This window comes from Athene cunicularia, assembly GCF_003259725.1.
Source record: "Athene cunicularia isolate RWA chromosome 1 unlocalized genomic scaffold, athCun1 chr1_part1, whole genome shotgun sequence".
NCBI lineage: Eukaryota > Metazoa > Chordata > Aves > Strigiformes > Strigidae > Athene > Athene cunicularia.
In genome coordinates, this window is record NW_020799091.1 from 96,740,739 (window position 1) to 96,812,827 (window position 72,089).

At 36.7% G+C, this 72,089-nt stretch overlaps 1 protein-coding gene across 1 annotated transcript; it reads right to left on the bottom strand.

The window, feature by feature from the left end:
* Positions 1–789: 789 nt before the first annotated feature.
* Positions 790–59,473, bottom strand: DYRK1A (dual specificity tyrosine phosphorylation regulated kinase 1A). Its single transcript, XM_026850601.1, has 11 exons — positions 59,355–59,473; positions 25,415–25,620; positions 16,277–16,369; positions 15,243–15,431; positions 14,361–14,508; positions 10,734–11,020; positions 9,495–9,641; positions 8,990–9,130; positions 8,406–8,712; positions 8,109–8,233; positions 790–7,051 (listed from the first exon to the last, which is right to left on the bottom strand). The coding sequence occupies exons 1-11, from the start codon at positions 59,362–59,364 to the stop codon at positions 6,428–6,430; spliced, it is 2,277 nt and encodes a 758-aa protein (XP_026706402.1). The 5' UTR covers positions 59,365–59,473; the 3' UTR covers positions 790–6,427.
* Positions 59,474–72,089: the final 12,616 nt, after the last annotated feature.

The following is a 72,089-nucleotide window of genomic DNA, read 5'->3' on the forward strand; positions in this document are numbered from 1 at the left end:
TAATATTGGAGACCAACATGTTTCTAGGAACCACTGCAACGCTGCCTTACAGTACACAATCGCATGAGATTTGTCCATTTGCATGCAAAACAATGGGAGCAAAACATCAAAACATTTTTGTACTTTGGTAACTGAACAGCTTTAAACTAAATTTGACATGTAAGACACAGCGTTCTAGAAAACACAATACCCTTGTATCCAAAACATATGCCAAGGCATCATGACAACTGTATTTCTGGACGATGAAGTCTGGAGCAGGGGGAAGCAGAAATTCCTGTTGAAGCTGTTCCTATGGAGTACTTGGAGACTAAGAGCTGGACTGCAAAACTTACCAGAGATGAGAAATGCCTCTTGCGAAGACTTACAGGAAATAGAAGAAAATTCCAGTGTACTACAGTTTAGTTGCATTGCCTTGTTTACCTTAAGCCACATTACATTCTGTTGTCCAAAAAGCATGATCTACCTGCGAGTTTCTCAGTATTGACTCCACTGAAATTGAGACCAACTCGCCTCAGCCCAGGATGCATATGCTCTTAAGGATTATTAGGATTTCTTTTAGAAAGACAAATCTGGTCCATACACTCCTCCTGAAAGGAATTATGATGTTTTTACAATAATGGTAGTTCTGTCTGAAAAGAATGTTACTAGCCTTAATTTTCAAAATATAGCTGATGCTTTTTGTTATTTAGACTGAAAATACTGGGGCTGTTTTCCTTACATGCTCATTTTCTATTTGAGGTTTAGCAGCTTTTCACTGTGACACTGTTTATCATTATTTACCTGGGATACTTTTCACTGTTGTTCACTGAGGAAATAATTGCTTGTGTAAAACAGAGGAACTTCTGTTCTGCCTTAGGAATTAGGACCTAAGATGAATCCACAATAGAACATCTTCCAGGATATATAGAACCTGTGTCCTTTCTAGTCCATGGCAGCAATTTTTTTTAAGGATGTCTTTGGTCAATCTTGTTTCCATTGTAATCCTACTAAACACATGTAACAATTTTTAATAGATAATCACTCAATAAAATACACTGCTTGGGTTTTGGCGGTTTTTTATTCCTACAGTTCTAAAACTTAATTTACATGTTGGTTTGCCTCTTTTAAGGTCTCACTAGGCTCTGCTTTCAGTCCCTTTTAATCTATCCATCTCAACCCTAGTCAGTAAATAAATTAAAATCCCTTCAGTTGCCTACATGCTGACAATCCACTTTATCCATTACTGCTGCTTCTGTCAGTCTGATCTCGCCCGCATATGCTCGTTTGGTCTGCTGTCTGAAAACAAATCCTCCTTTTTCAATTTAGCCTTTCGAAACTGCAGTAAAACCATCCCAACTTTCATTTCTGCTCTCTTGCACACTTCCAGATGTGACCCAAGTCTTGACACTTGATAGTTTGGATTCAAGTCTACCTTGAAACAAGACAGGCAGCTACACTCTAGACATGTCAATTACTGGAATGCAACCTTCTGTGAAAAACGTACTTTCCACTAAAGCAGAACTGTTAAGCCTCATTCAACATGGCCATGAAGCTTTTAATTTAGTTTCCCTCACATGCTTTCCTAGGACCAGGACCACATAAACATTTTCTCAGTCTCATTAAGGTCTGCACCATCCCTCTCCAGCTTAGGGTATTTCTCTCCGCTCCCTATGCCATTATTCACATTAGACAGACTCCCACACAGAACATTCTTCCAATTCCAGCCCTTATCCCCTAGATCTATCCTCACTTTCCCACTAGAATCTATGAACATTGCTTGAAGTTAATTATATTTTCTCTCTGCCATTCAGCACAGGAACCTGAAGTTTAAAATTTTAACTACCACATCTGTCTTTATGAAGTGTATCACATTCTTGTATCATTCAGGCCTTCAAAGAATAGTCACAGCGACTGTCCTGTATTTGAACTCTGTGATGTTCTGTAACTACTAGCATAAAACACAATAAACAACAGAAACTACAAATCCTTTCGGGTCTAGGCAGATCATATATATTTGACAGGGCTAATATGGAGAACTGTTGAAATAAAACCAAGGCATCTTAATCAATAAGGAAAAAATAGTTCAACTATCATTATGAAGTGGAGAAATAAATATCGATTGCAAGCTTTTCAACATGAGGTTGCTTCTGAAAAACCCCACAAAACCAGGGATATATCACAGAAAACTACAATTTGGCAAGGCATCTTTCTTTGCTTGACAGATGTAAGATACTGTGCAATTCCAACAGCCATCCTTCTCAGTAAAATAAATCACTTGCCAAAGTCATGCTATATACAAACTGTCCTCATGAGATCAACACTCAGCAATAACTCTGAGTTGCTTGTGTAATTTTGAGTAGAAAGATATTTCCATACTATTCAGAAGTTCCATATAATGATCTTATTGAAATATAGAACAAATCAACACAACATATTCACCATACTGCATCAGGTTAGAGTTATAGATTACTTCCTCATTAAAAAAGGATGTTTCTGATGGGTTTCAACAGAAATTATCTTCCAAGGTATTTAAGATTTTTCAGTTACCAAGACTAAGATATAAGCACATTGATGGTTTAATGAAAATAACGATGGTAGAGTGATAAACAATGAAGACAAGTCACACCTATAGGTGAATCCAACCCTTCTGTAAACCAGTCCCGTTCAGACATCATTATACTTACAGGATGGAAGACTACATCCTGGAAGAGCAGCAGTTCTGAAAAGGACTTAGGAATCATGATGGATAATCATCTAAATTTACAATCTTTTAATGCAAATAACTGAGACTGAAAGATTTAAAAATGCAATCCTTGGAGGTATAAACAAACAAGCGAAGATATAAACTGAAAGGTTCAAGAATGTACCTGCACATACTACACGCACACAGCAATATTGAAAATGCTATCAGATGCTGTATGCAGTTCTCAAGTCCACGCTTTAGAATGGATTTTAAAACATCTGAAGTTTCAGAAGAGCCGTAAAAGCTTTACAGTTAAGAGATTTAAGGAACTCCATCTATATAGGTTATTAAAATTAACATACTTTTATGTGAATAAAGTGAAATAGTTTAAAACTAGAGTAGTTATTTGTTATTCTAATAGGCAGCTAGCTATCCGATGGCCAGCAGCTGTAACTAAACAGTCCTAAAACTGAAGGAGGACTAAGAGTATGGAAAATAAACTAGCTGAATCACTCAAGAGACACGGAAAAATCCTCACACTTGAATAATCTATATGAAAATCAGCTATCTTTTTCAAAAGTAGGTTCTACTGCACCCAAAAGATACGGACTTCACGGTGCAGAAATAGCTAGACTGAATTCTAGGGATAACGGCATGCCAGTCAGATTATTTCATTACCATGGTCACTTCTGGCCTTAAAATCAGCTAGTCTGTAATAGGTAGAAAGCTGCAGTGCATATAAGAACATTCAAACTAACAGATGATAATATAAAGAACTCAAACTACAAGTACAGTCCATCAGAATCAAGCAGAGCTGAGTTCATACATCAGTGATTTTGTATACCTTGCTGTTTCAATTAAAAACTCAAAATTATCTGTTATGCCTCCAACTTTTACTTTCATATTTTTAAGTCTGTTTCAATGTATCTGATATTTACATATTATAGTATAATTATACCTACCATACCATGGCTTGAAGTAGGTTAATTGCATAGGAAGATTTACTATGTTTACATTTTTTCTTAAATTACTCTTTTTTTAAAAAGCACAGTAAAGAGTCTGAGGACAAATTATTCAACTGTTTATCATACATAAGACTGCATGACTATAATACAAAGGGCTTGTCTTTTCATTTAACGTTACAATATACACAGCAAGTCCGGACTAGATCTTACAATCTGAACACAGGTATTTAACCTTTTCCATGCTGTTTATGTTTACAATGCACAGAAGTCCTGTAACCAAACTGTGTAGTAAAGCACACAAAACTGGACTGTAACATAACACAGTATGCAGAAGCACTGGATTTTATGATTTCTTCTTTATGTAATTTTTTTTTTAAACTGCTTTACTTTTTGGTGCTTGCTAAGGTGTGGCAACCCGCGCACACAAAAATTACCCAGATTTCGTATTACCCTTATATTCCTTTTTATATTGCTAAACTCAGCATCCCGTTTCTAAGGTGACACCCTTCCAAATCCTTGTAAACTTCTCTGAATTACTGAGTTTAAAAATAAAACCAAAAAGAAAACAGAAAAAACCCCCACTTTCATCCACAGGGTTGACGTGTCAATATAAAAGAAATATGGATCACTTGATTAAAAAAACCCATGGTTTACAAAAAACTGGTAATCCCAAGTATTCATTCCCATTTATATGGTAGTCAGCTGCTGCGTTGCCACTGTAAGTATAAAAAATTCCACCTTTTAGTCTGAAAAAATGACTTAGCCACATGGAATTGACCAGTATAAACTCTGGATTTTCTGCTAAATTAACTTTTAAAAGGGCTTACTGGCAGAGGTAGATCACTGCTTCTGTAATATATAATGGGCAAACAATGTTAATCTGGGATGGGCAATCAATGAGTCACCCTTATTCTTTCAAATGTTTTTCACGGTGCTTTTACTTTTCATATAAACAAATCTCTGAATGGGCCCATAAATTTTGCAACTGCCAAGCTGACTGTGTTATATTAAGGCAGCATTACCCAAAAATTAGGCACCTGTTAAATACAGCCTGCTAACTTCAGGTCTCATGTGAGTGTTTTGCTTTACTCAGACTATTATTTTGGACCTGTTCATGCAATCAAGGTCTTGCCTTCAAGTTTACAATTATGTTAATAAGGAATACAAGAATCAACTGCTGGTTTCATAGCTTCTGGATCTAGTGTCCCTTTTACCTTCAGAAGCCTGAACACATTTATAATGTAACAGATGTTAAAGTCTCGAAGTAGATGTCAATCTATTATGTTCAGTACACAGATTGCTGTAAATGTATTGGCTATGAATTCAACAACAGTTCCAGTTTTGTTTAAGCAATAGTACAGCCATAATTTTCAACTGACATTTAAAAATGGTCTAGTTACACCTTGTGTCAAAGTGCAGAACTGCTACATTATTGGTTACAGACATCTATGTGCTATAAAAACAGCTTTGGTACAATAAATTATCAAAAAAGAAAATAAATTTTTGTAAAATTCACAGCATAATTGTGAGGCAAAAAAGCAGTCACATAAAATTCTGCATTTTTAAAAATGTTCAGGATGAACAGAAGACGTCTTTGTGCAGAAGTAATGGTGGAGAAACCACGTGCCGAGAAAAAGCAAAAGAAAAAAGTAAAAAGCAGGAAGGGACACAGTTGTAGCTATTTCCATCAAACGCAAACCACTACTCCTGTGACCTTCAACCAATAAGGAAGTCAACTTTATGACACACGCAAAGTGACCTTGCAATACCTTACAATAAGTGGGTCACAAAAGTCTATTTTAAAAGAAAGGCCTCTTGAATTACCCATTCTCTGTGTTTTCAGCATTAAGGACTGTCTGCAAAAGCATGTCCAAAAGTGATTGCATCTGAAATGGTAGGCTCTTCTAACTTAAGAGTCCAAATCCATAAGGCCAAAGGTTATCCCAAAGACCACCACTTAGACCTCCCCAGGACTGGCCAGGACCGACCCGTTGATTGCTTCTCAGTGCACCTCAGTTATGAAACCAGTCATATTTCAATACTAACTGACTGTGGGCTCCAAAGTATGAGACCCACAGAATCCCATTACAATTGCTGCTTTGATCCTCAGTAGATTCAGAAAAGGAGAGTTCTGATCACCGCCACTTAGCATGCTTAATGTGCCTTACAAACTCCATACAACCGTCCCTTTTTACAGCTGAAGAATATATATTTGTGTAATCTGAAGGTCCCTCTTTCTTACAGTACTGCATTTCTGTGCCCATGTTTGTTTGGGGAACTAAAAAAAATATATATATATATTACTCACTCCCCTCCCACCCAAGAACTTCAAAGGGCCCTTTTATAAATCATGTGCAATGCCTTTAAAAAGAAACTAGTTTGCAACTACAACTAACATTTGAACAATAACCCCTGTTGAATGAGACAAAAAAAAAAACAATCCCTCCCCCCAAAAAAACAAACTATGACTAGGTTGTGGCAAGTTAAAATGGGGGAAGCAAAAGGTGAACACCACTAAGCTATCCGTTAAGGTGGGTCCAGACATGGCTCTTAAAAAAAAACCCAAAACAAAACAAAACCAACCAACCAACCAAACACCCCACCCCACCCCCCAAAACAACAAAAAAACCCTTCATTGTCCCTTTGCAATCTTTTCAAGTTTAAAAAAATAGTCAGCTTTGCCCTCCTGTAGCGGTTCAGTGAGTTTATCTCCTTCTGATTCAAGCAGCTTTGCACTTTGTTTTTGGAAAAACACCACTTCTATAAAAACACACAAGAAACAAACTTAGTTTCAGTTTAATCACGAGCTAGCCACAGGACTTTGCTGAACACAAACTCCTGTCATGGGAGACTCTTCTCTATCAATTCCTTGCCTCATTGCAAGGTGTCCTTCAGTCATGTAATGAGCAGGACCTGTATTAGCAGAAAACTGGTATGTTGGGTGTCCAGCTATGCCAGTTTCTTGGCGCGGATTAGAGTAGACTGTTAAATTCATGTCCATAGCTCCATTTTGTCCAAAGTCCAAAGTATTAGCAGCCACTGGGCGGTTCTGATAGGCCTGATTGCCTTGGTTACCAGTAGAGGAGGAAGATGTAGAAGAAGAAGTAGTTGAGGAAGACAGGGATGTCATGGAGTGGTGACTGTGGCCCACCTCCATAGAATCCTGGGTGGAGGAGCTGTTTGTTGGAGAATTGTAGACTCTCGGCCTGGTCCGGCTACCCAAGGCTTGCTGTCCATGATGGTGGTGGTGGTGGTGATGGTGGTGGTGGTGGTGAGAGCTATTTCCATGATGATGATGTAATGCATTCTGTTGTTGAGGGGTTACATGGAAGGTGGTTTCTTGAACTGGATGGTTTTCAACAGTGACCTGTGTAGGAGCCTCAGTGGCTGTCCAACCAATTGGAGGAGGAAACTGTTGTCGAACCTATGTTAATAAGCAAAATAAAAATTAAAATGCAAATCTGTCCACTTGCAATATGTGAGATTAAGTTAATACTTATGCTAACTTTTTAAAAAGTTAACCAAACCTTGCAGTTACAAAATTATTCTAGAAATGTAAGCATGTAGTTAAGAAACATTTCTAATACACTTTTCTAAATGTATCTTAAGAAAAATGAGTTCACATTCTAGATGCTTTTTTCAAACAGTTTAAGTAAGCACAATATGTGACCTTACTGTCAAGATGATAGAAGCAGCTTTATGTAATAGCAGTAATAAACAACATAATGTTTGTACAACACCTATAACAATCAGGTCCCGATCTCTGACTCAGGCCTCTGGAAACAATAAGCATATTAAACTAAATTAGTATGTTTTAGTTTGTATCTTGAGTGGTGTCAACAGCATTAGAGGAGTACTACCCACACCTCTGGAAGAACACAGCTAATTAAAGATTCCTAAATTAGCAAGATCTAGCTACATGCCAATTTGCTGCATAAACTAAATTGTCTACTGAGGAGAATTTATGTTTTTATCTGTTTTGTACTAAAATAAAAATCTTACTGAATTATTTGTACTTAATAAATGAGTCATTGCTTCTTTCCAAGTAGTATTGAATAAACACTTATTCATCAATGATAATGTTGAAGTACCTGAACACCATAGAATGGAAGTAAGAACTCCAGCCGGAGTCCTCTGAAGTACAAGCTAGTTCTTCACTGGACTAGAAGATGCATAGTTGTGTGTACCCTAACGTGCTGTGTAAGGTGAAGCACTGACAGATCCACCTGACTTATTGCTACTACTAATATGAAACCTTCACCTCTGCAGAACTTATGGAAATTTTTACAGGCACCTGTAGTAACTTTTGGCTAAGTGACTGACCTAACATACAAAGGGACACAATGCAAGAGCTGGGGGTAAAAAATAAACCAAATGTGATGGCTAGTTCCAGGTCTAAACCACTTCAGCCTTAAAATGACTTAATATTCTCAGAAAATTCATATCTATCAAACAGACAAAAACTCTACACTTATGCATACCTGTGGGCTGTGTGTTTCACAGTCCATAGCTTGAACAGCAGCAGTGAAGTGTCCACCACTATGTCGATGCTGGTGTGTGGGGTCTGACCGTGCCCTTCCACTGTTGCTTGTTCCAGAAGATCCACCTATAAAATCATAACATGCATAACTAGAGACATAAAATTTAAAGTAAGCTGTAAAACAATCAGCATGAAGATATTTAAACTGCTTGAAGGTAAAAATGCAAGACCTACGATAATCACATTTTGATGTGATTAGGAAAAGCAATTTTGTTATCTGTTAATGAGGAAAATTTACCTGAGCTTGAAGATGTACTAGAGGTGGTTCCTGAAGACTGTGACTGCTCCATGGCAGGACTCGTAGACACACTGTTACTTGTGTTTGTACCTTCGTCTGCTGTTTTCTTAAAGAAACTATGCTGTAGGGCATAATAAGGTTGAATTCGTGTCTTAGGGTCATAATCAAGCATCCTTAAGATGAGGTCTTTGAACTTCAAGTAGTCAGCTACAGTATGACCCGATTCCCCAGCACGACGTCCACCTGGTCCTCCTGTTTCAACTCCCAGTATATTGTGAAGTTTACGAGTTCCGGGTGGTTTGTATTCCTGTTGGAAAGTTTGAAATTGCTTGAGATCAAGTAAGTATTAAGCCTTGGATGTGCACAGTTTAAACATGCCATAAAACGAAGTCAGTCAAATAAAAAATTCTTCAACACTACAGAAAGTGTTATTTAATCAATCTGTCTTACAACATGCAACAATAATAGACAACACAAAAGCTATATTTTCAGTAAGGGAAGATGTAAAATAAAGTAACATCTCACCAATTTTTAAATTTTTTTATTTATTTATTAAAAAGAAACAGCCTGTATCATCATCATACCCTTTTTCCATCTTTGGTCTTCTTCAAGTTCCAAGTGCCATCTGGCAACTTCTCAAAGAACTTTCTTGCTTTTGGTGCTTGGTCAAGGATATGGGTAGGTGGTATCCCCAAAACTTCCACTATTTTATTCATTTGATCCACCTGTTACAAAGAATATTTGCGAAAAACATGTGACAGACAGCTAAGCAGTATGACAGAGTGAGATTCCAGTCACATGTGAAGCAAATGTTAACTACCCAGACAAGTTCTAAATTAACTGTACGAAAAATCCAATGTGTACAAATTAATGAATAAGGAGTAAGAAGGAGCACCCAGAAACAGAAAATTATTAATAAGCAATTTAGAGTTCTGACAAAAGCCATTGCTATCATTGATGTTTATTCATTTTAGAATTATTAGACTTCCCTAATTTATGTACTACAATTAAACAGATGAAAATCATGATGAGAACGAACAACAACAAAAATAAGAATCAAATTACTTGTACTGTAATATAGCTGCATACCTCATTTGCCCCACTAAAAAGAGGCTCTCCAGTGTGCATCTCAACTAAAATACACCCAAGGGACCACATATCAATTGCAAGATCATAAGGCATTCCCAGTAGCACCTCTGGTGATCGATAAAAACGACTCTGGATATATTGGTATATCTGAAATAAAAGCATCTAAAAGTAATACACAGCATCCAAAGAGCACTATTATGATTCCATATTACAAAACAGAACTACCATGAAACACATTTTTGGTCTAAGAAAAGCCAAGGTATCAGTGATACTTAAAATCATCTATACATTACATTAATAAAAATATGTAAACGTTAATTCTTAAGAAAATATTAGCATTCACACTCTCTCTCAAAAAAAAAAAAAAGACAAAGTGCAGATTCACATGTCAGTAATTTACACTTTAGGGTTGATGAGTGTAATCTCATGCCAATTACAGGTAATCAGGTCACAAAATTTTAGTCTGGTATCACAAGACACATCGGAATCACTAACACCTCAGACAAAACTAATAGTAAAGGATCAAAAGCCACAATTATGACATGAGCAAACAAGATGAAATTAACAGGTGATTCCAGGAACTAGAAAACAACACATGGGAAAAAAGCAACCTCCATCCACTCCTAACTATCCTGTTCATTTCATAAAACAGATAATTCTATCCTGATTCTAAACCTGGAGACTGGCTTAAACATAAGCATATTAAAAAAAAGAAACAACCCCACCCCAACCTCAGTTTAGTATTTTCCACAGTTTTCCGCAGTTGTTTGTAAAAATGGGTTAGTTATAACCAGTACCTTTAAAAGCCAGTTATTGGACTGTCTCAACCCTCAAACATCTTATCTTTAAAGCACACTAAATAGGGGACATGCTGAAGTCGAAGGAGTAATACATATGGAATAATAAAATAATAAAAGAATGTTTTATTTAATAGCACTGCAGACTTCCACAGTCAAGTGCTGATGCATTCTGCATTAACACAGTGTAAAAACATAACCAAGGAGAAAAAAAGATGGAAAGTTTATCACTATGGTGAAAGTTTATTTACTACGGCACTAAAATTCATGTTTAAAGCTCCTACTGACTACTGATGTCTAACACCCTATGTAAACATTAGTTACTATTTCAATTAAGTCATCATTAATAAAGTTTAATTTCGATATCTAGCTATTATGACTTAAACATATTTTTTCATATGTATCCAACAGTAGCATAACCAGAATTTTTACTAATACTCACCCTCTGTCCAAGTTGACATGAACTGCCAAAATCAACAATCTTGATAGCGCTTCGTTTGGGGTTACAGAGCAGGATATTCTCAGGTTTTAGGTCACAGTGAATGATACTAAGTTCAGGAGTCGCCAGAAAAAGCAGTGCAGTGCACATCTGCTGTGCAAATTTTCGTGTCAGGTTCAATGAGACGCCTCTGAAGTTGGTGTTCCGCAATAGATCATACAGATTGTAGGACAGCATTTCAAAGACTAAGCAGAGATGGTTTCGGAACATGAAGTGGCGCTTCAAATGCACTTTAAAAAAGGGGAAGAAAATAATTAACACATATCCTGTGTAGTAATTATTAAATACTAATTGCAACACAATGCTGAAATATTATAATCTATATGTGGGAAGCTGACCTATGAGTAAGATACTACAGTGTTTTTTTTCCTAGGTCTATGGTTATTTACAGAATATTGCTGCATGTCTAGGGTACGGGGGGACATTTTATACATCTGAAGTGTCCTCAGGTGTACCTCGGTAAAGCTATAATTAAATTATTTAAAAGATAGAAGAGGTATTTTTTCAAAATAAGCTATCACTTCCCTATCAGCAAACACATTTGTGGGTAAATAAAAATAACAGCAAAAAAGACAAGAAGCCCAAACTGTGTAATACAATCTTTGTCGCAACACTTGATCTTTTTCAGGGGAAAGTTAATTTTCTCCACCCTCCTAAAGCTAAAATTGTATTTGAGTCCTAGCAGATTAGAAAAGTGCACATACAGCAGCATTCTCAACAGTAAAACAAATACCGGACTTTAGACTGAAGTATTTTTTAGGAATTTCCCTTACATTGACAGAGAAAATATTTGGCTGTCAGATTAATTTAAAATATACTAAGACTTTACTGCAATTTATGTGACTTCAGTTGATTACTTCAATTAATAAAACTGATCAATATCCCAAAGACATTATATTAATTTCAATCAGGCATAATCTTGATTTATGAAAGCAACCAATCCGGTCCAAATCCAATCAATTTTTTTCATGAAATAGGTGAAAAATTCATCACGTTAATCTTTTTAAAGGCAAGCAGGATTTACCAATCTGTCAATCATTCAGGTTGGTTATTGTAAGTAAAAGAAAACTGAAATACAAAAAATACTTCAGCCCTCATATAAAAAGCACCACACTCTCCTTTTTGTCCTAATAAAATCTTGAACCAATATTAGCACAATGAGAATTCAAGACTTTCAATTAAGGTCATTACTTGGTGTCCTACAGATTTTTTTTCCTCCATTATTATGACAGTTCTTCATGTGTCCCTAGGACTTACCTGTAACTAAGACCATATGCTTCCACCTTGATGCCACTTTCTGCAGTACATCATTGTCTAGACCTTTCATATTTTCTCACCTTTGCCATATTTCCACTATTCTCCCACCATAAAAGCACCAGTACCTTTTCACGTCCTTGGGGACTTCCTACATTTGACTCCAGTTCCTCCACTAAGCTTGCTGCACCCGTCAACTTGGCAGGGAACGCCACCTACTCCAACTGATTTGTAACTACCAGCATGCTGCTGGCCAACCAGCACCACGTGCAACCACCACACAGCTCTAAGAGTTTATAACGGCTGAACTTGACACATCTATCCTTCAGTGATGACATGACATTTGAATATTTCTCCTCCACTCTACCACCAATTTTCACAGAACTTGAAGGCCTTAATGCATTTTTATGCTTGTGTTAGATCTGAAGGAGACCAGACAGAAGATGTGAAGGTACTAGAGGAGATCTGACAGAAGCATAAACAGTTAAACTTTATGTCCTTAATCAGGCTACAGTTTATTTAACCACGTTCCCCCTGAAGTATACATTTTACATAACACAGTATATTGTAATACTTGAATGCCGCCTTCAACTATACTCAGCTTGTATATCTGTAAGTCTATGTAAGGGTAAATTGTCCACATGTCCTACAGACAACTTACTTTTTACATGAATATGCTGAATGCTTCAATTAAGGCTTGTTGGAGAAGTATGTTCATAAGCAACTGTTCCTACACTTAGAAATACTTATCAGTGAAGTGCCTAGAGATCTCAGTTTTCCATGGTAAGTTTTTGCACAGCATGCAATACAAGATTTTCATCCAAAACATTATCTATTCGGGATTTTTGATCCTTATTGATGCTGTCATGTTCATTAAATACTGTGTTAACTATTCAAATATACCCTAATAGATTTGGAAATCAGCTTGAAACAAGCCTAAAATCAGCTGCCTAATCAAAGACAGTACATATTATTTCACCATTGTTCAAAATTATCAGAACTTATTTTTCTTTTTTTTTTTGTTTCAGCATTGCTCTCTATATAAAGCCATCCTGTCTTAACTCACAGGGGGATATTATATAATGTTTTAGTCAATTTAATTTTATTTAAAATTCCAAAAGTTTATTCGATGATGCCAGTATTGTCTTTATTTGCTACGTATTAATCAAACTGGTCATGTCTTCAATGTTCCTGAGACATCTTTCTGACACAGTATGCTGTCAAGTTTAGTTTTTGTTTTATGTAAACATGTTATTAATAAATTTAAGTTAAAAATACCTTTAAAATTTTTACACTGAATACATAAAATGTATTCTAAAGATAACTTCTATAAAACAAGTTAAAATGTAACTGAATACTCATCAGATAATTTAGTATCAATGTACATTAACATTATTTCAAAGGTTTCTTTCTCAACTACTGAAAAATTAGTAATCCAATATATACATGCAAATCAGAAAAGCACAGCTATTAGTATTTCAGCTTCTACAAACAAAAGGATGCTTAAATCTTGAAGTTTAATCTTGCTTAATTACTTTTTCTCATACTTCTCCATCTCTGTTTACAACATGCTGTTGGCTTTCCCTTCATCATCTTTTTGCTCAATTGTCCACTCCAGAGGACAGACAGGATTTAACAAATTTTTTACACGAGCTGAATTAATTTCATCATTATTACGAAGTTCAAGTAGCGTTATAATAATAAAGGTGACAGCATTCCAATCTACAGGAACCTTCAAAATTATAAGCTTTAAAGTATTTTCTGAGCTATAAATGGGCAAGTCTACACAAATGGTCAACATCTACACAAATCTTATCTCAGTTTTGTTAAACAAAATTTTGAGATTTAAAAACACACACGATCAAAAAATAATGATCAAGCAAGCCATAAAACTACTGTATGATGCTGGTTTACAATAAGTACGCATGATCTTATCCATGACAGTTCTGAGATAATTTATGATATGTTCAAAGTAGTGAAAGAGATGCGAACTGCTACAGAATACAGCTTTTGTGGAAAACTTGGTGCATAGCAACTTCTTCAGGTGTCTGTGTCATTAACTGGAAAAAGAAAATTCTACAAATTATCACAATACTACAAAGTAACAAGCCTGTTATCCCAAATAATTTTATATATTCTTCTTCTGGATCCTGTCCTGTTGCAAAGCAAACTGAAAAATTTGCACTAAATAATAATTTTTAAAGCTGTATTATTCTTTTCATTTCTTTAGCACCAGAAGCATCCTATGGTATATACCAAGATCTAAAATATTCATAATTTTGATTTAATGAAAATGAAGAATAACTATTCAAATACCTATATAGTACTTCATCTCAGTATCATGTTTGTTCATAAGCTCAAGCAGCCGCACTTCAATCTGGGCTTGGTTCAAGAAAGCCTTCTTGTTTTTTATTATTTTGATAGCCACCCACTCTTGTTCCACTCGATCATAAGCCTTTACAACCTGAAAAAGTCAAATACATCAGTAAATCATCTGGAGTTTTCAAAATACATCAAAACTCACTTTTAAAACTTTCTTTACATTCAGAATTCAGAGAAAACATTTAAAGAAGTTTTGTTCTTTTCAGTTAAATTTCTTTTCCTACTTGATACTATTTATCATGTGACATTCATTACAGTGAGTCACAAAACAGAACTATGACTCCACTGAGCTTCACTGAGGCTTCCCTAAGGCAAGTATTATATCCAAAATGCAATTATCAAAACAATCTAAAACAATCAAAAACAATACTGTAAAATGACTGGCAAAATCTGAGAAAAACTAACAAAAACAACTGAAGAAAAGCTCCATCCTCCTTCCAGCCTTTTTCTCAGGCCTTGGCTACAGCTGTGAACAGTAAAAACAAATGTTACTAAGTAGCATTTGTAATAGGTATTCCCTAGCACTAGGCTATTGTTTTATTTTAGAAACCCAAGCCAAACAGCTAAAACTGTGCAGATAGCAAAACACTGAGCATCTGCTCATTGAAAAATGCTTTACCAGATCTACATACGGAGGTATATTCAAATGTTATCTGTAGTAACAAGAAACAGAACAAAACGTAAGTGTCTTGAGCAGGCACTCAGTACAACAGATTAAGAAAAAAGAGTTTAATTCTAAAATGGAACAGGAATAACACTTCAAATGAAATGCATATCATGAGTCACATGATAGGTTGCTCAGCTGATATACATTACCTGTCCAAAGGATCCTTTGCCTATTAAAGAGTCAATTTCGTAACGATCCATCCACTTCTCCCCATTTTTTACAATATAGTCATAGTTGTCATCATCATAGCCATCATTGTAAACTTTTCTCTCCTTTTTGTGACTGGAATCATCTCCTTGGCCCTGCTGATGCCGCCGTTTTTTTTTTGCATAGTAAACCTAAACGTGGAAAGTATATTGCTTAAGAGCACTTTTTAGAACATCAGTTCAGTAAAAACAGAATCAACTTTTATAATCATGATACCTAATCCTGTGATTTTAAAATGCAACTTCTACTACCGGAAAAAATAAACAACCCTCTCTTGCTATCACTCTAAAGTCATTATACCAAAGCAAAGTCTTGATGAGTAATTTAAAACTCAGAAAGCAGATCTACATCAATTTACTAATAACACTGATCCCTTGAGTTCATGGGTGCAAAAAGAAAAGACACATCACAGTACACTATACACACAACAAGCCTGGAAACAAGAGTTATCAGTTGCTCTTTCCAAAAGACTGGAAAAGAAGAATTCCAAGGAAATCAGTAATGACGGCAGAAATCCCTTTGCATTCCCTACAATTGCCGAAGAGTCAGAAACTTAACCGATGCCTTCCTATATTAACCATATATTTTTTATATTTTACATTTGTCAATAACATTCAGTCAAGTAATTTAGGGAAAACACTCTACTATTTTACTTAAAAGTCCTTAGACACATTCAGAAAAGTTTATAGCATGATCTAAAAGAATGTTTGTGCCACTCATATTTCATTATCATGCAACACCAAAGCTCAACATTTGTTTATAAAACAACAGAAAATAAATTTCAGGATAAAAAATTTCCCATGTGCTGGACAGAAAGCAGGACCATGACAGCAACGATCTCAAATGAGAGGTGAGCAAGAGAGAAAGATTGATTTTTCTTCTCTCTTCACTAGATTATTCATAGAAAATATACTTTATCGTATGTATACAAAAACTTTACATCAATACCCATTACAATGATAGCTGGAGACATTACCTCATTAATATGCTTGTATGTTTTGATCAAATCTACGGAGAGTTTCCTCAATGGAGCAGTGGCTGGATCACGGAAAGTTTGGGGCATCCGCCTCTGTAATATAACCATATCATGACTCAGAAAGCAAGCTATGTAATTATTACACCAAAATGTGACATTCCTCATAGAAATTAGTTATTTCATTGAAACATTGTTTTCTTTAGCTGACGTTTTTTAAAAAGGAATCAAAATTTTAATACATTTAATTAATTAAAAAAAACAAACAAACAAAACCCCCAAGATTCCTACCTCTCCTCCTACCTCCATTATGCCTAACAGGCTTAATGCCAATAAACAGTTTTCCCCTCAGTTAAAAATACAGCTCCTTTGACAACCAAGATTCTTGCTAATATTACTATTCTACCTCATGACTGATAACATGAACTGTAACAGTATTTAATTTCTAGCTGCATTAGAACCACAAATGGAAGTTAACAATAATTACTGGAGAAACACTGGAGAACTGTGGCAGTTTGCCACATTTAAACTGTATTAAATTCCAAATTTAAAAAACCCTCAGGTCTACCATGCTTTATAATATCCAGGCCTGAGTCTAAAACCTAAAGAAAATCAAAAGAAATCTGTGGCATGCACAATGAACATCATACCTACTTTCAAAGTTTTAAAACAATGTCCATGAAAAGGTAGTTATTTTCCTCATTTGTGTTTCCTGAAATTGACAACATTTAGAACAAAACCATCTTCAACAGCAGGCCATTTTTTTAATTGGTTTCCTGAGGAAAACAAGACCTATGTGTGCCTCTTTTCCTTTGCACATATACACCATATAAATTCCAGATCTACCGATTAACTTCAATACCTCCTTAAGATTTGTTTGGAATCTCAGAAGATAAAGTTCCAGTTGGAAAGCTTAGTAGAAGAGTAGTATCCCCAGTAAAGAGAAGGAAGAAAAAACAAAGTCACAAACCATTTCATGTGGCTAAAGCTGACTACCTGCTCAGCAGACACTTAGTTAACAGCACAACTGTACCGCCAGACAAGCTCTGGAAACTTCTGTCTCAGTGAGAGTGTCACATAGGGAGCTAGGAGAGAGAGAGTGGTGAGGCTGGTGTTACCGGTCGCCTAGTCTGACTCTCTCTATTCTTTCTCTTCCCAATGACAGAAAACCACAGGGCAAGTTTAAGTAACTGCAGAAAAGCTTGTTTCATGTAGGTTAAAGCTGCTTCTACTTCCTTATTCATTATTAAGAGGGTTAGGTGACCGAGCACCACCACACTCAGTCTACAACTCTCATCTCTCATTATTTCATCTCATGCCATCAAACATGCTTAGGCTCTGAACTCTCCTCACTTCCAAGTGCTTAATCTCATCGTATGCCTCCTGCTACAGCTAAACTAATACGCACCTCTTGCAGAGCTGGGGAAAGAGCTTAAGTCATCAATAAAAATAATGAAACTGATTTTTGTATCAGTATTGTTGATCTTATAAATAAACTGGAAAAGCATAACTGGTCCTCCATTTTTTAAAGTATGGTGGCTGTGCAAGTAGTTCCTTTTTTTTTTTTTCCCCTCAATGACCAAATTTTTAAAATCATGTTGAGGTAACCCCCAAAAGTTCTCACAAACAGAAGTAATAAAGAGAGTTTGTGTTTCTGAAATTGGACCTAAACTCAGGTACCCAAGCAACCATACTAGGAAGTTAAGCTCTCGCTTTCCTCCCGCAGATGCGCAGACCTCACAGCAGGGGAAAAGAGCAAGAGAACAAGACAGAATGTGAACAAGCAAGAGTTAGAGAGCAGGAAAAGGCAAAGACACCTCAGGTAAGCTTATTGCATCTGTGTGAGGCTGGGACTCCCAACAGGTACCAAACTCAGGGGAGCTGAAGGCTCCTGACAAACAGCAATTCAAAGGTTTGATGCATACCACTCCAAATATGCCCACACAACATTTTTACCCTCCTGTACGACTGATGATTTGTGGTCTTTTTGATTAGGGAATGTTTCTGAAACATGATGCAAGAGTCTGTGTGGAAGAACTCTATAGTTCAGCTCAACTTTCACATACAAGGTAGCTGTAATTTGAAAAGGGAATTTGTAGGACAAGTATTCATGTTTATTTTCTATTTTATAACTCAAATTTGCTTACTTACTTAAAAAAAAAACCCAACCTTCTAATTTCAACTCTGAAATAAGCAGCCCAGGGTGGGGGTGGGGAATCTGATTTGTTGCTGTTCCCTAATAAATAATTAAAATTCTGCAGACTACCCCTATGTTGTTTGCAGTTGGTACCTTATTTGAAAATTGTGCTTTTAATTGTGCATTTAGACAGTCACACATTTCTGAGGACACACATTAACCTGTATGAACTTTTTAACAGGTATTGTTTTGCTATCTTGGGTTCAAAGTTTTGTGTGGGAGAGGAGAAATAAATGCCCTTTTCTTCCTCCTCCTGTTATATTGCAAAATCTGTAACATTCTCTTCTTTTTCCAAGATCCTTTTGGAGAATCGTGTTCCCTTCTTCCTGACAATGGAAGACTATAGAACAAAATGCTCATTACCCATTTTATACAGTAACAATCTCCAATTCTTTATCACTGGAGTAATGCTGATTTCTCTCTTGGCTTCAAAGTATGCTCAACCACAAGAGGGGCAAAATAAAAAATAAAAAAATTTAAAAAAAAAAAAAAAAAAAGGAAAGAAAAAGAAAAATCCTATTGCACAAGCTTCAGTCTCTATCTGGTGGCCAGACAGCAACACTGCAACCTCAGATCTTTCTAAAGATAGAACACAAATCTAAAGATATGCTTGTATTTCAAGACTGAGAGATAAGAAACTACTTTCATTACAATTTACGAAGTCAGTAAATACCCATCACATTCTGACTGGTCCACACTTATGCCTCAATGGAAACAGTACAGCTACCTGGGGCAGTACCATGATGAAAACTACAAGTAAGGAACAGAAAATTGATTTTTCTTATCTATTAACCCAACACACGACATAGGACTGAGAAGCAACCTGTAACCAGTCTAAACAAAGAAGAATAAACACACCAAAAAAAGGCAACCAAGACCCCCGCTTATGTGTACACAACACATCTGAGACAAACCATGTTTTACGGAAACTATCACTTTTAACTCAGGTATGTTGTTTTAATTAGCATAGTCTTTAAGGTTTAATGAATGAAGGAACAGACAAAATTCTTCTCTCTTTGGACATATGCTTTGTTATCTAAAAAAATGATGGCACTGTTCCTTACTAATGCACTTTATTTTGATTACAGGAAATTCTGAGCAGATATATAGATATGCAGTTAATAGAATGCTTTATTTCAGAATTTTTAAAAAGAAAGATCCATCACCATCCACATTCATTAGTAAAAGAAAGAAATAAAAAGACAAATTCTGCTTGCATATAGTACATGTTCCATTTCACAAACAGAATAAACAACGATGATTTTATACTGTAAGGGTAACTTTTAGCAAAAATTCTAATTGTAATGACCTATTTAGTAGACTCCCATATTAAAGAACTGAATGGACCAGTCTCATCTCCTACGTCACTCACTATTTAAAACCCTTCTTGCACAGTAATACAGGATAGGAAGTTGACCTTAACCCCACATCATGGTGGGCAGCCACATAATAGATGGTGTCTCCAGAGAGTCAACAAAACAGATGTTTAATTGCTATAACCACAAGCTGTAACAATTCCCCATAATATACAGCAAACTTCAGATTTTTTAAAAAATGACCAAAGAGAAAAAGAGCGTATATGCCAGAGAACAAAACAGAGAAATCCAAGACTCTTCAAATCTTCAAACTGTCTGTACTCAGAGCCAGAACTGTATGCAGGTAGGGACAGAATTTCAGTCCAATTACTTTAACCACTGATGTGTGCTCTGTGCCTCTTATTCTGGCTTCCTTCCCCAAAGAAACGAGGTTGTTGAATAAAAGTAACGGTAAGAAACAGATAAGTTTAAAGTGAAATAAATAAATAAATAAATAAAACCAGCAAGGAAAAAAGTATCATCTGCCAAGATTTTATCCTGCCTGATTCAGCATTTTTTTTTTTAAAAAGCAGCAGGGAGCAGGGGGAGTAAGAGAAAGGGAATGAAAAACCCCATTTTGAAACTCTTGTTGCCAGAGCATAAACTTTTTTTTGTACAAAATGTCTGAGATAGATGGAAAGTGAGAGAAATGCTTTTACTGAAATTCATGTCACAGTCTGGAGAAGTCTGACCATCACTAATAATAATGTTGCTGATTAGGTAGCTGACATGGAGCTAAGGATTTGCTACTGCCTGCTAGAACACATTAACTTTGCAACAATCTAATTGCAACCAATAAAATCTCTGACCAACATCTGGTCAGTAAAACCTAGAATTTTGCAGGTGGTAAGTGATCTTAGAAACAGAAAGAAAGATGTTTAGCAGTCAGCCTGACCTCTGAATTCTAGTTGCTTTGTGAAAAGTGTTGCAATTTGTTACCAAAATCCGTCCAGCAATCTCACATCAACTTCTTTATCAGGTAAATCAATTTTCTAATCTTTTGTGCTTAACTGAAAAAAGTTTCAGGCAATCTGAGTATCTATGAGGAAGATAAACATTAAGACAGCACAGAAGAGAAAGTTGTGAAAACTTTTAAACTCTTATCTTATATTCACATCAGGCTATGTTGAACTCTCAAGATGTAACCAGTTGAAACTGGACAAAGAAATATTAGTATTTGTTACTGCTAAAGGAGAAAGGTCCCACAGATCTCATCTTTTCACTCCAGACCACATGCTCTTACTGCTTTCCTGAACTGGCTCTGGCACTTATCAGTGAGGTGAGACCACACAACCAAGAGCAGGACCCCATCCTACCAGCAGGCCCAGAACCTGGTGAATCAGAGATTTAAATTAAACCCTTACAAACAAGCAGTTTTTGGGAAACAGAAGTGTTAAGCCTAACTACTGGGGGGGGGGGGAAAGAAATAAAAAGAAAAATGAGGACAGAGCTGGAAGTTTTTAACTGTAATTTAAAACCTCATAAATAAGCGAAAAACAAAGCAATCTGGTTGGCTTTGAAGTATCTTCCTGTTATTTGTTCCTTGCCAATGATGAGATGAGTAAGTTTTGGCCACCATAGCCATAAAGCAATAGGTGTAAGAGAAGATGATGTGAATAACATTTATAGAGTAAGATTTAATATAAATACATATAATTAATACAACTTTAATAGAAATTGTTATTACTGTTTCCTAACCTTTAATCTGCAACTGTGAATGATTCATGAAATACCAGATTGTAGTCTGCAAGCCATTACAAATCAAAAACAAGCAGGACAGAGCAGGAAAAAACCCAATAAATTAACATTCAAGGCCTAGCTTCCCCATTATTTGGTTATGAATGAAAATCATTACAGGAACTTGAATAAGACAATACTCCTCCAAAAAAAGGAGTCAGTCCTCAGTAAAGACGAAAAAATAACCTGAGAAAACATAGTAAGACAGATCATCTTTGCTATTTATCAAAATGACACTGTTTACAGAAAATGCTGATTCTACATGCTAAAACTTAACAGCTACTCCTGGCAACCGACAAGCAGTATCCTTGCGTATCTTGCTGCCTGAAGAATTTACTTGCAGAGAGGAACTACTTGCTTTCTATTATTTCTATACAACTTCAGCACCCCAAAATCTAAGGCTTCATCCTGGATTTTATTTTCAATCAAACTAATTTTGTCTGGATTTGGACAAAATGTTTATGAAGTTCAGCAAATGTAGCAATGGAGAAAGTAATCCTTGTAACGTGCTCGACTCCTTCACTGCAAAATTCACTCAAAGACATGCTAAACTGCTCCGCAAATAATTGAAGAGCAGCGAGTTCACTGACAGGAGGGCAGTTTCGGAGAAGAGAGGCCGGCCGTGCCCAGGCAGCGCTCCGCCCCGCACTAGGGCAGGCGGTGCAGTGCCGCGCTCTGCCCACAAGATGGCGGCTGCAGCGCGGGAACGAGCTTTGCGCGGCGGAGCCGGCACAACCGCCACGAGCCTGGCAGACCCCCGCCTCACCCACCCGGCTCCGGACTCCACGAGGTAATGGAGCGCTCCCAGGAGCAATGGGGCTGGCAAGTCGCTGTTAATCGACTGTCAGACGCTGGCCCCTGAATGGGCTACTTTTAGGTTGTGGAAACTGGTAGCACAAAAGTTGACCCAATCGTCTGGGCTGCCAACGACCACTTGCATTAGGGTGTTCGGGGAAACTGAAGCTCAGAGACCTCACTTCTTGTCTGACCGGATTCACGACATCGCATTGAAGTGATCTACCCTTCAAGAATTACACTTTGTATACCTGCCATAAGTCACCTTTTTCTTCTTTTCTATTTTGCATGGCTCTACTAGATCATTCCATCAAGCCTCCTACCACAGACACGTAGCCTATTCCTTTTGCTGCGCAAGTTAAAAACATGATCTTAACCATATGTACTTGAAAACATATATCACCTTACGTGACTGAAGAGAGTATGCCATTACTAAAAGGTTAGTCTGGTGTTAGAAGCTTTATTAACAGACCAGCAGATAACAACAGAAAGAATGAGTAGGTAGGATTCCAACAGAGAAAAGAAAAAAATGCACAAGGACGGTTCAGAAAATGATCTCAGCAAGAGTTTTTCGGAATTGACATATACAGGACAGAACTGCTTTTATCAAGGACAGTGAGAAACAAGTTGCAGCATATTCAAGGTAATACCTTGAATAAAAAGGATTCCTGCAGAAATATCATAAAGAAAGAATCTGTAAAATGTATGTATCATTTAGACATGAAAACCTAGATGGTATGCAGATTACATTTGGAGTGAAAGGCAAGATGGTAGTCCACAGCAATGGAGAAAGGTAAGACAGCACAAAGCCTTCAATAATAGAGTGTCATGACTTTTATAAGGAAAAAAAAAAAAAAAAAAAAAAAAAAAAAAAAAAAAGAGTGAGTTATGTTGTTATGTTTTAATAAGATGAACTAGAGCTGACAAAAGAGCTATTGAAAGAGAAAGAACAAGTAATTTTTTTTGACAGAGACAAGGTCTAGAGCAGATGATCTGACTCACTAGCATAAAGATGTAAGCTGGATTTGGTTTTGCGGGTAAGATTAGCCAGAAGTGCAGCGCAATGGCAAAAAAAAGACATTGAGAGTCCCCAGCACAGGCTCATATACAACCTCCATATCAACCTGGAATCTGGTGAGAACTCTATGGGACTTGTTGATGGGAGAAGCACAAGAACTTGAGGAAAGGGTCATGAAAAGCAAGTAGTCAGAAGACTTTAAAAAGTTGTCCGCCATCAAAGCCAGGGGTGCTGAAAGCAGCTCACAAAGGATAAAGGAGTAAAAATTCTGAGCTGCTTAGGCAGAGGACTATAAAGACTTCAACAACACAATTACAGTAAAAGAGGAAGACAGAAGCTACAATGCAGAACAAGATGGGAACTGGAAAAATAAAAACACTGATTCTATAAAATTGTGTTAGTGGTGCAAAGACAGCTTGATTGCCATTATCAAGGTGGCCAGCTGGTCATTTCTTTATATGCATAACTTCCTGGAGCCAACCACAGCTTTTTCCCTATATTTACATCCTCATCTCAGTGAGCTGCATTCTTTGGTCAACAATTCTTGGCTATTCTCCGAAAACTATTCTTCAGCTTTCTATTATTCAGCTACCATTTTAAAGCCATTGTGACCACAAAGAGCAACGGATGGCGATACATCCCTGAAGTTCCTTGATTCTGCTTTTTGGTTTGAAAACAATAACAACTAAGCAGTAATGTACATAAAAGCTCACAAATGCGATGCCAGATCCTAATGCTTAGATAACTACCTTGAAAGGTTTAAGGAACACAGCAACTTTTCTTAATTGCCAGACTGATTCACTAACCTCTCATTGTGGAGATTTTGTGGGACTTCTAACCTAAAAAAGTGTCACATAAAATACCTTTGTAGATTTCTCAAGCTAAATACTATTTTATGTGAGCAGATTTACTCTTCCTACTGAGCAGCTCTCGTGAAAGTAGAAACATCCTTTGCCAGCTCCATTCACTTTGCCATTCTTCACAGAGCCCTAGTCATTACACATCTCCAAATTCTAGTATCAAATATCCTGGCACTTAGTTTGACCATTCTCATCCTCCCTAATCCTTCCCTCTTCCTGCATTAAGTGCCTTCCTACAGAGCAGTACCAACAAAGTATTTCTTGATGGTACCGTAGTTTCTTCTACTGAAACCATCTTGAACACAAGAATCTGGCAGCAACAAAAGACTTCACTCTCCATCCTCTTTAAATGGAGCATGCCTCACCAGCCTGCACTGAATTTTGAAGCTCTGACTTAAACTTCTGGATTTTAACCTTTGAAACCTGTTGGTGTTCAGGTCTCTACAACTGGGCTGTGTAATTTTTAAGAAAGCAACAGAATTCTCTCTTACACAGGGCAATAGTAGCTCTTGTGGCTAGCAACCTAGCACTATTAGTTAGGAAGCTACTTCAGCAGTTCTAGCAACTCAGAAGCACTATAGAAGAAACAGTGATCCTGACAGCTCAAAAGCATCCGTTATCATCATAATCCCTGTGTTCATTTTACCTCCTTGCAACGGTAAGTAGTAAATTAGTAGTAGTAAAACCCCAATGATAGCATAGCTTTAATTGTGCCTTTTTTTAAAAAAAAAAAAAACAAACGTATCTTCCTTAATAAAACATCTTTCGTGCAAACCTCTCTATTCCAAATACACTAACCAGTGGCCCTGCATTAAAACACCGTCCATTAAAATAAGTAATAAAGCCATCACATACTAACATCAAACAGCCCTAAAAAGAAAAAGCTATTATTAAACTCTCTTTCCAACTCTCCACTTGGACAATCTTTCTCCGCTCTCATTTCAAAAATGTTAGAAGTAGAATAATCATAATAAATATGTACCAGATGTTTAAAACCAACTTCCAGAAACTTATGCATTCACCCGTCCTGAAGAGTCAGGAGTTAATTAGTTTAAAAAAAAAAAAAGTCAAAACCAAAGAAAACACTAAAACATATGTTCCAATCCTGTAATTTATGAGTATGTAAAATATTAGAGAAAGAATTATTGCATCTAAAATGACTTCTTTGTTATCACTTACCTGGTTTGTTAATGTTAGAGGTTGCTGAATCTGGTCAGCATATGATAAGGCAGAAACCTGTTGGTCATTTATGTTCTGCTGCCGACGATCACTGTACTGCTGATGTGAATGGGACATCTGTCCAGCCATCTGAAGGCCAGCAGCATGGAATGAAAACGATGGTGCAAGCCGAACAGATGAAGGTTTGCATGCTGAAGTCTCTCCTCCTGCAAAGACAGTGTGAGTTTTTAATGCAGTTAATGGCTTGAAAATATTTACCTCAGCCTCCATCTCCTAGCTTACAGAGCTCATAAACACTAATAGTTTCACCATTTTAACATACTCAAGAGTTTTCATACACAATGAACACAGAAATCATCCTCACCTAGATGATGTGCTTCTTCCCATTTCATTGTGGTAAATTATTAATTAACTGTTTATTCCTAAGTATTCTTAACATTCCTTTTCTACCATTTTCACCTATGCATCATAACTCAATTGGAATTTGACAGGGGTTATTTTCAAAGATACAGATTTTGTGTATGGATTTCATAAAAGTCAGAAAAGTGCACAAGTTCTGCCTTTCAAGATTGTTCATGGCAACTTTCATGACTGACTGTACCAAAAGAAAAAAAAAGCTAGTGCTCAGCCTCAGCAGCTCATCTTCTCTGGCCTCTATGTCTTCCTACAAACTGCTTCGCTCACTAGCCTACATTTTTAACTTCCACCCTTCTTCCAACACACACAGTACTTCAACTCAGCTTTCTGACTCCCACCGCTGAGTTTCATCGAGCTATAGGTAGCCAGCACTGCAACGTGTATTAACTCCTTTTTGGGTAGGTGAAATCAGACTGCAAGAAGCAACTGCAAATCAAGAGACAAACAAAATACTTGGTGTCAAGTTGCAGGAGAACGGCAAACCCTATGGCCAAAGTATTAGATAGCGTAACATCCTGAAAAACGTCAAATTCCACAGACACAGAATCTGTCTCTAACCAGGACAGATCTTGCACCTCGCAACTCTTGTTTCATATGTCTGTCATGGCATTTAATTGGTTTGTAGTCTACCTGTATCTTCACTGTTCTCTTAACAGTGGAGGACAGACTAAAGTACAATTTGGTTTTGTTTGCTAATGAAAGTTTAGCATGTTCCACATTTAACATCCATCCTTTTGCTTTCTCCTGACTATGCCAGAGGGAGGAAATTCTGTAAACGATTGCCATGTTGGCACAATGTAAAAGACACGGCAGGATGGAACAGTCAGCCAGACACACTTAAGCCAACATTGCCACCGAAGGAATATGTGTTGAATCGGAAGCTGAAATCTAGAAGCACAATTATTGGTAAAGATTAAATTTTAGAAGCAAGATGTGAAATAATCAAGTACCTAACCAGCATGGGAAATCCTTCCTTCCCTTACAATCAAAACCTTGCAAGAAAATATATTCAGTAGAAAATGGTAGATGAACCCCGTCATTTTATCCGACTTTCTTTAAAATAACTGACTGTTCAATTCATCACCTATTCTCATTCAAGACAAAATGATACTGTATCATTGACTCAGCACCTATCAGGGAAGCAGAAGAATGGCATGGGATGAAATCAAACAGCATTATACATTAACATCATTTTAGAAGAATATAGTCAATAAAAAGTCAAAATAATATTCAAGCAGCTATGAATAAGAAAACCTATATTTAGTATAATCACTATTACTTTAAAAGGGGTGAAGTAAAATTGTACAGTGAAGTACCCACTGACAGACTACTGGTATTTTTCTCCAGTGTTACAATTCAGTACTACTAAAAGACTAAGAACAAACTGCTCCAGAAAATGAACTGGTGGCCAACGAGCACACACATATTTTCACAATGTTTCATTAAATCTTCAAACATTTTACTTAAAAACAAAACAAAACACAAAAAAACCCTGGAAAACCCAAACCTTCATGAAATAACTATGATACATGAAAACTTTTTTTGAGTGTGCATTATAGTGCCTCTAGTAACATGATAAAGTATCAAGATGACCTTACAAATAAAGAAATTCATCACCTAAACCCATTATAAATCAACTTAATGTTGCACAGAAAATTACTCTTCTGTAAAACATCCATTAGAAACTGCTTTGTGATTTTTAACAAAAATAGAGATCCTTGTAAGCTCCAAAACTGTCCCCCAACATTTAAAGATACAGTGAAAATATCAGTTAAATATCAGTGTAAACGTTTTAAAGTACTTGCATCTTTTCCTGTTTTCATTCCAAGTAATATTTTATGTTCACCTATGAATTGGGCAACAGTATGTCATCTTTTTTAAACTTAAAATTATGTATTAGGAACTTCACAAGTTCACATTTAAATACAAGGGGAAAATATGTGGAAAGATTCTAATGCGTTAGCTGACCTCTCTCAAAGATATTGGTTTTTTATATATAATAATGCATCTGTCACTTAGATCATGTAAAAAAATGTATATATATTTTTTTTCCATACTACTGTACTCTCTTATTAACTAACCTCCATTTTTACTAGAGAATCAGAGTTAAGCTTCCATCTATACAACTTCGTAAATTTCAAGACATACTGAACACTCCTGTAAGAATGGGTGAACAAATATAAGACATTATCTGGTATTTCTACTTTCTGCTGATTTCCCGCTTAACCTGAAAAAAATATAATCTCACTTAGCAACATCATGGTAACTGAATTAAAAGTCAAAACACTATGTAAGTCAGATAATAAAAAAGTACCATTAATTCTAAACTGTAGAGCTAATTACTTCAAAAGGTTTTTTCCTTGTGTTTTTTTTTCACTCCAGCCACAGCTTCCCAAAGCATACTAGATATCTAGCAAATTAGATAACTTAATAACACCAAAACTTTAAAAATTCTGCACTTGCACATGTCCCTAAAAAAGCAGAAAGATCACACATATACACATAAAAATCCCAGTAGCATAGAGTTCTCATGTACAATTTGACTTCGTAGTATCTTCTAGCACTCACTGAAAAGTTCACAACAAATCTGAGGATAAAAAGAATAATGCACTACACACACTTTTTTTAAAATAAAAAAATAAGTAGAACATAATTAGAAGCATAATAATCCCACAAAAAAACAGTTGTAGTACGTATGTTTCAGTTCAGCTTTAAACTTTTCATGCTTGCACACCCTTCCTCTTCCAAGTCCACTGGAAGAACAGTGAGGCTGCAGCTTTCCTGGTCTTCCAAACAGATGACAGTTTGTGAGACCAACTCCGTTAATGCAAAGGCAATGCCCCAGAAGAGACCTTCATAATTTATAACAAGGTAACTAGACTGCAGAATCACAAGGAAAGCTTCTTCAAGAAACAGAGTTTGACAAACATTTTATTCGTTAAATGTAAAATTTTTTGAAGAGTCTATGTTTGTGATTAACAAGCAGTTACCTGTTTGCTTGGAGGAAAGTCACACACAACCTAGGATGTCAACATGCATAAATCAAACAATCCATCCAATCAGTCCAACAAGAAACACTGCAGAAACCACTGTCCTTTGGTAGAAATGTAAACCGGTTTCACAGAGCAGTACTGAATCTCAAAAAAGGGGACATTATTAAACACAAGAGCCTGACTGGAGTCTCATGATATGAAGTCTGTTACAAGTAGACACATGGAAACTGGCTAGCTCATACAGCATGTTCTTATACTCTCTGTGAAAGGTAGTGCTATCAACCCTTAACAATGTTAGCAGTAAGTAAGAACTACCTGGGGTTTAAGAACTGTAACTACAAGGCTCTGAAAGATCAGTAGCCAATTAATTTTCATCTTTACAATTTCTTACTGTTACTGAAATGGAGACACAGGAGTTCACAGACTTCTGTTGCTGAAAGCAGTCTTAGCTATCAACAAAAACAAGTTACGTTCAGCATATGGGCCCTGATGAAATACCTGCCCTTGCCACATTTCAGACTTTGTTCCATGATACATGCAATCCTACCCCAGTACATCTAATCCCAAGAGAACACTCGTAACTTACTATTATGAGCTAAGAAACATCTAATGACATGTTAGGAATAAATGAGGGGAGAAAGAATTGGCTAGAATAGCAATCTTGACCTCCTTTAGTTTTAGGCCAAGGAGTCAGTCAACTATAGAAATAGGAACATCTGTGTACATCCACTGTGGTTCATAAAACCTCTAGTGGCTGAAGTTCATTCAAAGAACTGGAGACATTCAAAAAAGGATGTGACTTATTGACCACCATGGGAGTACTAAAAATCACAGGCGCTCATTACCATGCCACATCTACAATGTGTACAGGATAGAAATATCTAAAGAACAAGGTCTAGTCAATCACCAATCTTCCTTTCTAACCGCTAGTTCAGATGATTATATGTTGTGAAGCACCTTGCAAAAGAAACAAAGTGATAGAAAATAAAAGGTATGCCAAGATCTATGCATGAAGTACATTAAGGGAAGAGATTACAGATTGGTAATGAGTAGAATATTTTAGGAACGGGCCTTCCTAATGTATTCAGAGAATGGCATAAAAATATATACCCTTATGTATATTTGCAGTTTAAGTTGCTATAGTTGACAACAAACATTTATTTGTCTGCGATAGGACTAAATCAGAACTTGTCATAAAGAATGTCCAGCTACAGAAGGCATCCCTAATTTCACTCTGGAGCGTATGTCCCTTTTCTCCTACAGTCATGAATCTAACAGCTCCTTTGAAACTCTTCAGAATACTGTTTCATTATTGACATTTCATATGCCATAATCAAAATATATAAATTATAACAATTGTAACTTACCGAGTTTTGTAAATTTACTGTCTCTGGAAAGTAACAAGTGAGGAAGAAGTGAGCATTAATAAAATGCTACACTACTGGATGAGGAAACCACTGTTAACTATATAACCAGAAGAAAATGTTTAAAAGAGGACCAATAGCATAAATGTGTTAATAGAGAAAACTTATAACTTTAAAAGAGGTCCATAACTCCAATCTATCTGAAAATACAGATACTGCAAAAATGGACTGCCCTATCATATAAAAGAAGGTAGGGTTTATTTCTTTAAAGCATCATTTTAACACAGTGGAAAAGCCTAAATTCAGTAATATATTTCTTCATTTGGCAAGGATGGTAAATACTTCCCTCATTCAAAATAGCTCTGTTTTAAATTACTTTTCTAAGTATCAAATAAATTAGTACTCAAAGTAGAAAAATACTTGAGATGGTAGTTGTTGAACAGTGTATGAATGAATTACAGTTGGTTTACTATAGGAAATTTTTTGGTACGATTTTGCGTAGATTTTTAAAAACTCGATGCAGTTTCAAAATTCAGTTTCCTACCTCATATTTTAAATTCTGTGATGCCCATTTTGACATCAGTCTATGTAACTCATTTTGACATCACCTCCTCCAAAAAAGTACTGTAAGGTAAGCAAGTGGTGCAATGCATTACTGGCCTTGTCCTTTCAACATAATGCAAGGCACAAATATTCACTGATTGACTGTGAAGAGTTGCGGGTGTCTGCATGTCACCCCAAGAGTAGATCAGTTTCTGGAAAAAACCCTGTGAATTGTGGTAATTTGAATTTGGTATCTAGGAATATGAAAATTTCAACTGAAGACTTCCCTACAGTTGGGCTATTGTACAGTCTATTATCTGGACAAGACCGGCTGATGGAAGCCATGCTATAGCCTTTCCCACATTCACCGACTGCACCCTGGCACAGCTTGCCCAGAGAAGTTGTGGGTAACACATCCTGAGAGATACTCAAAACCCAACTGGTCACAGTACTGGTGGCCCTGCTTGAGCAGGGGCAGGTTAGACCAGGTGACCTCCAGAGGTGTCTTCCAGCCTCAACAGTTCTGTGATTCTGTGCCACAAACATAAGAACAAAACAAGTGACAGAATTTCTCTCTTGAATTAGGAAGTTGTTAGATCAGCTTCCTGGTCACAAAGGACTGCATCTGAAAATCCTCACAGCAATTAGATAGTTTCTTTGCATTTCTGTCACCCAACTCATTAAATATATACTCTGCTTCTCTAGATATGTATGTGAATCCGTTTGTCCCTCTGTCACAGTTCTACCTAAGTATTCTATTTAGGTATACTCATCATGAAGTATAAAAAAGGAGATGAACTCATACATTAAAATCATTAGAACATTAAAAGAAGTGATATTTCCTTAATATTTCTTCCTACCTGCTTACCTCACAATTAAAAATTAACCCCCCAAAAGGACCACTGTAACATTTCTGACCCTGTCAGCTATACAAGCTTGCCTTCAAGACTGACAAAAGCATCTTCCAGTGCAGCAGCTGATCTCGATGTCATGACATCAGGACATGAAGAGTTCTCTACCTGGTAACATAACATTTGAACTGGGCCTTAAAAATATTTCACCACCTACTGATTATCGTGCATAATGAAGCAGGTAAAAGCAGTGAAAGTCACACCTGCATACTATTTCATACTTTCAAAAGTTAAATTGTAGTCATTCCCCATGTTTGAGAACTTACCACTAACCTTCTATCTGGGTAACTGATTTCTTTTACAATTGTAACAACTTCATAACCCCTTCTGTACTGAAGTCCTCTGCATCTGGCTTCCAGGCAGTGATTACTACTTCCACAGAATGCTTTGGTTGTTTGCTAATACATCACTATCCACATTTTCCCACCTCTTTGTTCAACTCAGCTCAAAGAAGAGGCAGAATTTCTTATCAGATCCATAAATTAAACACCTGTAAAGTATGGCACAACAGCATTTAACTGGCAGAAATAATGCAGAACTAAATTGGAATCAGTGGCAATTTCCTTGAGGGGTTATCTTGGACTGTGGGGTCATGTCATTTTGAAGTATGAAACATTCTCCTTTGCACAACTAACTTTCTTTCACTCTCTTTGCATTGCTAGAGCTTGTCTTCTTTTTCTTCAACATTTTCCCTATAAAGATCATTGACCCTAAATGTTTTGAGCTTCCTTACACTTCCTCTCCCTCCTACCCCACCCTCCCTTTCCCTATTCTGTCTCTGCTATCTATTATCTGGGTCATTCAGCAATGTGCAGAGGTATCCATCTCAGTGATATGTTCGCAGCTGAATGAGAACCTGCCAGAAAACAGGACCAGAGAAGTGTGAACTGTATCATTCACCACAATGGGCATTCTCATTTCCACACTCAAAGAGTTCAAGAGTTTGTGGGCCTGCACCACAAATAGAGTATGGTAGTTCTTAGTACTGCATGTGACTGGTTCAGACTTCAAATCCTTTTATTTCCAACCCCTGCTATGCCACCACAGATGAAGGCATCCACCTTCTTGTTATTTTTTTTTCTGCATTCAAATTACTGAATATTAAAACAGCCAAATGTCTCCTCAGAGAAAATCTTGTATTAGTTGAGGGACTGTGCAGCCCTGCTCCTTTACATATTATAAGAGCCACTTTTTTTTTTTCTTTTTTTTTTTTTTTCTTTTTTTTTTTTTTTTCTTTCTTTCCCAAAGTTATTAATTTTGCAGAGTTTTTTTTTACATTTTTTACAAAATCCATGCTTGGAAAAGTTCTCAGTACCAATGAGCATTATGATACTTCAGCTACTAAGTTGAGTGTACCTCTAAGAAACAAGTCTCAGAAAGTGAGAAGACAGATCTCTGCATTGCTTTAATATCCAAACACCTCTGCATTGTATTAGCACATCCTAAAACAGACAGTGAGCAATTAGCAATAGAGACAAACAGTTGTATCTTGAGAACTCTCTGTTCAAATAAACCCACATATAAGACAAGTTAGACTTACCTGAGTTCTGCCTAAGCATAATAAATGTCAAGCACTTGCAATTTTAGAGTTTATAACAATCATCTTTTAAGCAATAAGCAAATGCCAACCTGAACTCTAAGTGAACTACTACTCTACTGAAACTCTGCTTTGCCTATTGTCCTCCTGCACTGCATTTAAAATGACCGCATGAGAATGTGAAGGTACGCAAACTTCACTCAGCTTGCACTGGAATGAGGAAAGCTGAGAGAACCCAGGGAACAAAGGGAAATTACCTGCAGCAGTAGTGTAGAACAAACAACTCCGTTATAAATATCCCACACTAGTTCCTCCTCTGGAAGAACTGTATTATTGTGGAGGAATTACATTATCAAGAATGGCTACTTCAGAAGCTATTCCACAATAACTATTCAGTCAACTTCCCTGTACAGAAATGCCAAATGCTCCTTTCTCTCAAAGCAAAAATGAAGCCCTAAACTTAGAAACAATCGTCCTCTCAAGTGCTGTTCACTAGGCCAATACATCCAGCTCACAGAATCCTCCTGCTCATGCTCCTTCCTACTGGGCAGAGAAGATACAGTGCTTAGGAGGTGACACAAAATTACTTCTGGGTGCCATCTTTCCCAACAGTTTCTAGACCTTTGACATGACTTGCCTGTCACATGTCTGGTCATATGACAGAGATGGAGCAAGAAACCTAGAGAAATGACAGGCTGAGAATAGACTTCATTAACTGTCCTGATAGTGCTGTGCCTGTCTTGGCTATCCTCTTCCCTGGATGAGCTGCAGCAGGAGGGGGACTTTGGACAGGACTTGCATGCATGCACTTTATTGCTTTTGTGTAGTAAAGCTTGTACTCATGGGACACTAGTTCCCTCTACTGTACAAATACCATGGCTAAAACCTGTAACAGGGAGAGATTGTGGTATCTCTCTGGAACCAGATTTTTGAAATGGCCAGGGAAAGACTAAATGTCACTGCTCACTATTATCCTCCCACAAGAAGAGAAGGAAATTTCTAAAACTCACGAGAAACTTATTATTTAATCCACTGGCAACACTATATAAATCTATATTTCATTAACATATAAGTATTACTCTGGAGAATCTTAGAACTAAGAAAATGTTGTGAAAGTGAAACTACTTTTTATAAATGAAGCCAAAGATTGCCAAATTCTCAGCTAAAACCTATAGGAAACACAAGTACTCTAACTTTCAAAGTCAAAATCTTGAACTCTATGAGAACTCTGCTTTCACATTTCTATTTCTGAGAAACAGGCTGCTTAAGAGCTCATCTGAAAAAAAATCTACAACCCCACAAGTAAACAGTGAGGACTGAACCTTTGTACAGGCCTTCACATAGACCAGAAGCCTCCACCCAAGCATACAGTAGACTGAAAGAACATCAAAATTGAAGAGTACCGTCCACAGAAGTTAGGAAACGCCAGAACACTTACACAGTTTTAATTTAGTGCCTCTATGTAAATAAATTATGATACTACTTAGTTACATGAATACCCTATTTATTTTAAGGGACAGAATGGAAGTAGTGCTCACTGAATAGGGTGCCATACAATAGATCTTTTTATTTTCATTGTATTCAACATAATATCCCTTGACACTCCTCAGACTGTGCTCCAAATAAAATTAATACTGTCTGCATATATATTCTATAGTTATTGTTTTGTACCCATATAATTCACAAACAACGGTTTTCTTCTGCAATATTCTTATGAGATTAGATTTTATTCTGTCTTGCAGAAAAACAGGAAGACACAGGTTAAACACAAAAGAATTCCATGATTTAAAATTTCTAATTCTGTATATATATACACACATATATACATATATATATATATACACACACACACACACACATATATATATATATATATATATATAAAAATATATAAAATTTGAAAGACTTTACAAAGACAGTGAACACATACTAGTAAGTAAATCTCTGTTTTAATGAGGTCCACAGAGGAGCAGCTTTACAGAAGGTCAGGTTTCAGGAATTTGGAAAAAGTAAACCAAATGAAAGAGGTCTGAAATGGATGTTCGTTTCTGCTCGCAAACAAAACCAAACAAGAAGTGGTAACTTGATTCATGGGCCAAGTACTGAAAACTAGCATAGTTCTTTCAAGCAACAGGACACTAACATAGGAATTACTCATACAGCAAACCAAAGATCCATTCAAATCAGTGTCCTGACTCCGAAAGTGGCCAATGGCAGTCATCTTGGAAGAGAACAGGGTAAGCATATAGGAGTAGGTGCCAGGTCTATTTGTCTAGTCTCCAGTCCAGGAATTACATGATGCAGAGTCTTTGTGATTAATGTGTATATATACATATATATCATGCATCCTTTTCTTCCATGGACTTGTTGAACCACTTTTTGCATTTCAGCTTTTAGCACCTAGAAGATCACATGGCAAAAGACTCCACAGCTTACTCAGAGGCTGTAGTAAGCACTACCTCCTTTTGTTTGTTGTCAACTTGCAGTTTACATCTGATAGCCTCTGCTGAATAGGAACAAAAATTAAGGCTGCCCTTCTGCAAAGAGGCAATAATACTGACATAAAGAAATGAATGAAAGCCATCACATCAGCAACTTTGTTTATTCTGCCGTTGGGGTGTTGGGGGTGTGGGTGAGGAGGTGTGTGTTTTAGGTTTGTTTGGGGTTTTTTTCAAGCTTCCTTTTGACATACTGCCTTCATGTGATCCTCTAGAGACGATATTCTAGGACTTAGAGAAGAAACATCCTCAACTGTGCAAGTATATACACACCAACAGATTTATTATTGAAAGTTTTATCTTTTTCTAATACACATAAAATCATCTTCAGAAGTTTTCCTACCACATTGTAACTATGTTCAACTCTTCACCATAAACCTGTTGCTTGAGAAACACTGGTCGAATTCAAGTAGTTTGGCTGATGATTCAGCCTAACATGGTATTTATGACAAATATGTGAAACCAAATAGCTGAGTAATCAATACTTATTGAATATTTAATAAACCATATTTAAAGAAGAGAGCTAACATTTGCTTTAAAACTGAAAAGAAAAATTATTGAAATATTCAAAAGAATTTAAGACTCATTTTTCAGAGGACACCGATGCTGGTTAAAATGTGCCAAGACTAAGGATCTGATACTTCTTTTTTCTCTCCTCCTACAAATTTATGTTTATTTTATGCAATTATGTTTAAGGTTAAGTCTTCTAATTTATTGAAAATCCTGCCATTTAAGAAGAGGAAACATAGAAACGGGGGAAAATGGAGATCCCCTTATGATCTTGGTTAAAGTTTGTAACAGCTTGTAAAACAGAAACAAAGAATGAAGTGCAAGTATTATTCCAAACATAAATTTTAAAACAACTACTTAATTCCAACTACGTAAGCATATTTAATCTAGGTGAAAGGCCCACACCTGTCCTTCAGTTTCTAGTGCAACCTATGAAAAATACAAATACAAATAAAAACCACTGTTTATAGAGAAAGTTCTGTCAAATTCAGTAAGTGAAAACACATAACAGAAAAAAATACTTCCTGTTTATAAGTCATGGTAATGTCACAATACAGACAACAGAAATTTAGCAACAAAGTTTAAACTGACATGATTTTATGAAAGCGTTCCATTAAACACTCTATAAATGAATCTCTACAGTCACTTTTCAGAAGGCTTCAAGCAAACTCCACTTTAAGTGCACACAAATATATTTTACCTTAGTTTTTTCTAAAATGCACTAGAAATCACCAAGCTTCCCTATTTAGGGACTTTTTACAAGGGCATATAGTGATAGGACAAGGGGTAACGGATTTAAACTGAAGGAGGGTAGATTTAGATTAGATATAAGGAAGAAATTTTTTCCTGTGAGGGTGGCCAGATACTGGAAGAGGTTGCCCAGAGAAGCTGTGGCTGACCCCTCCCTGGAAGAGTTCAAGGCCAGGCTGGACAGGGCTGGTCTAGTGGAAGGTGACCCTGCCCATGGAAGGGGAGTTGGAACTTGGTGATCTTTAATGTCCCTTCCATCCCAAACCATTCTGTGATTCTATTAAAGAGAAAATGTTTGATTTATTCAAGAACAATTAGATTTAACCCTGCTTCCAGTTTTCTTATGGTTTACAAAACAGTCGAAAAATTAAAATTCCACCAAAGTAGAAATCAGATTTAATCATAGGCTGCTTTACCAGTAAGCTTTCATCTTCATGGTGAGAGTGACTTACAAATGGCTGCGGACTATTGCTCATCCAAACTAATGCACTCCAATGTTTAGTTTAAAATCCAAAAGTTGTTTAGTCCTAAAGTATAAGCATTAAATCATGAGAATGCTGTCTGTTCTCTCAGTATTAAACTACCAACTAATCCAGACTTGTAAAAATTTTAAAAAATACTTTGTGCACAGATGTTCTCAAAAAATATTTTACAAAATAAATAGTTGTCAAATGGAATCACTTTTACCAAAATCTCAGTTCCAACTGAACTGAAAGGATCCCAAATCTGCTGACGCCAGAGTTATACCTGGTCAGAAATACGCCAGTGAAAATAATTTCCACCATTACTAGTAAATGCCAGGTGGTATCAAACCTCACACATATACTGATATTACCTATGGGGGGTGGGGGAGGTGGGGAAGAGCACAGAAGCTCTGTAGATGGATCTACTCAGTTAAATAATTCATTAACTCTACATTCAGTTTTACTGAGTTGGAGAGAAATAATGTAAGTATAGTTATGCAAAGAAAGACCACAATTTGGACAGCTAAGGAAGACAGAGGGAGGGACTGGGGAAGAGTAGGACTGAAGAAGGTCAACTAATCCACGACTGAACAGAAGAAAAAGCAGGTTTGGAGAGCAGCAAAAAAGAAAGACGCAGATTTAAGCTACAGACATATTTTAAGATCAGATTTCCCGATATTCTTAGGCAGGAATTATATACAGGACAGAAAAAAATCCAGACTCAACTGTTACAGCTGAGGTGGGGTTTGCTTTTTGGGGGTTTGGGTGGGTTGTTGTTGGGGGGAGGGGGGTAACACATGTGAATACATCATTTTTAAAAGGCAAGTGTGTGTTCTGGAAATAGATTTATTCTATATTCACAACAGCTACAGATACTTATCGTCTCAGACACAGAGGTTACTGCGTTTTAGGAAGTACTGATACTAAAGCTGACTTTATTAACATTCCATAGCCATGCTTTCTGCATAAGTCTGATTACTTCAATAGAAAGCACCTGAATTTAAAAAATAAAAATAAAAATAAAAACCCAAAAGAACTAAGTGAGGAAAGAGCGAGAATAATCCTCTCCCATCTACGTAGCACTTTTCTGGTTTCAAGCTACTCCGGTGAAGATTTGGATTTTTTTTATTTTTTTTTTTTTTTAATTAACGTGGTGTACACATCCACAAATTTTTTAACCGGCACATCCACCCGTACGTACAGACACACATATATTCCCAAGGCCAATGCAGAGGGAGGGCGAGCCTGAAGAGCAATTAAATCCTCCTTTCGGTTCTGTGCTAAACCCCGTGCCTGCCCGCAGTACGCGGGCGCTGCTGCAGATCATTAACTGCTCATTTATCACCGCCGCTCACCAGGCACCACAATGCAGCACAACGGCGCGCGGAAGCCGCCCCGCACCCCAGCAACAGCGGGCAATTAGCATAGCCTACCACCACAACCCCGCCGCCTGATTGGGCGAGCGCCCCGGCCCCCCGGCCAATCAACGGGGGCTATGCAAATCGCAGCCCGCAGTTGCCAGGGCAGAGCTGCTGCCTATTGTCCAATCGGAAAACAAGCCCCAAACAAGCCGTGCAACTGAGCTTTGTCACATTTTCAAGTTGTTGTTAACACTTTCAAGTTTCGAGCAAAATTAGCTCCATCTACCGAGGATTAGACGCGTGTTCTACATTTCACCCCCACAGCAAGGGCAGGGCAATGCAGTAATGATACCCGGGGATTACAGCTAAGAGCTGCATTAGGGTTTAAACTTCCCTTCCCGCAAACAGCCCTGCTCCGGGACGGCCTGCAGAAGGAACGCCTTCTGAAGGGCTGAGATGCTGAAACAGCCGAAGGAGATCGTATTCAAACACTCTCAAGCCCGCGATCTCTCTGCTAACGTTCTTCAGAGGCTTTGACTCAGCAGTTAAGAGCAGGAAAGTTCCCTTTCACCGGTTTAGGTGGTAGATCACCTTATAAAATTACACGGGCTGCTATACTGTATCAGATAGTACAGGCTACTTACAATACATCATTCCCTCCCTCACAGGTACTAACATTCTGCTGGTTTCTTTGCTTAATTTTAAGGAAGAGGAAAACCACTAAAGAACAAACATCCCTTATTATTTACCCCACTGACAGATTTTAAGTAAATTAATTTCAGTTCATTTGACCAAACTGAACCACCAGTAAAGACTGAACATAAGAAACCAAAGTATCATATAAGAAACAAGCAATTTTTTCCCACTAATTAAAGAAAAAAAATCTGTTTATCGGAAAAAGTATTTGCCATTAAGTGTCTCTGCCTGTGACAGTGTGAACAGAGAGGGGAGTACAGCAACGACTGACCACCACCGCCTCCAACACTCCTTGAGAGGTTCTCTTCCCACACACACAGATGTGTATTTTGAAAACCAGCATCGCTCAGCCCCCTTCAAATGAAGCCTCTAAATGCAAAGACTGACAGACTTACTCTGGAAGCAATTGCCTCTCCCTTCAACAGCAGAACGCAGCTGCACAGCTTCCCTCTACACGGTGGCGGATGCAAGTGATCCTGTGCATATTTTACTTCACTTTCCACAGCCCGGCAGTGATGTGAGTGCTACTGCAACTGACTCACCTGGGAGACTGGTGTTTGTGTGTTTCTCGTTCTCGAGTGCTTGTGGAAGGTGCCCGACACTGGCAACCGACATCTCCTGTCCAGGCACACACCAGGTACAGGATATAAAGCAACAGCAGCAGCCTCTGTGTTTCAAACCCTCAAAGGACCGTGACACTATTCTGCCTGCCGATCGGCTGGAGGAAGGCTATGACTTTCTGTCAGCCGCTAACCTGGGTCATTCCTAAAGAGGAGAGAGGATCTGTATTTCTTTATCAATCCCTATGACACTTAAAACTTTTCAGATCTGAATCACAGAATATGCTTTTTAAAAGTGCCCAAAATGTCAGTTCCACAGCCTGATGCTAACAGAAATTAAAGCTTTACTGGCCCCCTCATTTAGAAAATTTAACAACTTCATTTTAGAAATTTTATCAATAGTAAAACTACTCAAATATTTCCTTGTATGTCCTAAAATACATGCCTAAAAATACATCATATTATGTACACTAACCTCTCTGACACATACAAATAAATCAATTCCATCTATTCTTTATCATGTTAGCTTTTTAAACTAAATTACTGCTTTTTGATTTATGCTCATCTAGCAAACTCTTTAACAGTGCAGCAGCAACAGCAGTAAGCAGCAGCAGAGTGTTGTTATCTGACCATAGGCTTACAAGATTTTTCAAGCAATCCAGCCTGGGCCAGCACTTTGCAGCACTAATCCTTCTACTAGTCTACTCAACTGTCCTCTCAAATACTTTTATAAGGAGTTAAGGAAGAGTTTCTTGTATTGGTGCAGTGCCTGCCCTTTCCCCCACCTCCAAAGAGAATATAAATAACATTACTTACAATTTTCAGTTTACAGTGCAAAACTAATTAAGGACTGAATACAAGTTACCTGCTACATGGCAACACATCAAACCATACCATTTGTACAAGAGGTGAAAAGCACTAAGTACTTTGTATCTAATCAATACCTGTGGCTAACAGCTAGCCTAACATCTAAACTTCACTTTTCAGATTCCACACGCACTTCCAGCTAACATAAGGCTAGCATAAATATCTGAATAATTTTTAAAGCTCTCCTTTAATCTACTGTACAAAGACATATATATTGAAAGAGGAATCTTTTCCTACACATAAAAACCATGAAGGGAAGTAGAATAATTCAAGTCATTTCCCATTTGTAGCTACTGAGGCACAAGATATATTTAAACAGTTGGTACAGAAAAAATGGAAAGCATCTACCATATCAATGTACAGCTAGCATGCCAAACCATTAATGTAAGAGCTAAACAAGGGATGAATACATCATGTGCAATAGTCTCACATGATATAAATTATTCAATACCTGACCAAAGAAAACAGCTTTCAGGAGAGAGAGGAGGATCTGAAAGTACTTTTGCAGTTTGAATAAATACAGTATTATGAACTGATGCAAAAATCTTTCTAACTCTACACCACAGTTAAATAACCACATGTATTTTCAAACCATACCACTACATTACGTCCATCCAACTTGCATTCTGATGTTCACCATAAAGGTAGATTTCATCTGATGCAGTGCTGAAAATTTTAAAATAAAACCAACTGTAAAAGTTACATTACTTGGTACATAGCATAAAATTCTGAAAATACATTCTTGCCTATGTCCCCTTCTTCCATTTGCAGGATCTGGATAACGCATATCCCTACTGGTACTGCAAGTCTTTTGCTTTTCTAATTTCAAACTGGCTACAGAACACTTTATTTGGGATTGCTATGTTGGCAAAAAATTACCATACACTTAATTCATGTCAAACAGAAGCCTTTTGTAAACTTAGATACACAGAAAGAAGGCTTTTAAAGTGACAAATTGACAAACTACAAAATATCTAGCATTATAAATTACACATCGATTATGGGGAATCTGACAGTGTAATGATTCCAGTGAATGACTTAAATGGCTGATTTCATACATGATCTTGAAAGAGATGATTTCACTCAGAAGTTTATAGTACATACTTAGTTCTGGCAACTGACAGAGCAAGTTGCATTTGGAGACAGCACACTGTTTTTATACTCGGTATTAATAACAAATTCAGATATAGTTTCTAAAAACCAGAATACTTAGAAATTCCAAAACAGGCTGTCCTTATTAATCCATGTTATAGTTCACAAAAATAAGAGCATTTGAAAAGGTTTTTTCCTCACTCCAAAGTAGACTGGAAGCAGCAGAATTATTTTCCCCTATAAAATACTCACAAGCTGTAAACTGTAACTATATAATTTTTCTGCTTTGTTCTCAATGATTTGGTAACTGATATTCTGACACCAGAATTTTGCAAGACATCTCAAGCCCATCCTTACTTCCTGACAAACTGCACTCAGACTTAAGTCATTGAACAACAAATCATTCCCCAGTAAAAAGTTGTAACATTTCCATACCTAGTTACTGCTAATCAGAGAACTCCAACTAAAATCAGAAATAAAATGAAGCTTTCACAAGTACAGTGAAACCTCACAATTCCAAAGCACTTCTTTGAAAGACCAATTTCCCACTTTAGTATACGGACTTTTTAAGTACTTACTTCTTTCGATTTGTCTCATTTTCAAGTACTAGCTTTCAATGAGAAAAAACTTAAGTATGGTTGAATACATACTTGCAACTATCAACCACCAGAAGACAGTGATGCCAGGTTTCATTAATCCAAACAACATGATCCCAAAGCGGGGCTTACTGTAAATTGCATTTATTTCTCTAAAGTAGCACAAATTTTAAAAGAGAAAAAACCCAAAATTAAAACAAAAAACCCCCCAACAAAATACACCCACAGACAAAAAAAAATTATCACCATTCCTTTAGGATAATACCGTGATCTAAGAAAATTATTTTTGAAGTGTAACTTATACATTTCCTTCAAAGGCTTCACTGTTTCTAGTATCATCTAAACAATACATGTTAATAAATTACAACTAACTAGTTGTTAGTTGTAACAACAACTAACTTGTTGGGTTTTTTTTTCCACACCAATAATTATGAGAGCAACACCATTCAAGTACTTGAGTTGTGCAAATTAAAAACCTTTAAATTTTGTGTACGTCTTCAGCTACATGCATCTATAAATCTTATTCCCAGGTTACAGAAACTCTGTGAGCAGAGACTGGAGTTAACGCTTGCCATGACTGAGCTCCTCTTTCCCAGTAAGTGCCACTTCTCTCCTCTAGGGACATTATGGAAGATACATAAACCAAATACAACATGTTCCAATTAAACTGTAACATTTAAGACTCTCTCTTCCATCAGTTTCTGTTTTTATGCTCCAGTTCTCAAAGTGAGCTACTGAGAGAGCAATCCATCTGCAGCATCAATATGGGGAGCATATTGGAGATGGCAACGTACACTCTGGACACCAGAAAAGACAGGTTACTTCAAAGGGGGTGCAGAAACAGGGCAGAGAGGGAAGAACTTCCACCATTCCCTGAAGGATATATAAACTATGCCAAGGAATACCTGACCAGATGGTTAGACATGGTTTGGGGGTTGGTTTGGGGTTTTGTACCTTCACAGAGGTGCAAAGGGAGAAGAGCATTCCACCTAAGGAAAGAGACTTGAATGATTTTTAAAGAAAGGGGATTATGTAAAAATATTAAGGGGATACAAACGCTAAACAGACAGCAATTCTTCAAGGTTCAGCTAGCAACTATGTTCTGTGAAAAGATCATCACAAGTTCAGTTCATAGCATAAATGCTAACGAAGTTCTAAGCCCTGCAGGCTTTTAATTCTTACGGAGTTTCAAACACAACTGTGCCAGCGGTCTGGTCAGAATATACTTTAGAGTCCATAAGCACATACTGAACATTACAATTATAGGCACCAGACACAACTGGACTGTAACGCAAAAGAACCATGATCTCCTAACATGTCATGTTACAAATGGTCTAGCCACTGCAAGTCAAGAAAAGTGAAACAATTAACACATGATCTCCTTATCTTAAAATTTTAGGTACCAATGCATTTCAAAGCTTCAGCATTACAGTAAATTTTAAAAGTGTGTTCTCAGTGAAGCAAGAGGATGAAACATAATTTTACCTGATTTATAAACAATTAAATCATTACCTTTTTTTTTTTTCTTCTTCTTTTTTTTTTAGAAAAGAAGAAGAATATACAGAACAGGAAACTTTCTAATCCAAACATTATTGTAATAAGGCACGTTATCTCTCCAGGTCTACGTAATGAATGGACATATAGAGCCAACACTTATGAAACACCCTGCTTCATGTATGGCAGGCAGCTACCACAGTAAAGACTATGGCAAACAGACACCTGAAGATCCGCATTTTAACAGCATGACTCTTCTCTAGCAAGTAGATGCTAAGATAAGAGGGAAGAAGTTTGAAGTGCCCTCCTCCTCCCCATGACTGAAAAACCACATGTATTAGACTGAGGGCTCCATTAAGCTTTTGTGGGAAAAGATGCTTGAAAAGGTGTATAGAAGGAATGTTACCAACAGCAGGGCATAAACTAGAGTGGTCATAAACCAATCTTCAAAGTAATTTCCGTTACTACAGTGATGAATTTGGGGGGAAGGTATAAACAAGAGTAATATCTGTCACCTATGTTTATAAAAGAAAATGAGAGCTGGGTAACTTAGTACCCTCATCCAGGAGGCTGCCATTGATGCCAACTTTACACCATGTGCATCTAAGAGTTTAAAATACTTACCAGAAAAAAAGAGCAATATTGTTTATCATGCTCCAAAGCCACTGCAAAAATAGGGACTTGGTGCAGAATGAGCAGAAAAAATCCAAACCACCTGCTACTGCTTTGTAGCATCAGTCATTATGCCAAGCAGTGGCAACACATGAAGCTGCTATTTGCCAAAGCATCTGGGTTGAAAGCAATACGGTGTTGTTCGCTGGCAGTGCTGTACAAGCTAGCACAAAACTGTTTCAAAATGTCAGTCAATCTCAGACAGGCTCTTCAAGACTTCTACAGTAATTTGCAGAAACCCTACAGTTCTTAACAACTTCAGAGAGCCCTATCGCATACAAACGTATGTAGGCACCACAGAGTCCCCTCTTCTCTTCCTCTGCCCCACAAAACAGTAACGGGAGACTTCCTCACATCTCTAGAAACAAAACGGAGTGGACAGAATTAAAAAACTGCCTTTGCCATTATTTGCAAGAAGGAAGCACGTAGACTCTTGAGAGTGCCATGGTACTGCTCACCTTTAGCCAATAATCCAATATTTCAAAATGTCAGCAACAATTATGCTACAAAATGGGAATCATACGGATAGAGTTGCACAGAAACTAATGATGAACAAACACTATTAAAAGGACTCACGTCAGAGATAGCCTTCTTCATGTGCTGATAATAATTTTGTTGTGGATTCCACAACCATAGAAAAGATGGAGTATAATGTAACCTGATCTGTCTTCCTACATAAGCAAGTCCCCAAAATTATGGAGAGATTTCTCTGAAATGCTCATGGTATCAAATAAAGAAAGCAAGCCAACCCATCTTCTGGAGCATGAGAACCAAGTGTTTGTAGGAGCAGTGAAGTCCCTGGTCAGCTCCACTTCAACCTCCATAGATTTTCAAGGGAAGCAAAGTCCTCAGTAGTGAACCACTAAACACATTTGTATTTGGCCATAGAACTGTGTTTTCTGTAGACACAGAAACTGTCATAGGGTTGGCCCAGAGTTTAACTGCAGAAACTGCAGGTTTTGTTGCACATGCTCTGTTTTTCTTACAACTTTTCTAAATGGTCTGTCTCTATCGTATTCATGGGTATGACATTATGGTGAACACCTCTTGAATTCTCAGCAGGCCTGAAAAACTTGTGAGACAGCTCACAGGAGAAGAGATTTAGTCTTCTGACCACAGAGCAAATCAGAGATCTGCACCTGGGCACACTGCAGATTACTGATCAGGAGCCAACTACCACTTCTCAAAAGGCACAGAATTCAAGACATTTACCTGTCCACTTGATTCTGAGGCTGAAAAAGTTATCTGTGGAAAGAATCTTAAAACTTGCTGGTGCTCCTGTCTTGCCTAGGGTTTAAAGCTCCAATAAATGGAAGACTCAGCTAGATGTTGCTCATCATCCAAAAAGATGCAGCGTATCTTCCTGTCATGGGGAGAACCCTTCCACACAAGAATGTGACCTGATAGGTTCCTACAGCCTTGTTTAGTCTATACTGAAGCATTTTCTTCACATTTTCTCTTCAAAGCTTCCAATATCCTATTTGAGAGGGAGTAGGAAAGAACTCCTCTGTGGGAAGCTATAATTATTTTATTTACAGAAATGCAGGATCAAAAAATTTCAGTATACATGTTTAGCAATGCCAAAGGAAAAATGCTCAACTACCTAACCTTGACATGTTCAAGAAATAACAAAGTAAGTGAATGTCTAGGATAATGTGTGCCAAGTAAGAAGGTAAACTCTGTATTACATACTATTATGAGGAAACAGAAGGGGGGGGCGGAGATGATGATGGTATGGGGGACAGACCCCAAACCCAAAAATCATACACAAAGTAAAGTCCTCTAGATGAAAAGCAGTGGTTACACTTCCACTTTTCCCTTTGCACTTTTATATCTCTGGACATTCCCCTGTTTTTCTTTATCAAGGACAAGACAGTTATGATCACTTTTAAAGAAACCGTGCAAGCATGTTTCTGCAAATGGAACAGAATTTTTAGAAGTTCTCAACATTGACCGAAATTCCTACTAAGATAACGTGGAGCTTTATCATTTGGTTATCACAGACACATAGCTGTGCAAACAAAGCTTTTGAAAAGCTCTTAAATAAGAATACAAATTTATGCATATGTGTCCCAATCTGTTTCTACTTGCCTTTGGTGTAACTGAATATGCTGCCAAGAGTTAATCTATTTATTACTACCAAATATTTTTAATAGTTATCTATGTATATAATCTATAAAGTCTGCAGAGCTACTCTAAAAAACAGTCTCAATTCCAAAACTGGGAGAAGACAGATGCCTTCCCACCTTCTCTCATTTTATATGTTAGCTTGAGTTTCCCCAGAAAAATTCAGCTAGTCTTTGACAACTCTGATTAAAGAAGCTAATACTTTTTCATGGTGCTGCTTCATACTCCACTCTGATCTACTCTGTTCAAACAAATAAGGAAAAGCTTTATGAGACACTAGAAGACTTTCCATCCTTCTTCAGCTTAATGTGTATCCAAAATGGCAGATATTAGAGTTCAGCTCATCCACTGGGAACAATTCATGCAAACTATCTTCTTTATTTTCATCAACAGAAGGGGTAATCTGCCCAGAAGAAACACGCTTGTATCTGTGTCTGTGTGTGCGCGCACGCACATGCCTAGTACTTTATTTCTGAATTCTGAAGGAAGAATCACAGAGTCTCAACAAATAAGGTTAAGAATCAAGGAATATAACTTCAAGAAAGATAAACAGTCAGTGGATCCATGCATAAAAATCCCTTCTGTAATCAAGTACATTAGATACAACAGTAATTCTGTCTACTCAGATGAGAAACTAGACAGGCAGGATTTAACTACTGAAGGCGAGAAGCATGTTAGGCATATAGATTCATACTCAGAGGTTAACACGCTTGTCCCTTCCCCTGTAACTGTACTGAGGAGCCCAGAATGAGCTGGAGAAAAGACACTCCCTGACTCTTCAAAAATGAACATATTGATGCTTCTTCATGGAGCATCTTATACAGACACTGCTAATAACTTTCTAAGGCATTTCTTATCTTCAAAACTCTTGCAGACAGTTCGTATCTTTGAATAAGGAAAGACAGAAAAGAAAGACAGACCTCTGTCAGAGGTCCCATTAATCCAAAATGTGCAATACCTATCTAATTACCTGGTCTTTGATGAAATTCAGCTCATTCATTAGATAAATAACCATGAAGCTAATCTTGAAAGGTGACCAAATCACTTTAAGTAGCCTGCTACATAGACTTGCTCATAAGACACCAATTCACTTTTCTCTAAATTGATCAAAAGGCTTAGATAAGAGGGAGATTAAGCATCTTCCTAATGGTTTACTGCAGCTTCTTGGAAAGATGAAGATACTCTAATCTGTTATCGAGGATAATGTGGATTTTTGATGGCAAAACGGTACTGTTAATAAAATCAGATCTTTGCAAAAAAGGTATGATACAAAGTAAAACAATAAAATACTGTATTAAAATACTCTTAAACTAGAACCAAGCTGTAAATCATGAGCAAGTGTATTTCTGCAAAGCAAGAATTCCATTCTTTTCTCTACCAATTCCTTCCTCAAAAAAATAGCAAATTAGATTTTTCATTCATATTATATAGGCTATAGAAAATGGAGTTACTGGACACAAATTACTCCTCAGCTGTCCTAATATACATTAATACATATACATTGAGTGTTTACATGCATCTGAGTTGAATACCTGTAGCCAGAGTGAAAGACTTCAAGTAAAAAGACGTCACTATAGATCTGGCAGTGGTTTTAACGTTGCTCTAGACGAAGTTAGCTCACAAATTCTATTTAAGGAAACTGTCTTCTATTGAAAAAGTGGAATATTCAGCTAGCTACGTTTTGGTGGCACTTTTTCTGAACAGAGTGTCAGAATTTTTGCTTTTGGATGGCAGCCTGTAGAGTCTGGATTTCTCCCAAGAAAAAATGAAGTTCTGCTTCTTGCCTTCCCCTGGAGCTCCACATGCCTCCAGACATAGAAGAAAACACCAAACAAACAAAAAACACAACAACTACTTTCTGCCTTTCTCAAGATTCAAACAGTTGTTGCCTGGGGCCTTTTGCTACCACTATCTCTGTAGGAATACAAAGCTGAATACAACATTCTAAACTGAAGTTGCAGAATCCTCACTTGAAAATTGACCAATTGATATGAGTGTGAAACAGTCTCTTTCTGGGGGAAATGTCTTTTCTTCAGAAGAGAATTCATGAAGACCCATAAAGTCCATAAACTCAGCCTAAGACAGAGGTCCAGAATGACTTTACAGATACAATTTGTCAGAAGATGGAAGAAAATAGAACTTTTGAAGAAATCCTACGGAAAAACATCACAAAATTCTCTCGGGCTTTGGAAGTGAGAAGGAAGCAAAGAATATTCCTGAAGCTCCAGGTCAGGGAAAAAGAGTTACATACATATAGATATTTACGTATTATGTATACATAACAAGAGGTAAAATGAATGTGTTTGCTTTGTTTTGACCAGGAAGAAAAACAGAGTCGTCTTCCGCAACAACAGTAAGGTCAAAGGGAAAGGAAAAAGGATTCTACCAATCCTCCTTTAAGGACTAGTAGACAACAGCAAACTTAACAGTTCAGTAAACACAGAACTAGCAGCTGTATACATCTACACGAACAGAGTCAGCTGGGCCAAGGAAAGTTCCTAAACACAGAACTATGATCCACTGTGTCCGTAAAATGTTAGAGCATTCATAGCATCAGTTCCAACTAGCACTCTTCCCCAGTAACTCCTGGGAATGTGTGGCAGTCAGCATGTTCCAGGAATCCTTCCCAATAGGCAGCTTTCAGGCAGCCACCCAGTTTTACAGGCTAGGACAGTTAACTAGCACAGATGTGTGCTGTTCCATGTGATCGGCTTCAGTGTCTGGGAACATTCAATTTACTAACAGAGAAGCGGGCCTTTGTGAAATTTTATTCTTAAATCTCTTTTGACTACATCTGCTCTTGCAGCTCTCTTTTGGCATACTTCACTAATGGGGTCTTCTACCTATCTTGAGAAAATCTCCTTCCAAATAGTGAAAATGGCAAAATAGAAAGGGTTCAATTGCGAATGCATTTTTTGTAAAATACTGGGGTACAAAGAAAGAGGAGGGAAGACATGTCAAAAGCTATCATCTAAAAAACTGCACTGCTTGCTTGAAGATTCTGGCCTGGTGAATCTGTTTCTTTGAGAGGTGCTTTGTTTAAAAGAAGCTAATGCTCCAATCAGGAAACTACACAGTGAGATCGAAGGACAGGAACAGTTAGTCGATACTGAAGATCACCAAGAACAAAATATATACATGCAAAGATCTTCAAACACTAGTCTAAATTGAAGTATACAGACTACCTTATATTTTTTCTCTTATTTACTTACCATCTTAATGCTAGAATCAAAATTTTCCTTCAACATCTTAACATGCCAATTTTGAAAAACTGAATTTTGGTGCAAACTCCAGAGATATGAAAAACAGTTTTAGAAATGTTTAACTTCAGAAACAAGAACAAATCAATTAATAGATTACTGCTTTTTTTACAGTCTTTAAGGAGCCCACATAGCCCACTTAAAGCATCATCTTAACATAAAAATAAGGAACACTACTTAAAAAAAAAACTTGTAAGTGAAAGTATGATGGACATCCATTGCTTTTCACGGGTATTTTGATAAACTTTAGTAAGTGAAATATTTCAAAGGGCAAACCCAGCCTTTCAATCCAAGCTAGCACAAAGCCTCTGTATTACTGGAAGGTACAAAGCTTGGTAAACATTATTGGTTTGGTTTTGTTTGGGGTTTTAGAAATATTTGTTAATAAGGTGATCTAATACATGTAAGACAATATTCCATGATATCTATATAAAGATATCAACAGTTTTATGTTCAATCCAACACATAGAAGGATCTGATCTACTTCTCAGAGACATTACTAGCAAGTCAGAGCTCAATACAACAGATGAATCATATATCATTTTACTAACATACAAAAACTTTAAGTCTCAGTTCAAGCTATCTAGGCATATTCAGTGACCTTGGAGGAGCATGAAGATGGGTGAAAGTCCTACTACAGATAAGCTAGCATTAAAAAACAAATCCATCAAAATGTTGTTGTATTCATCCCACTTCTTGACTTCTATAATCACTGTAGTATGTACGGGGATCTTCATGTATTGCCAGAAATAATTATTTATTCCTCTGGAATAGTAAGACAGCCCCGAGGAACTGCAGGCTATAATCACAGTATTACAATGTTTCTTCTCTATTCAATTGCCTTACTGCCTACATAACCAGGAAAAACATTGCTTGTGTCCACAAACCAGGTAAGAATGACATCAACTTCACCCACCTTTGCAAACACGATCCTCCTACTTCATTTCCTGGCAGAGCACATCTATTGATCCTTCTACATTATATTTCAGAGGTAGTACAAACAAGCAGCAAGTTCACTCCAAGATACTGACCTCAAATACGCAAGATACACAAATATTAAAATTCTCTGTGATGTTAGTAAAGACACTGCGAGATGAGGTAACAGTGTTGGGTGGTATACCAAACTTTAGGTTTGGATTCTCTGTTCACACAAAAAGTGGATTCAGTAAGACAATGAAATACAAGTCAGGAGTATGCAAAAGAGAAACCAGTTAGAAGAACCATAACTAACAAGTACAAGTAGAACTTAATACTCTAACAAACTGAGGATACAGGCAAAGGACCCTTAATAACCAATTAGGTTAGAAAACGCTGGCACTAACAGATTTCCTTGGGGGAGGAGGAAATCAAGAACAAATCTCTCTTCTATGTCTGGAACAAAACTGCTGCCACCTGTTCCACCTTTATAGCAAATGTGTTCAACAGCTGTCTCCATCTGCAATATACTCAAATCTAGATCTTCAAAGATATTTAGATACTTAACTCAGAAAACTGTCAACAAGAGTTAGATGTGAGTATCAGTGAAGTGCTAGGCCTCAGAAACAAGCCTTCAGAATATCGCTTTGGTTGATCAATAAATGCCGTGCTGCATATTACCCACTGTTGCCAGGATAACTTGAAAGGTCAAAACTGCAAATTTGATGTCTCACCACCACTCATAAAAACAAATTATTGTTTCTTGCTCTAATCTAATCATTGTCCATAACAGCTTATTCTTTTGAGAATAGTGTCGAAATGAAAATCTGAAAACTGTAAACATTCTCAGTTTTACGGTATTTTCCAAGCTTAATTATATTCCTTAGTACAGAAGGTTTTAACTAGACCCACTTAAATTATGTCTGAACTGCATCTAGTGACATAAAATGGCTGACAAGTATATTCTTAAACTGTCTTACAGAAATATCCAAGTTAATAAGCATGGATAGCTGATAGCATATTAAGACAAGGAAGCCATTGTAAAATCTGGTGAGAGGAACACCTACTCCCCTCCATATAATAGGCAAAAACCTCCATCATCAGGTCTGAGCATACTGTATGTTGCTTTGACAAACTGGTAATATACCAGCTTGGCATACCAGTTAGGCATCAAGATAACAGAATGTGTAGTCACCACTGTCTGGAATAGCATTTAATATAAACATATTAAAAAACATGTATTGAGGGATGAATTGAACTGAATGGGAAACAGCAGGCTGACTAGAAACAGAGAAATAACAGTTTTTAAGAAGTTAGTGTCCAATTCCAGCAAGATTTATGAACAATATTTGCATAGTTCTTGCACACCCCCTACCTGATAACAGAATTCCTACCAAGAACTATCAGGTACTCAGGACTGCCTGTTAAGAGAGCCATCCTATGGACTCTCTGTACTTTAAAACCTAACCCCAAAAGAATAGAACTGTTCACGGATGGAGGGAAGAGGACATTTACATCCGACTGAATGATTTATAAAACAGAATATGGTAAGGAACTAAAGTGGGGCATGTTTTAAGTTAAGCCACTATTAAGTTTGTTTAGTGCTAGGGCTGGTCAAAAATGATGAATTTAGGGTATTCCGTCTCTACAAATAGCAAATCCAAATCAAGCTACTGCTGTGTGCAATGGAAGATTTGCACCCTAAGATGTTCTTTGGGAATGCAAAACTTGAGATACGATTCTTAAAAAGCTGAGAAGGGCAAGCTCCTGAACTAGTGTTGCCCATTGCTGAGTTCAAGGGAAGAAGCTTCCTCTAGATATAAAGCACTGGCCTTCCCCCAAGAAGCATAAGGCTAAGATTCACTTCAAAGTCCATCCCCACTCCTAACTTCACTCAGAAGCCTCCCAAGCCAGGAAAACTATCACTCTATGAATGCAGTTTGCTCCCAAAAAGCACACAAAACAGAACAAAACCAGCTGTCTGCTATGCAGTATGAAGCATAAGACAGAACACTCATACTAGCAAACACCTGAGCCAGTAAGTCAACATTATATAGCACAATGCGAGACTATATTAGCAGCTCTTAACTGCAGTCTAGCCATCCTATTACTGTGTTACCCAAGAGAACCTTTACTTTTCATTCACAGACTGACACCACAGGGGCTTTTTCATTACAGCTGCTCATTTGATGACTTTAAGGACGGTAAGATAGACTCTATATTTGTAGTGTTACATTCATTGTAGACCTTGGGCATTCTCAGTTGACTGAGCAGTAATTCTGGAAATGTATATTTTTTTTATAATAGTTAAGACTGTAATTCTTAATCTGAAATTGAATTTTTTGTTCAAATTCAAATTTTTCTCAAGTCTAAGTGAGTCTTTGCTCTTAGAAATAGGTAACAAATTTCAGCCTTGAAATGTAGCTGCTAGAGCTCTACTGTTTATTAAAAAGAAATATCATCGCTTAATACTTTGTTGAAAATTACCTAAAAAAATGTTTTTAAAAGAGGACCACATAAATCAGGGTACAAAATTAATAGAAATTACTCTTTAAAAATGTTAAAACTATAGATGTATATCTTTAAGATACTTTTATTTCAAGCATTATACAGCTGTTAAAGTGCTGAATCTCCTATCTCAATGGTCCCCTGAGCTGACCACCAACACAGGAGAGGGAGATTAAGCTGCAGTGGCTGGAGCTCTGCACCACCCCTGCCCTCCTCAAGAAACATGCTGCTACTGACTATTGCCACCCAATGCCCCTGTGAGCTCCACCAAGCACTCTTATGAACAGCCTAAGAAAGAGTATTTCAATTACTTTTGCTGCAAAACACATATAAAACTTCCAGACATGAAAAAATCCTATACAACTACTAGCAGGGCTTTCTACGGGAATTCACACATATCTCTGAAGAGAGCTGCTCTCTCTTAAGAGGAAGCAAATTAAACAAAACCAGAGGCCTCTAAAGATCTGTTTGAGATGCTTCAGTCTGTTCCCAAATAAGAAAAGTAACATTCTCCACCAGGCTATACTTACATGCCAAAACCCTGGAACTGGATTTTTGTCATTTGTTTCCTTTTCAATGAGGACTGAGGCTAAAAACTTAAATCTTCACAATCACATGTACTAAGCAATTTTGGAGTAGGGGGAAAAAAAAATCCCCTTTAAATAGGCAGCTTCTTTTTAAATATGGATGCATGAATCTAACTTTAGCTGTCCAGGTTTTCACATTTCTGATCTCAAATACAGAAACTAGAGCATTAATCTAGTCTCTTGACTTCAAGGTTATCATTCATTGAGGTCAATGACTCTATTTCTGAAAAGCAGAACTTCCACTTTCATTATGATAACTGTTGCCCTTCAGTAAGCAACTGTGTTCAACTCATTCCTGACTGCTTTCTCACAACTGCTGACAAAAAACTAACAGGCAGAAAGACAGCACGAACAACTCCTGCAAAGGGAGTTATCTATGTAAAATAGTGGTTAACCCTAAAAGCATTCCTATTCATGCAAAGTGCTCATTAGCTATCTGTATTTAAAACTTCCTCTACTAATGAGCAACCCTGTCTCTTACATTATTTTCTTGGTATCTTCTGTTTATGTTAACCTTCTGTTTATCTGCCCAGCCAAGACCTGAGTATCCAATAAAAACTGCCTGAAATGATACAGTCAAATAAGTGAACAAGCTACTGATGGACAAAACCAGCCTAATTGGAATGAAAGGCACCAACCAGAAACAAAACCGGAACCAGCCCACACTGGTTCTGGTATAGAATGAGCACACAGGCCAAACGTTTGCTCCTTTACAACACAGTTCTGGTTTTATGCCAACAACATACATCTCACAAAAGACACTCCAGGTATGCAATTACTTAAGTGGAACCATAGATAGTAGTCATCATTTCCACAAGAAGATACAAGTAAGTGATAAAAAGGTGATGCTCCAGTAAGCCTCTGGAATTCACTGGTAAAACTGAGAAGTAACTCTGAAAAAAGTAGTTCAAATGCATATCAGCAGATCTGATATAAGGCAAAACAGATGAACTTCAAAATGCAGAACAGTAGTATTGGACACAAGTTTTTTCTGACTAAAGAGTAACAGTGGGGGTTTTTTGGTTTGTTTTTTTACTACTGACATATAAAAACATTCTTCAAAATAGCAACAGGCTCAATGAAATCAGCAGCTAAAATATTACAAATATGACATGTGAGAGACATGGCGCAATTCTAAATTTTCATACTACTCTTACATAAAACTAACACTTGAACACTTGCAAGACTATAAACTCAACCCAATCCAAGAACTTCCCAGAAGTCTTTACCCTGCACTTGTTACATTTTAATAAGCAATGCAGATGGGGAAAAAAATCAACTACAAAAGCCAAGTATCCATGCAAGTATTTACTATTTCATTGTTCTTGCACTATTCTTTTTGAGTAGTATTGGAGTGGCTTCTTTTCACCCTTTTCAAAACATGAACAATATTTTTTAAAGTTAAGAGCAACATGATCACTTCCAGTGTTTTATCAAACAGATATAAAATTTTCACATTTTATATCACTTGCTTGTTCTCAACATCTCTGGTACATTCAGTGTATTTTCATGATGATGAAGATAAGAATTTGATATAACTATTATTTTCATCTGTCTTCTACATTCAAATTTACTCATGAAAATGTGAATGTGTTAAAAAAATAAAGTTAATGCATGATAAATTCTACTGCACAACTGAAGATAAAATAACCACCCTAATCTTCTTTTTAATGATTTTATATGATCAGACCTCTGGATCAGTTTATACAGGTATAAGAATTTGACAAAAATATGTAATATTCATATATTGTGTATGTCTATTTAAGATATAACTGATAACAGTTACCCTGTTTCCATGCTGCCCTTAGTATGCAGAAATGTCCCAAGCAATGTTGTTCAATGGCCTTCTAAATCAGGAAGAGCTAGCTGTTGTGTTTTAATATAAAGTGCATCATCATCTAAAAGCAGTTCAGAACATGCAGACTCGTATTCCTTCCCTTCTGCTTTCAAGAACCATACTTCAACAATAACTGTTACCAGTTAATCTCCTCTGAGAGGATCAGTATATGGTGTTAAGGAATGGATCCTTCTGGAACTTGTACTTTTGGTTTAGCAGATCTATACTGGTCCTTTATAATCTCAACTAAGATATGAGCACTTTTCTTACAAAGGTTAAGAAAAGACAAGAAGATTTAAGCTCTTCAAAAGCTAAAAGATCTGACAACTAATTATTTTTAGTTATATATTTTCTGCATCCAACTAGTAAAAAATTAGAAAGTTCTCTGCTATAAATTCAATCCATTTTTATAAAGTAGCCTCCACAAAGAGGAGGGGGAAAACTAACAACCAACCACACAGTCATACTCTGCTTAACAGGTGCAGGACGAGGTGTAGCAATCACTTTGCGAACATGAACTTTTAAACATGAGATGAATCCTTGTTTGTAAATACACAGCACAATCCCAAATTTGATTACACCATAAAAAGTAAACACTTGCTAGTATGATTATCAGCATACTAACTACAACCATAATGGCAGTAATAACATTGGCACTTAAGGATCCTTTTTTTCCACAAAATGTCCTGGAGAGACTGACTTTCAAAGTACAAAGAAGTAAAAAAGAAAAATTCACATTATGAAAATATTTTTTTATCAGAAACTACATTTTAGGCAAAGCTTTGTTATCACAACATTCATTTGTAATGCACAAGCATGTCTGAAATATAAATTTAGCCTTTCCTACAATGAGCTGAATGAAACCCCAGCTTTGCTTTTTGCATAGAAAAGCAGTATAGATCGTACAAAATCTACAAGTTAACAAGACGGACAAAAAGCAATTATTGAAAATCTTTCAGTTGTCCAAACAGTGTCTTAAAATGCCTTTCTCTGTGTCTCCTACATATCATAGGTGCTAAGAACAGGGCAAAAAGAGAAGTCAGACATGCTGCAAATCTATCTTCCTGGTTAGTCAAATTACAAAATAAGATTCACTATCATAATTTCTTCACATTTTCACTTTTTTTTTTTTTTTTCTCCTCACAGTGGACCTTAATACATTCCTGTGTTTTCAGCTTAAGTGGTGATCTAAAATGCAAGTATTCCAAGATAGAAAAAGTGAAAAAATCCTCTTCCTCAAGAGGATTGTTTCCCCCAGTTATGCTGTGGTTAATTTTAGGGTTTTAGAGTAGGTCAGTTTCCAGTGAAATGAAATAATGCTCATTATAATAAAGAATTTATTGATCCTATGGAAGTTTTCATGCTTTAGTCAAAGGTAGCTTAGACATTACCAGGCATCTCTGATCAGTCACCCTCAGAAGCCAAGCCTTGTTGGAAATGCAACAGAACCATCCTCAATAACCACAAAACCTTTCAATTTCTAGCCTGAGCTTTCACCAGCTACTTTGAACTTGAGAAAGATATCATCAGAGTCGTCATATGACTCTTGCTGTTACTGCATTACAAAATAATTACAGTACATTTTTTCATTTTAAGGCATGCAAATCATGTTTATTCTCAGAACCTCAGCATACTAATATTGGCTCTTCTAATAAACGGAAAACTGCAAATGAATCTTACTTGTCTAACTTACAACTTATATGACATGTCAGAAGCCTGAAATTCTTTAGCAATGTGCACATTTTTTTCACACTGTATTTTATCATGGGACTTCTAAATAAAGAATTTGGGCTTTAGAAGATAGAATTACTTAAAATTCAAAATCTTGTATACATTTCTGTTCTTTAAACTCGTAATTCTACAAGTTCCCCATCATCAGAAATCCTGGCCAAAATTGAAAGTGCTTAAGTTTAAAGCTTTAAATCAGATTAATGTATTACAGTATGAAATTTAATTCTCTCAAAGTGTAAGGTACGTAAAGTATGATTTCATAATAACATCTCTCCTTTCAGTTGTGGACCAAATACTTTTAAAGCTTTCAAACCATTTTCTCAATATTTAAATTAGGCTGTATTTCAATCTACAGGGCAACAAGCAAATCACCTACGATTCTATCAACTGCAATGACTGCCTACTAAACAGCTGACAAAATCCAACAAAACCTTGAAAGATTCAATTTCGAGACATTAAATGCTATACCTCTAGATTTACATATATAAAATATCTGAAATATCCCTTCAGAATATTTTTTCTTTCCCCTCCTTCTTTGCCCCACCCAATTTTAGAATTCTTTAGACACAGTTGAGCTATCAACATACAACTTACAGAAGTTCAACTGAAATGAACGAATGTTTAGTTTTCACAGAATGAAATATCCACTTACAGCATCTTGGTCTTAATCCAACACGCTCCATGTAAATATACCCTCTAAAGCTGTTTATGCATGAACAGCTGATGCAACTGAAAACTGTCAATCAGGAGATGATCTGCATGCATACGTAAATCTATCTAGCTTTTTTTGTAGCCCCAAGGATTCATGGGCTTTAAAGCTGAAGAAGCAAAAGAAAAGATCTGTCTTGTGTACTTCACTGTTCTACGCCTCAAAATCTAAATCACAGCACTGTTCATTGCTTAAATAAGGGCATTTGGTATAAGAAACTACCAATCCTCCTGTACAACCTGAACTTTATTCTACTTCTGCTGATCATTTTTCATGTCAAAATATTAACCATATTTCCAGCAGAACAGTATCACTAAAAATAAGCAATTTAATCTGCAAATACATTTGGCACGTAAACTATTTTGATTAGCAAAAAATGGAAGAACTTCCTAAAACATCAATTTTAAGAACAGCTAGTGACTTTAAAAGATGTTCAAAGATCCCATCCTCAGTTCCTGAGAAACCCTACAGTAACTGGACATAAGCATCTGATAAGGCATAGTGAACTCTTATAAGCTATTAATTTGCTATGATCTGCAGATGGATCCATAACATTTCTTGAAAAGAAAGTTAACGAATGATAGAAATAGTGTGTCACTAAATAAGTAACATACATCTGTTGGCATGTGGAGGGCATTAAAAGAGGGCAATAACGAGACAAGACTAAAAGCAGTACAGTTAATCACCATGTTTAAAAGCAAACCCTTTTTTTGCACAAAATTTGGAAACAGTATTTCCATTCAGGGAAACCATTTTCTTCCTGGACAGCTGCAGAAGAGTTTCAAAGGGCAAAGAAAAATTTCAGTATTCTGCAGGTTCTTAAATATTCTACTAAGGTTGGAACATCATCATTTTGGGGGTACAGAGAATGGAATAGAAACAAAAAGTAGACCAAAACCATCAAATGTTTTCCCTTCTAAAGCCCTTGAAAATAAAATCACCTGTATGCATCGTCTTCTTTCAAGTCTCATATCATCCTGCGGGGGTGTGGGGGACGGGGGAGTCCAGCAGCAAGCAACACTGCAAACGAAGAAAAAAAGAGAAGTAAATGTAAATACAAAGTAATGAGATACCTAAAAAACATTTAAGCCTCCATTCCATTAGATCCACATTGCGCTTAGTTCAACCCTGGCTCTCAGGTATAATCACAGAGCTAAATCAAGGAAGTTCCAACAGAAAATGAAATTTTCCAACAATAAAAGTAGAAAGAGACATTACAAAGACTATCTTCCACTGATATCTATTGTTAGAAAAATTTATCTAAGTGTCCAAATTTCAGAGATTAACTTAAATTTCAATTAGCCATTGAACAGTTCTGAAAAAAAAGCTCTTCTCAAACCTGCAAAAGTGAAATTACTGATAGTTATTCATCTTTGCAAATAAATATGTGGATTTTTACATAAACTCAGGACAATATCTATAAAACACAACAGCACTTATGTGGGATTTTACTAAATCAACAAACTATAGAGCTGCAAGTGCACATAAATCCATACATGCACAAGTCCATTTTTTCCTCTTTTCACATGAAATTGAATTAGGCTCACTTTATACCAAATTAAAATATGCTCAGAAAAATTAACTGTCTGCAAGATAAAAAGATACAAAGATATGAGTTTCTAGGAAGAAATAATTAATAGAAGTTAAAAAGAACAGTGGGAGTATAAAAAAACCCAAACCAAACCAAAAACATGCAAGGAAACCACCAAGCTCCCAAACATAACACCCAACAATTAACCAACCCCTGGTCAAAGTATTTTTCAAGTATTTGCTTTTCACTGTTCTCCAACTAAATATCATTGGTAGTCTACAACCTACAAAGATATCAAAACCTCTTCCAAATTACTGAGAATTTTAAAGAATCTCTGCAAATTACCTAACAGATCAAATTGTAGGGTCTTAATTATTACTATTTAAACACCTCCTGATATACATAACTCCGAGAAAGCGTGTCTAGCCTAAAATGCACTTAGATACTGCAATTTGAGCAGACAGTGTTGCAGTTCACTCCATTTCATCAGCAGTGACTGTTTAAACACTGTATATACCCTAACCCAAGTTAGTTTTTCTGTCACCACACTGGCTTCTTCCTTGTGCCATGGAAATGTGACATGCATTCATAGACACACAAAACCAAAAAGGGGTGTAAGGAAGAATTACTTTTTTGATACATGTAGGGGTCACATGTTTCAGCAGGTCTGTTATTTTACAAGCAGGTGAATTCTTGCTGTTCTGCCTCCAAAAGATGGAGGAGGCAAACAAAAACTGCCCATGCCGCATCTTGAAACAACAGCCTTAGTTTTTTACTGCTGAAGTTCCAGAGACCTAGAATGTCACTGCCACATCCACAGTAGTCATGAACTTGTCAAGGCTGATGAGTACTGCCTAAGGCTACACAAGACCCTACAAACTAGGCATTCTCATGGCTAAATTGCTTCAATTTGGATAAAAGATTCAGTCTGGTACATGTGCTAAGTGTATACATTACAGAGACAGATTTAGTGTCTTGCACTGAGCTTAGTCCCACTAAACACAGCAGAGGCAGCCACTTGTACTCAAGAACAAGAAAAAAGGAAGAAATAGCAAACTCTTCTCTTCTTTCCATGAAATAGTCCCTGGATTTAAACAAACAACAGAAGTCCCGGAGCACCAGATATGTTCAGCCTAGTTAGGTGTCTTAAGGCTACAGAGCTATAATCTCATTTTTGAAGTTTTCTCTGTCCAAGTTAATTTTATTAATTTTTATTATTATTAACTACAGTATCTGTGGATACTAGTATTAGAGAAAGCCTTTTCCAGTGGTAGCTGCAGAGACTGAAGGCATGACTCTTTTGTCCTTACCACTCTGTAGCTCAAATACAGCAAGGATCACCTCTCATTTGCATTAGTACAAGGCCAGTTTCAATAAGCCAGCTTAGTTCAAACTATCAACAAACATGAGCAAAGCTAGCTGATTTTCAGCCAAAATAGATCGCAGAGCATTCATACATTGTCTTCTGCCAGTTCTACAATGGGAATGGTAAGCTCCAAAAGCAGCACATTAGCACATCTCCGGAGCTTTACAACAGCCTAATGTTGTATCAAACTGACTGCAACGCTAGCAACATACAGCACTGTCGTGGGCAACAGACTGCCAACTCTATTCCAAACCGTAAGAGGAGGAAATCAGTTGATAAGAACATACTATCCAATAAACACAGAGAGTAGCAAGCTATAGCTACAGAACTTGAAATCACACAGCTGATTTTGTCAAAGCAGTAAAGCAACTTCATACACACAGGAAGCTATGTTTTTTGCTGATTGGAAATTAACCTAGGTTATTTTTAAAATCACTTATAATACTAACTCTGAAAAAGTATTTCTCTTTCAAAGAATTCACAAAAGTATAAGAAACGAGAAACCACAGACCTGAGTTATTTTAGAATTTAGAAGATGATGTTAGAGCTACTGACAGTAAGAGTTGCTGATGTAATTATGAAGCCATCAACAGGTTATTAACAGGGAATCAATACATCCACCCACAAACCAATGCATTTCTTCAGTCTCATCACAACTCTCCAACAATTATCACATTCTGAAGAACTGGACAACTAGAGTGGAATTAAAACCCACAGTGGAGGCAGGTGTCTATTGTAGTGCTGTATTCTAATAAGTGATCCACAACATAAAGAGCAATCTTAAAACAGTAGCAGAGAACAAAGACAATGAGTTACTGTGATGGTAACAGTATCATAGACACACAACATAAAAGGGTAACATTTTAAACTTACCTTTTTTTTTTTTTTTTTTTTTTTTTTTTTTTTTTTTTTTTTTGTGTTAACAGATACAACCAAATCATATAATAGTTGCAGAGGTAACACATTAAACTCAGTAACTGAATGTCTTCTGTTGTGCCTCTGCATTGCCAAGTTCTTAAAACCAAAAGGCCTTTTACACAGCCCATACAAGGGCTTCCTGGTTCAGATAATAAATTGATGACAAGAGCAGGCAAGCACAAGTCCCACCCATTCCACAGTCTATAAAATCATTGCTAGAAGAATCCCCGTAATAATAACATTTACTAGGCTTTAAGAACCCAGTTTGATCTATTGACTGCTACAGAACTGAATTGGAAATAAGAGTGGAGGGAGGAAGAGATCCCAAGAAAGGTGTTGAAAAGCAAATTAATGAAAGTGGCATAACAAGCAAAAGAATAAAAACTCAAGTCTTTCATTTAAACAAAAAGAGCGGTTCTTAGAAATCACGTGTGTATTAAGCTACTACACTAAAACTTTACTTCACGCTTTTATTTCCTATTTTAATTACTGTTGCTTTCTACTCTTCATCTCTCCTACCCACACACAGTGCTCCTCTGATCTCCTCAACATACAGATAATGGGATTACCTACTCAAACCACTCCACATTCATTAATAATTTAAAGTGTAGAGTTCAGCTTTATTACAAAATCTTTTGTTAGACAAGCCAAAGATGCTGAGCACATTTTATCCCATGCTATACCCCAACATATTATAAAGATGGTGACTGTGAAAAACAAAGCTTTCACATCTCAGGCTTTTCCTTGCACCATAAGCCCGGTTTGCCTGTTAGCCTCTTTGAGGACTAAGGTTGTATTCCACTGTATTCCTTAACAGCACCACTCCTTCCTTCAAAACACTCAATACCCAACTTATGTCAATAGGTTCACTGTAAATCAAAGTTGGTTTCAGAGCAATCACACTTCTAAAAACCTAAAAGTTAAAGTGCAAAAACCATTACACCTCTCTGAAGATGCTTCATCATCCTCCCCCATTTCTCTTTTTTGTATTTGGCTGGGTATCAATCAGATGGTGAGATTTTGCAAACAGGGACAATTTTGTTACATATGAACACAGTAGAAAGCCAGTTCAGCTCAATCTAGATGCAGCAAAGTAGTAAGACTTTTTTTTTTTTTAAAACTATATTATTTTATAAACATAACAATGTACGCAAGTTACATATTTAGTTTGTATAATAGTTACTAATTTAAAGCATGTAGAGTTAAAAGATTTTATCCAATTGTATTCAGTGCAAGTTTACAAAGTGTTAAAAGCAACTATCAGACATCTTTAAAGAAAGGCCACATTTACACTCCAATTCTGCTTTAATTTTAAGCGTATATGAAGAATTCTTTTCTTAACAAATTTAAGTAAGAGTTTTCAGAAAATCAACAATAGGACACCCAATATCTTGAATTAAAAGTCTGCCAGGGAGGTTTTTAATTTTTATACTACACTAATTTTAAAACTTTGTATATAGATTTAGTTTCCTCATTCATTACCACTGTATTGTAAGATTTGATATGGCACCTTTTGCAGATTAATCACAAAAAAAGTTCTAGAAGATTTTCCTCTGTGAAGAGGTTATGTTGCAATTTCTGAAATCATACTCATGAACTACCAAAGAAATCTCTGCATATCTCATGACTACATATACTGTTGTCAGAGATGAACATAATTCAGGTCACTGACCTTCGGTAAATACAGGCAGGCCTGTTGCTAGCAACATAAATACTTACTTAGAAATGAAAATATATATATATTTATTTATTTACTAGAAAAATTATCCTGAGGTATACACCATGAAAAAGAGATTATTAACATACCATTATTAACACATAATAGATCCAGGCATATATAAATCTATACGATAGCAATTTCTTAAACTGTTGTTATTCTGCATCTCAACACCCTTTTCTTGGAACTACACAGAGACAACCAATGATGTTGCATGATGTAAGACACAGGGCAAAAGATTTACCAAATACATCAGATTTGGTGTCTTATTCAAAATAATGCATAATAAATTGTGAAGTTCAACCAATACTGCTGAAATGTAAAATAAATCTCATCGGGTGCTAGTAATTGTCAACTTCCAGAACTAGTTCCCAGAGAGACATGATTGAGGAATTCCAAAATCATTATTTTTACATCACACAGCACATACTATGTGTGCTGTTACTAGGTAAAATCCTGTGTGTTTAGATGTACAAATTAACATGTATCTGAAAACCAAACATGCAGAAAGGTGTATTTACTGCTTCTGTTCTATTTAGGACCAACAGATGTGATGTTTTATATAAAAGTAATCCAAGAAAAAAAAAAAAAAAACAAAACAACAAACCTAATTTGCATATCCAGTGTACAAAGCAGAACTCAGTACATCATCTTACATTATTTCACCCACAAAATCACACACATAAAACAAAAGCAGTATGGTTTCAGCATGAAAACTCAACAAACCCATCCACTTTTATGGTTGCCTGCATGTTTCTATACCTGACAGCCAATATACTGAGTATTAAGTAAAATACAAGTAACTCATGATCAGCATCACATTTAGCATGTTCCCAAAGAAGTCACAGATCCCTGTCTCCAGGTTTAAGTGCTCTGGATTATGGAAAACCTATTAGCTAAACGTTTTCACTGAAATAGTAACTACAGTATGACTATTTTTAGGTTTTAAAAGTCTTAATTCAGTAAGAAAATATACTTTAGTTTAGTTTGCATATTCAACGGAACTATGAACACAGTCACCTTCATGATTACCTCATGCTTAAGAAAGGGAATGTTAAAATTCTGGGAAGAGCACATTTTTGTACATGACTAGTTTCCAAATTAGGGTGAAAAGACAACAATGAAAATTGACTTCACCAATATACGATTCATTCTAAGAGCTTGTATTATGCTTTGTGCTCCCTGTGAGTTTTAAATGCACACTGCTAAACTAGAAGACTATGCTAGTTTCTAGATCAGTATTTGTGAGATGCTTATGAAACATCCACATCTAAAATGAAACAGTCTACCATCATTTTTCTTGTACACTGTAAAATTATTTTCAGTGTTCCAAGAAGCATTAGTTCCTCTAAAAAGAATATACTGTGAAAGACTAGTTTCCCTCTTATGCTAAATTTACAACACGTGATGCAAGAACCCATCCTTTAAGTGTGAAAGCATGTACAAGCAGCTTTACTGAAATCACAAAGTTTCTCACCCAAATTCAAACCTGGCAAAGGCAAAACTACAGTTGCAGTAGAGCAAGAATTTCTTTTCAGCAGGAGTACCGCTTAAGCAGTCTGTATCCTTTCCACCACTAGCTGCTTGGCTGAGACAGTGCTACTATTACAGGAACACTCAGCAAACTGCACTGTGGAACTGACCCAGGTGGAAAAACAGGGAGCGGGAGAAAAAAAAAAAGAGACCACTACTTTTTATGCCGTATCAGCCCTCTGATCTGGTCCACTATAGATGCACAGCAGTCTTGCAGTAGAAACAGAGAGCTGGGCCAAAAAGGGGCTTCTTAGGCCAGTATTGGTGTCAAAATACTAAGTGTGGAAGCACACCTGATTTTATCATAGAAGGACCTACACTGGTGCTATACCAGTACTAACTCAGTAAGACTTCAAGTGCAATCTGAATCTCTGAAATATCTGATTTACAACATACAATTTTTTAAACCTATCCTTTTTTATGAAAAGAAATGCATAACTTCTAAAAAATGTACTGTTTTCCTTGTACACGAAGGAACTGAACAGTGTAAATGTTATACTTGACCTGTAGCGCCAGACAACTTGGGATTTATTTTATAAATGTTTATGTAAACTCCAGAATAAAGCCTATGGTTTTAGAAAAAAACTAACACAATTTAGGAGGAGGATTTTTTTTTTTTAAATTAAAAATAGGGAAAAAAAGCCACCCACACTAATATAAAAGTTAAAATACTTGAGATTTTTTTAGATAATTTGTGTATGTTTCCTTTGTTACTCACTGACTAAAAATATTAATTTTAGAAGCACAAACTTAAAACAATTTTCAGTATACTGACCATATAAGGAACCACAAATTAGAGGGAGGAGTGGCATTTTTTTCCACCTGCTTAACAGTGTCAAGCAAAACAGATATGGCTACATTTTAACTGTTTTAGAACAGCAAAGTCAGGCCGTTGGATTTACCCTCCCTCAACCAAAAGAAGCAAAGAGATGCTACAGCAGGAGTTGCCCATCCCCCAAAACATTAATTACACTATTCAAAACTGCTGGATGGCACTGAACTCTTATAACCAAGTACTTCCTTCTGTACTGTTTAATGGCTTCACTGAGTACAACTGCGATTACTAAAGAGTCCTATTTACATGATTTTTGAAAATAATTCTACATCAAATTCACGTAAGCATGAAGACAACAGAATTCCAGGAAAGCAAAGGTTATTTATGAAATCCATATATTTTTAATTATTTCAGTTGTCTTACAAAAGCAGATGCATGTAATAACCTAACTCTTTTTCATGTTAACACATGCATCCTACCTATGATTTCCTTAAAATGTGACATCTGATAAGCAAGGATTTAATTCCTCTTTTTAGAAATAGAGACATTTTCATTAGTATGTTAAACATGAACTAAACAGTAGTATGTGAGTAAAATCTATTTCAAAATAGATCCATGAGGGCTGTAAATGGGTTTATCCAGAGTACTGTGTTTGAAATGCTTTTCAGAGATGAGATTTTTCTATAGATGTCCTCAGAAAGATTGATCAATTCATTTACAAAAACTGTTTCTGTTCCTTGTGGTTAGGAAAAGAACTTTAAAAATGCAAAGCAAAACATATGCCACATTGCAATCATCAGTTTAGAACTTTAGACCTAAAAGTCTCAAAAGAGTATAACCTTTCCACTTCTCCCTGGTTATTTTTTTTTTTCAACCATAAAGCTAGCAAGCAAACAAAGAATTAAAGGAACGCCTAAAATTTCCACAGAATGTGGCCAAACATCACTCAATTTACAGATCTTTACTACAGTCTTAATATTACTACAGTTTACTATTCTTCCAATTCAGTGGTCATGACCTACTACTTCCATTCTTTGTTGTACCCTCTATTTACAAAACAGACCCTCTCCTTCTCACAGACCAGGCAAGAGAGGGTACTCAGAAACAACTACTTCAACTTATTAATCCTAAACTAGTGTTGGGACAGCACTTGTAGAGCTCTCCAGACAAGCAATGTGCACTGAAATGCCTCTCAAAACCTGCAGGAGTTCAGACACAAATTATATATATGCACAGATACACACACACACACACGACACTACATACATACAGGAGGTAAGGGCAGTTGTTCACCCCTATGAATACAGGCTATTTTAACTGCAATGTCTTTATACTGATGAAAACATAAAATCTTCATTTTCAACAGGTGAAAACAACAGTTTCTGTCCAAAAGTTTGCTGAAACAGCTATTAAAAAGAGGAATTCAAAGAAACGGAAGAAAATAAAATGGGCATCTGAATCGTACAGTGTTTTCACAGCTGCCAGAGTTTTATACAAAATATTATGACACATTCAAGAAAATTCAACTTTACCAAATTCAGATGTTACTGGGTTTCGACATTATTACTGTTTCCTTGTTTTAACTGTTTTTCTTTTCCCTTTTTAATTCTGCCCTGAAGCATGATAAATTGCGTTTCATGCTGCAATGTACATGTAACAGGAACCAGAAATTAATAAATTAATAGGTTATCATTATGTTTCAGTAAACACTACTGTAACAGAGTTCCTCAAAAACAGACAGCATGTAATATCTTACTCAGACAACAACAAAGTCCATTACAAAAATAGTTCATATACTTCTACAGATTCCTGGGAAATTATCTGTGGAGCTGCTATCATATGTCTAAATGAAATAAGACTACACTATTTCAACTTTGGCAGCAGATAGTTCTGACGTTACTTTCAAAGACGATCTAAAGTTAAATATTTCAAGTACATTTATAGCAACCTGATGTTCATTGCCCTGATACAGTAGCACCTTCAATCTTGAAGGCTTCCAAAATATTTTAATACATGGAAATATGCACACCTATAGTCTTCCAAATTAAAAACCAGAACAAACCAAGCAACCACACACAACTGTAAACTGTTGGCTAGCTCCGTAAATAGATGGTGCTTATTTATAAGACTTTGGGCAAGTGGCTTGTTTCAAGTCACACATTGGTTTGTGTGACTTTTTAAATACCTTTTAACTTTTTCAAGCACACCATGGACTAAATGCTCTTTAACTGATTCCCATATGACAGCTCCCGTTGACAATGGCAAGGCAACAATCTACCTTTGCCTTTCAATATTCTGGAGATTTCGACTGGACAAGAATATGCATAGGTACTCTCTGGTCATATGTTAACCATATGCCTGGGTCTTTAACCAGTCTTCACCCCATAAATGCCCATACCTTCTGTTAAAGCAGGCATACTTCTGATATGAAAAGTGATAATGGAGAATTACCACTGACACCCTTTCTACTTTAACATGATAAATCAGATTTAGCGGCCCAAACTTCAGTTTAGGCTGAAAGACTGAAAGCTTGTCTACTTCTGTCTTGTATCCAAAGAAACTAACTGAAAATATCTAGTTCTCAAACATCAGAGTTTTCCTTAATACATCTATCAGACTTCACCCACAGACAGCTTTTCTGGGGACAGTTGCTCAGAGATGTTTCTGAGCCACTGTATCTGAAAGGAGCGTAAAAAGGAAGACATCTCTTCAGTTACAAATACATACTTTTATCATCCTAGAAATCCAGCAGAACTCAATGTAAACCTTCTAAAAAAAAAATTATCTAGCCCTTAAAAATCAGTCAATGAGCTAGCCAAATCATACAGTCTTTCCAACAAGACTTCAGCCACAACAACAATCTGATGGTAACTCACCCATGACTAAGAAAAAATACTAAAATTACTATATATAGAGCACAGTCATGTAAGAAGCCTGCCATGGAAGACAGCCTCTGCTCTAGGCTTTCTCCTTTTCTACTTCTCTCAAGGAAATACACAAGACACAGTCTGTCTTATCATCAGGTGATGATTTTTATGCAGGCAAGTTACATTTTAGGCAAGTTTTCAGGCTTCACATTTACATTAAAATAGTCAAACTCAGTACTTCAGAAATAGGGTACACACTGCCTCTCCAGAAAGGCAAGGGGAAGAGTCTGTTTTAGTAGGCTGACAGCAGCAACCAAAGCAGTTTTGGCTTACAAATGGCTGTTCCTAAACACATTCTTCAAAGTGGAAGGATATCCTCTTTCTCTATTTGCACAACTCAAAGCCCCAGTGCATTATTTATCTTTTTCTACATATCCCAAGTGTAGTACTAAAATGGAGTATGGAATAGCCATGCAAGTGTAGCAAATGAGGACATAACCACAACTTGAGCTTGCTTACAGAACTCAGATTTGCCTTTTAACTAGATCTACCAAGTTAAAAGGCACTTGAATGGAATTTTAATATTACTTCTAGGATTTTAGGATACTGACAAAGTAACCGAGGCCCTAAGCTAACAGATGGGAAAGAGAAGCTAAAAGTTGTTTAAAGAAGGAGAGGAGGAATCCCTTATTTCCAAAACTATGTACACCACAACCGTTCTTCCAGCTCTTTTGAACTTGGAAACCCAAAACCAAGCTCCAGCTTACACCAGACATGTCAGTACAGAGACACCATATTTAAAAATCTTGTTCAACATGCTTTCAAAGAGCAGTTCATATGAAGTTCAGTAGCTTTGAAAATTGACAAGTGGTCAAGTTCAGGCTCCATGACAACCAGATGCATTCAAAATTGATGATGAATAAACTGAGTTATTTCATTAAAATAAGAATTCTCAGGCTGCAGTTCCCCAAAAGCCAAAGCTGATTTAGATTCAGCTGCTGTGTTCCCACCTGCATCCTGCCTTGCTCTCAACCACTAGTGCAGGCTCATCTCTTGCACCACGTCTGGCACCTGACCCAGTCTCACTGAGTCAGTTCTGCAATTTAGTATGATGTAAAATATTAATCTTTTTTGATCAGTTTTCTGCTGACTCTGCACAGCTCCAGAGCCCAAGTCTGACTTTCAGCTTAAAAATCTACACAGTAAATAAGAACCTAATTGTTCTTCTTAGCACATGCATATAGCTAACACATTTATATTCTGCATTAACACTACTGGGTCACAAAGAACTTCATTTGTATTTTTGTGCAGTCTTTGATGTTCTGGACCTTTGAAACTGACAGTTCCTCAGGACCAAGAGTCCAAAAACTTACCGATATATAAGTGAGGCAGCCATGCACTAGGACTGCGCTGGGGTAATAAACAGGGCATTGTGCTCATGGAGGGAGAACCTCACAGCGTTAAGTGTTGTGTGACACAATTAAAACGGTCATCCTCACCTAAAAAGCTCACTACCTAAACAGATCACATTTGTCCACAGAAAGACAAAAGCAGAGAGCTCACAACTATCTACAATAAGGTTTGCTGTATAGGCTAAGAATACAGTACAAGAGTAGAGCAACCCAGCTAAAAGTATTGTCCATAGTTCTTGCCAAACTGCCACAAAGCACCTTGAAGATGACAGTTAACATCTGGTTTCATATCGATAGTAGTAGACCCCACCTCTACTTCAGGAACACAAGTGAAATGTTTACAGGCTTTTTTTCTATATATAGCTTGTGTTTGTCATAATAGCCTACATAAATACATTTGAAGAAATAAATTTTATCAGGCATGCCAACTACAAACTTGTCTGATGTTGAAAAGCAAAATGAACAAAAAAAGACTTTTCACCACATCCAGCACCCAAAATCCAGCACCCTTACCATTCAACTCTCAATGTCCCAGCCTAAGTATGTATATATATATATATGTATGTGTGTGTGTATATATATATATATATATTTTTTTTTTTCTATGATATGCTTTAAGTTCTAATTCAGGCTCAGGTTGACCAATGTAACAGCAGGAGAGAAATCTAAATTCTAAAGCAAAAATAACTGTCTTGGATTGCTGCAGCAATCACATAGGAAACATTATTTCTGTTATCTTAGGAGATCCCAATTCAGAGGAGCTAAGGAAATGCACTGTTTTCAAAATTCAAAACACCTCTAGCATAAGCACAATACCTCTTTTTTTTTGTTTGTTTCACTTAATACATACACTCAAACACATTTCAAAAATTATCACTATTTGTATTTCAACATATGAATTAACAAATGCAAAGACAAACTTACCAAATTTATCAATTAAGTCCTTCAGAAAATTAACTTAATTTCACTATTAAAAAAAATGAGCATTAAAGCCCCTTGACAAATAACTGAAGAGTAAAGAGAATATAATCTCACTGATACAAAGTATTCTGTTCCATCTATACTCTCCCACACTCTCTCCACTTTATTTGCATATCATTCCTAACTTCATGGTTGTCCTACATTTTCATAATTCACATAATATCTTTCCACCAAAAAAATAAAACATTATCCATGAGCCATTTCCTGTAAAATGCATAAGCACTGATTAAATCCCAGAAAGTTTCTTTTTCCTCTTCCCTTAAAGTAAGCACACTAATCACTGGATTAGAGAGTCACATTTCCTTTTCTCTCCCCTCTGTCCCATGATTCTTTGGTTCTTTTTTGTACAATGGCACAGATTACATGCGACTCAAGGGCAGCTGCCAAGAACATCTGAAAAGCCGGGTGATCTAGGTATTCTCACTGCAACTGAACAACTTGAGTTTGGATTCCCTTCATCTGAGGAGCACACTGAACGGCCACAGCAGCAGCCCTCTGTCCTTCCCAACTCTCCAGTGCATAGAGGGCACCCTTCCTTGCAAAGCTTCAGCATCCACAGTGAATATACAGTAAAAC

Coding starts and splice junctions, on each gene's coding strand:
- DYRK1A (XM_026850601.1), bottom strand. Junction 9,642..10,733: donor CATGTCAACTTGGACAGAGG/GTGAGTATTAGT, acceptor CTTTTATTTCAG/ATATACCAATATATCCAGAG. Junction 9,131..9,494: donor TTTTTAGTGGGGCAAATGAG/GTATGCAGCTAT, acceptor TCTTTGTAACAG/GTGGATCAAATGAATAAAAT.